The 72,089-nt window shown below is 39.8% G+C and overlaps 2 protein-coding genes across 2 annotated transcripts; both read right to left on the reverse strand.

Annotated features, from left to right (window-relative positions):
* Positions 1–15,747: 15,747 nt before the first annotated feature.
* LOC108177328 (putative olfactory receptor 2W6) lies at positions 15,748–16,695 on the reverse strand. The gene has a single exon (XM_017344805.2). It carries the CDS (start codon positions 16,693–16,695, stop codon positions 15,748–15,750), a length of 948 nt encoding a protein of 315 aa, XP_017200294.2.
* Positions 16,696–45,085: 28,390 nt separating this feature from the next.
* LOC108177327 (olfactory receptor 2W1) lies at positions 45,086–46,155 on the reverse strand. The gene has a single exon (XM_017344804.3). It carries the CDS (start codon positions 46,153–46,155, stop codon positions 45,193–45,195), a length of 963 nt encoding a protein of 320 aa, XP_017200293.2. The 3' UTR covers positions 45,086–45,192.
* Between the last annotated feature and the right edge of the window lie 25,934 nt (positions 46,156–72,089).

The following is a 72,089-nucleotide window of genomic DNA, read 5'->3' on the forward strand; positions in this document are numbered from 1 at the left end:
AAAAGAATATAGGCAGGCACTAGTGAGTATAGAGAAGGTGAAGGTCCTTCCAGGCCAGGCACCAAGAGGCAAGAAAGTGAAGTGCTACTCACCAGGAAATGTAACATGGGCTTGTAAGCTGGCAGCAGCTTGTACAGGACGGGACCTTGAAGATCTGCAGACCTTGGAAGAGGTAGAAAACCTCCTGCAGGAATTTCTACAAAGAGGAGAAGGCACCACAGCAGGGAAAGATTATAAATGTGCAGTAGATACACTTAAGGTGTTAATTTGTTGTGGCAAGGGATTAAATCAAAAAAATACAGGAGACACCTGTAAGCTCTATGAAGCCATAAGAGAATGTAGGCAAAAACCTCAGGTTATTCCCAGAGAGTTAAGTGAGGAAGAAAAAGCAAAAGAACAGTCAGCTTACTTGATAATGTTAAGCGGTGGTAGACGAGAATATGAGCCTGTGGGACCTGGACTATTAGCTGCTTGGCTTAAACAAGTCCAGACCCATAGAATGGCAGATGTCTAAACAGTGCTCTGGCCTCAGAATCAGCCCTTAAGGCATGCGGATCTGGCTGAAAAGCCCATGAGAGTATTTCAGGCATGGAAAGCCAAGACACTCTGGGGGAAAAAAAAAACCTAAATGAAAGATCTCCGCAAGTGAGATCCCAGTGGAAAGAACAGGTCTTCAAAGAAGGAGGTACCTTTCTCTGAAGGGAGGAGAGAACTTCCACTTTGACCATGGCCTTGTCTAAATATGATCAGAGTCGGTGAACTCAGGGGGCTTCCATAGCCTTGGCAGCTCATGACAAGAGCCTAGGGTGATTACTGATGCCATAAACAAGAGTGTCAATTTGTTAAGTCAACAACAGGAGTCACTGTGCACTTACTCCTCATGTAGGATCTCTGTCCTTAGTGTGCTGTACATTGAGATTTAATGCTATAATTAGTACTCAAACAGTATTTTTCACTTTATGTTTCTGTGTGGGAGCAAACTGTTGAAATCTTTACTTAATGTATGCTAAACTGATCTTCTGTATATGAAGATAATCGAAAATGAATCTTGATGTGAATGGAAGGAGAGAGGGAGTGGGAAAGGGGAGGGTTGCGGGTGGGAGGGACGTTATGGGGGGGAAGACATTGTAGTCCATAAGCTGTACTTTGGAAATTTATATTCATTAAATAAAAGTTAAAAAAAAAAAAACAAGTCCAGGAACACGGTCTCATGCACCCGGCTACCATCACTTATTTTGCAGTAATTTCAGTAAACTTTACATCAGTAGACATCAATATGCTACTAAATGTAACTCCTGGCTTTGCAGCAGAGAAACAGCTAGTCATAGATAAGATAAAAGAGAAGGCGATAGCATGGGATGAGATGCATCCCCCTCTCGCAGCCGACACGGCTGGACCAGTGCCACTAACATCAGATCAGATTAGGGGAAATGGATTATCACCAGAAGAAGCAGCTGACCCTAGATTTGCTGATGCCAGAACCCTCTATAGAACATGGGTTCTTGAGGCGCTTCAAAAATGCCAGAGTACTATCAGTGGGGCCCCTAAGGCAGTCAGCATCAGACAAGGGCCCAAAGAACCCTACCCTGAGTTTATTAATCGATTATTTATGATATGGAAACATGTAGAGAGGATTTGAGAATATATTTAAAGGATACCATGAGCATTCAAAATGTTAATGAAGAATGTAAAAAGTTGCTTAGAAATTTAAGACCAGGAGATTCGTTAGAAGAAAAAAATGTATGCTTGTAGAGAATTTGGATCCACCTCCTATAAGATGGCCATGCTGGCAGAGGCCTTAAAGGCTGGAGATAGACAGCAAGGGTCAAGAAGTTTTCAGGGAAATTGTTATAGGTGTGGAAGAAAGGGGCATATGGCAAGAAATTGTAGGAGTGGAGAAAAAACTCCACTAAAATGCTATAATTGTGGGAGAACAGGACATATGGCAAAAGTATGTAGACAGCCAAAAAACAGAAAAGTGGGGGGCAATGCCCCCCGGACCATGATGGTGTCTGCCCAGAATATCCAGTCATCTATCCCACCGTCTGCCCCACCCCTGAGGGAAACACAGATAGAAGCCTCTGTGACAGGGATCTGCCCAGAACTACCAAAATAGAATTAAAACAAAGACCTACCTTAAAGGTAAACCTAGGGGGAAAAGATATAATAGGGCTTTTAGACACAGGGGCCGATTTAACTCTAACAAGGGAACAAGAGGCTAAAGGAATAAAAGAAGGGATAACAGAAGGATGGCAAAATATAAAGGGGGTAGGAGGGCGCTCTAAATTACAAAAAATATCACAGGTTACACTGAAAGATAAAAAAGTAAGGAAGACAAAGACATCCATTCTAATATCCCCAGATATTCCCATCAATATATTCGGAAGGGATATCTTAACAAAGTTAGGGTAGCCCTAATTATGGCACAACTCTCTACCCAAATTACCCCAATTAAGATATAAATGAAAGATCCTAATAAAAGTCCCTTGATTCCCTAATGGCCTTTAACCAAAGAAAAATTAGAAGGAATTAAGGAAATAACAAAAAGACTACTAGAAGAAGGGACGATATCTCCAGCAGACCCAGATAATCCCTGGAACACTCCAATATTTGTGATAAGGAAAAAATCAGGCAAATGGTGAATGTTAATAGATTTTAGAGAACTTAATAAATTAGTAGATAAGGGAAGAGAAGTTCAGTTAGGTATCCCACACCCTGGAGGATTACAAAGAAGAAAGCAGGTTACTGTTTTGGATATAGGGGATGTTTATTTTACCATCCCTCTGGATAAGAACTTCAGGCAGTACACTGCCTTTACCATCCCAGAGGTTAATAATCAAGGTCCAGGCCATAGGTATGTTTGGAATTGCCTCCCACAAGGTTTTGTATTAAGTCCCTTGATTTACCAAAGTACACTAAGGGACATACTAGAGCCCTGGAGACAACAACACTCAGAAGTAGATCTTTATCAATATATGGATGATATATATATATATATATATATATATATATATAGGGTCCAATCATTTTCCGAAACACCACAAACTGATCATAGAAAAACTCAGAAAAATGCTTTTAGAAAAGGGATTCGAGAGCCGGCGCCGTGGCTCAATAGGCTAATCCTCCACCTTGCGGCGCCGGCACACCGGGTTCTAGTCCCGGTTGGGGCGCCGGATTCTGTCCCGGTTGCCCCTCTTCCAGGCCAGCTCTCTGCTATGGCCAGGGAGTGCAGTGGAGGATGGCCCAGGTGCTTGGGCCCTGCACCCCATGGGAGACCAGGAAAAGCACCTGGCTCCTGGCTCCTGCCAGGATCAGCGCGGTGCGCCGGCTGCAGCGGCGGCCATTGGAGGGTGAACCAGCGGCAAAGGAAGACCTTTCTCTCTGTCTCTCTCTCTCACTGTCCACTCTGCCTGTCAAAAAAAAAAAAAAAAAAAAAAAAAAAAAAAAAAAAAAAAAAGGGATTCGAGACCCCAAATGAGAAATTACAAGAACAATATCCCTATTCATGGATGGGGTACTTGTTACACCCGAATAAATGGACATTGCAAAAACTAGAGTTGCCAGAACTTCCAGAGAAACCCACCCTAAATGAACTACAAAAGTTAGTAGGACTCCTTAATTGGATGACCCAAGCTATTCCCAGAATTAAGACAAAACCTTTTACTCTTACGATGAAGGGAAACCAAGAGTTAAATAGTATCAGGTAATGGACCCCCGAAGCAAGACAGGAGTTATGGACTATAGGGAGGCTATTATAAGAACACAAAACTTTAAGCTACTGGGACCCCAGCAAGGAAGTTTACTGTGCAGTTATGATGGGAGGTAACACCATAAATTATGAAGTGCACCAAGGATCTGATATTCTTTGGGTAGGTAGACAGGAATTTCCAAAGGTATTAGCAGCATCTCCTCTAACTAGAGCCCTAAAATGTCTACATAAAATCAGACAAGAATGTATTGTACGAATAGGGCAAGAACCTATATATAGGTTACCTATTAAAAAAGAGGATTTAGATGTTATGATTCAGGAAGACCCCTACTTGCATTGGATACCACAGATCAAATGTATCTATGTGCCTTTAATGCTTAGAAGGGCACTAAGTAGTCTTCAAGGTCATCCCGTGTCAGGACCTACTTACTATGTTGATGGAAGAAGCAAACAAGGGCAAGGAAGATATGGCTTTTGGAGATCAGATGGAGTTAGACTAGTTAAGGAGGGTGAGGGAAGTAATCAATAATTAGAAAAAAGAGCCATGCTACTAGCCCTTCAAGAAGGACCCCCAATAATGAATATAGTTACGGATTCCCAGTATGTATATACATTAATTGAGGCCAGACCCCTACCTGTAAATATTGAAGAACCCTTGTTTAGGACCATATTAGAAGCTATAGAAAGTAAAGAAGAAATTTACATCCAATGGGTGCCTGGACATAAGGGAATCCCAGGCAATGAAAATATTGACAAATTAGTTTCACAAATAAATACAACTCAAATAAACCTGGTAGTACAAGGTGGTCACATTAAGGAAAAAGAACCAGAACAGATTGGACACTCCATAAGTGCTCCAAAAGATCTGGTACTTACGCCAAAGGTAATAGAGACCCTTAACCTTCAAACTCAAATTACCATAATCCCAGGACAGTGCAGGTGGATAACAGAAACACCAGAGATGACTGAGGCCAAAGTAAGGGTAGTTGGAGGTTTCATCAGCCCAGGAGATCAAAATCCTTTAAAGATAAGATTCGTCAACATAGCCCCAAAAATAATATATGTAAAAACAGGACAACTAGTAGCTCAGTTAATTTTAATGTCTGTCCTCCATGACATAATTAAGGCACCAAACATCTTTTTTCTAGAACATACTGAGACAGCCATGGATGATCATGCTAAATGGCATAGTGATGTGTCATACTTGAGACAACAATTCAGCTTACCAAAAATTGTAGCAGAACAAATAATAAAGAATTGCCCCAAGTGTATACATAAAGGAGGAACTACTCCTCATATTAGTAGATCAGGGCCAGGACTGTGGCAAATGGATATGACCACTGTGGGGCCCGGCTAATTCTGGCAGCCATTGAGACATCTACTGGCCTTCTATGGGCTAAGTTAATTCCTAAGGAAACTGCTCAGGAAACAGTATACGGACTATTAGAACTACAGAACCTATTTCATATCCAAGCACTACATACAGATAATGGCCCTAACTTCACAGCGGAAAAGGTTGCAGGATTGTGCTGATATATAAATATTGATCATACCACAGGCACACCCTATAATCCACAGTTGCAAGGAATGGTTGAGAGAGCTAATCAATCCGTAAAACAAGAAATGGATAAATTTGCTGATGTGGTTCAAACCATTGAAGCATGGCTACAATTGGCTCTTATTGCCCTTAATCAAAAGAAAAGGGGAGGAATAGGGGCCATACTCCTATTGAAAGATATATCCATCAGAGATGGCAAGAACTAGAGCAAACACTCCAACTCCAGAAATTTAAAGATAAAAAACTCTTCTGCTTTTATAGATTACCAAACAGTAAAGGCTGGAAAGGGCCCACTACCATCCTTTGGAAAGAAGGAGCAGTAGTGATCGACACCCTGATATTAGCTTGCCCCAAAGACATGTTAGGATGGTTCCAGGACCTCAAGACTTGGGGATTTCCAATTAGGCACTAATGGAATATCAATTGCAATTATCCTGTCAAAAGGACTCATGTGTTTGTAAGGTGCTTTTTACAGAAAGAATTAGGGATTTCATATTCCAGAGCTAGGACTAAAGAACTCCAGAAATGGCAACAGCAGCAGCAAACGGAGATGGGACCCAGATAAAGGTAAGTTAATCGAAGGTAAGTGAACACTTAAACGATTTAAAATATTAGGCAACTTAATGAAATTGTGGGAAAGATTTGAACTACCTATGCTCAGAGCTTATGGATTGATCATGATAATTATCATCTTAATTATATGGCCAAGTGTAAAAACAGAAGAACAAGCGTTAGGCTTAGTAGAAAACCCACCAGCTTATACATATCCTGATATTAATAATGTCCCCTTTACCTGTGAATCAAATGTACCAAGGTCAAGATGTGAGCCCACAGGGACTCTATCCCTCATTAGGACAGAAGTAAAAAATTATACTACTCCTTGGTTAACCCATGCTAAGGAATTGGTGGGACCTTGGAGAGATTTAATTGAATGATTTCTCTCTAGCAATTGTAAAAGGTCCAAAATAGAGTGTGGTAATTATACTTGTCATGCACCACAATAATTATACAAATTGGACATGTCATGGTGTGGTACCAAAATTGACAGGGCCCTTAAACTTAATAACAAAACAAAGTATATCCTTTTTGACTGATGCAGGATCTATGGAATGTATAGACATTACAGAGATTAAAGAAAACGCCCCCTTAACTTGCACAGTGAGAGGATGCTCACTGGAAGGAACTATTTATGAAGCATGTGACAAGTGGAAACAAACAATGTTTGAAGTAGGATTAAGTAGACTGTGTGTCAGAGCCCCATTTGCTTTAATTAAATGTTTAGAATATAAGACATATAGCCTGAGCAGAGATGACACATCTTCCTGGGGAAAGCCTAACTGTACCTCGTGGGTAACAACAACATGCACAGAAGAGATACCTTTCGTAGGGCCAGATCTAACCCTGCTAGGATTAGAGCATTTGTATTTAGAACCATATGTTAATAATATCAAGGAGAGGATGGCTTACTCAGAATGGGAAACTGCATTTGCCCATGACATAGATCCCAGTCTTATTATAACAAAGATTCAGGCGCATATCAATTGCTCCTGCGTGGCTGTAAAGGACTCTTTGGTGTGGATGACCTTTTAACAAAACGGGAGTCCAAATAGGGTAGGGACAAGAAAAGGATCTAGAGAGAATTAGTCATGTAGAGTGTTCCTTCTATTATGAAAATGGGAGTTACTACATTAATGAATCAAACATACCCTATTTATCAACTCCAGGCTTTGGATATAGCATGTATATGAACGAAACATATAAAATACAATGGTCAACAATTCGAGATGAGTTTTCTGTCTCTTTTATTTGTAAAAATGGCTCAGAGCATAGATATATTATATATAGACCTCCAAGTAACAATCAGTCAACACACTGTTTTTGGCAGGCAGGATATGAAATGTTTCACAAACATTTTGTAAAAATTCCAGTAAGGGAAGGCCCAGGAAATTGGACATGTAGAACAGAAGGGGAAGTATTGTATGCTAGATGCACACACTCATTAGATTCTAAAAAGGAGCTTGGTTGCTATATAAGGGACCTGGAATGGGAAGAGAGAATGATAACATTCTTGGCTCCATATATCATGGTAAAGGCAACTCCCTTCACATATGTACCAGTAAATATGTCTGATTTGACTATACCAATAAAACCAATGCGCAAGAAAAGAGACTTTGGAGTAACAACAGTTATTGTCTCTATAGCAGTGTCAGCAGCCGCAGTAGCTGGTGCTGTGACTGGAGCACTGGCTCTAAGCACTACTCAACTACAGGGAGATGCTTTGGAGTCCCTCCTGAAGGTAATTCAGGAGCAGCAGGCTCAGCTAGGTGACCAGTCAGCACCGCTTAAGACACATGCTATGGGGCTCCAAATGCTCGAAGCACGCACGGTTCAAATAGAACAGATAATTACTATACTAGCTTTGGAAAGAGAACTCAAGTGTGAAGTGATTGGAAGAGTTTGCATTACCACCAGTCCGTGGAACCATCTATCCATTCCTAATGCAATGCAACTAGCTGATATGTTCAAACATAACCATTCTACCTGGCTAGAGTGGGTAAATGCAACTGCTCATCTTGAGGCTAACATTACTAAGAGAGCTCTACAGATAATACAGCTTCAAAATATAGCGGCATTTAAGATAGGTCAAGTCAAAACAGTGGAACAGACAATACTCTGACACAGTTTCCTCTTGGCTCCCATCCTGGAAATGGTTTAAAATAGGAGCAATATTTTGTATGGTTCTTGTATGCTTGCCTATCTTACAGCACCTCTTCTCAATTGGACGGAATTTCACGAAGGGATACCTAGCCCTCTGAAAGGAACCCATCCCACCAGAAATAGAAGAAGGAGAAGGAGAAGGAGAAGGAGAAGGAGAAGGAGAAGATCCTGAATCTGGAAATCAATCCAGGATATGCTCAAGAATGTTCATCCCCTTGGCCCAGCGGCTCAGCCGGCTTTGCAGGGCTATGAGCGCATTTAAAGAAAAGAAAAGGGAGGACTGTTAGGGAACCATTCATGGAGAAAGTAATTGTAGAGCCGTTTGAAACAAAGTAACTGTAGTGCCATTTGAAAGAAAGTAACTGCGCAGTAGCGCGCAGCTTGAAAGAAAAGTAGAGAGGTAACCACCCTAGCTGGTAAGATTTGAAAATGGACGGCCTAACTACAAACTGTCATTGCCATGACGACGGGACCCTGAGGGGTCAGAATGTGGGCGGGGCTAGCCTCTAGAAACTGTATATAAGGGGACCCTCAGACGCTGTAAACCAGGGGTTGCTCAGCCTAGCGCCCGCGGGGAGAAGCTCCTGGTCTGTAGTTCCTAGTGCCTGCAGGAGTAGGCTTGAGCGATCTCTCCTCCTAGTCACCTAGACTATCAATAAAGTGTGTTTAGCTTGACCTTCCTCAGTCTCCTCGACTCTTTCTTCAAGGTAACCCGGCCAGTTCCCGAAGTGGGAGATCCTGACACTTAGCATTCTTTTTTTCTATTTCTGTAGGGATGACATTGCAAATTTATAGTCTGTATAGAAATGTATATCACTAGGATATTAAGGGCATTTTAATAATATTCATTCTCATCTACAGATATGGATATCTTTCTACTTATTTTTTGTCTTCAATTTCTTTTGTCAATGTCTTTTACATTTTTCTATTCTTTCAATTATTTTTTCCCAGAAGCCTTTTATTTAAGGTATACAAATTTCATTTATTTCATAAATACACATTTAAGAAACTGTTTCTTCCCACCCTACCTGCCCTCTCACCGCACTCCCACCCTTTTTCCTCCTCCTTTATTCCCATTCTTAGTTTTTACTAAGATCTATTTTCAATTAACTATACACATAAGACCAACCTTATACCAAGAGTTCAACACATAGTATAAAAAAAATGTCCTCAACAGTCAAGACATGGGCTGTTCAAAATAATTGTATCCCAAAGTGTCAGTTTTACTTCTATAGATTACTTTTTAGGTACTGTATTAGTTACCACACATCAGGGAGAACATATGCTGTTTGTCCTTTTGAGACTGGCTTCTTTCACTAAGTATAATATTTTCCAGTTGCATCCATTTTATTCCAAATGATAGGATTTCATTTTTTAAGGCTGTGTGGTATTTCATGTTGTACATATCCTTTCTTAATCCTATCTATATGATCACTCTAACACTTAATCCTATCTCTATGATCACTTTAACACTGAAAATGCTATTTTTACCACCCAGCTTAAGGGGATTTGGGGTCCCCTGGCAAGTTTCTAAACTGTACCCTTAGAAGTAAGTCTATAAGGGATGTATGCAGAACTATACAACATTACAGTTTATACACATATGATTAATTCTATGTTAAGTAAAGAGGTGAGCCAATGGTATTAAGAAGGAAAAATAAACCTGTTCCGTCAGTGAAGAGAAGGGCTGTTCAAGTCGTTGCTTCTCAAAGTATCAATTTCACTTCTACAGTTTTTCTTTCAGGTGCTATGTTAATTTTTTCAGATCAGGGAGAACATTTTGTCCCTTTGGGACTGTCTTATTTTATTATTTATGATGTATTCCAGATTCATTCATGTTGTTGCAGATGACTGGATTTCATTTTTTTTTACCTCTGTGTAATATTCCATAGAGTACATATCCCATAATTTCTTTATCTAGTTTTCAGTTGATGGGCATTTGGGTTGATTCTATGTCTTAGCTATCGTGAATTGAGCTGCATTAAATATGTGGGTGCAGATAATTTTCATATGCTGATTTCATTTCCTTTGGGTAGATTCCCAGGAGTGGGTTGGCTGGGTCATATGGTAGGTCTGTATTCAGATTTCTGTGGTATCTCTGTACTGTCTTCCATAGTGGCTGTATTATTTTACAGTCTCACCAACAGTGAATTAAGGTACGTTTTCCCCACATCCTCACCAGCATTTGTTGTGGATTTCTGTATGAAAGCCATTCTAACTGGGGTGAGGTGAAACCTCACTGTGGTTTGGATTTGCATTTCCCTGACAACTAATGATCCTGAGCATTTTTTCATATGTCTGTTGGCTATTTGGAGTTCCTCTTTTGAAAAATGTCTGTTTAAGTCCTTTGCCCATTTCTTAACTGGTTTGTTTGTTTTGTTGTTGTTGAGTTTCTTAATCTCTTTATATATTCTTTTATTTTTGACAGGCAGAGTGGACAGTGAGAGAGAGAGAGACAGAGAGAAAGGTCTTCCTTTGCCGTTGGTTCACCCTCCAATGGCCACCGCGGCCGGCGCACTGTGGCCAGCGCACCGCACTGATCCGATGGCAGGAGCCAGATGCTTCTCCTGGTCTCCCATGGGGTGCAGGGCCCAAGCACTTGGGCCATCCTCCACTGCACTCCCTGGCCATAGCAGAAAGATGGCCTGGAAGAGGGGCAACAGGGACAGAATCCGGCGCCCCGACCAGGACTAGAACCCGGTGTGCTGGCGCCACAAGGCGGAGGATTAGCCTAGTGAGCCGCGGCGCCGGCCCTCTTTATATATTCTTGTTATTAATCCTTTATCAGTTGAATAGATTGCAAATAATTTCTCCCATTCCATTGGTTGCCTCTTCACTTTTTTTAGTGTTTTATTTTGTAGTACAGAAGCTTCTCAATTTGATATAATCCCAATTGTTAATTTTGGCTTTGATTGCCTGTGCCTCTGGGGTCCGTTCTAAGAACTCTTTGCTTGTGCCACTGTCTTGCAGGGTTTCCCCAATGTCCTCTACCAGATCATAGATTTAGTTCTTTAATCCATTTTCAGTGGATTTTTGTATAAGATGTAAGGTAGGGGTCTTGCTTTGTACTTCTGCATGTGGAAATACAGTTTTCTCAGCACCATTTGTTCAAGAGACTGTCCTTGCTCCTTGCTCCAGGGATTGGTTTTAGCTTCTTTATCAAAGATAAATTGGATTTAGATGCTTTTATTGATTTCCAGCATTTCTACTTTGTTCCATTGGTCTATCATCTGTTTTTGTGCCAGCACTATGCTATTTTGATTATAACTGCCCTGTAGTATGTCTTGAAATCTGTTCTTGTGATGCCTCAAGCTTGGTTTTTGGAGTGTAACATTACTTTAGCTATTTGGGATCCTTTCTAATTTTAATTTTTTCTTTTCTCCTACTAGTTTTGGTTTGGTTTGCTGTTGTTTTTCTATCAGTGCAGCCCTTGAACTGCATTGATAGCTCATTTATTTGGTGCCTTTCTAATTTCTTGACGTAGGCACCATTGGCTATGTACTTTCCAGAGTTAGACAGAGAGAGAGAGAGAGAGAGAGAAAGGTCTTCCTTCTGGTGGATCACCCCCTAAATGGCCGCTATGGCTGGCGCGCTGTGCTGATCCGAAGCCAGGAGCCAGGTGCTTCTTCCTGGTCTCCCATGCCGATGCAGGGCCCAAGCACTTGGGCCATCCTCGCTGCCTTCCTGGGCCACAGCAGAGAGCTGGACTGGAAGAGGAGCAACCAGGACAGAATCCAGCACCCCAACTGGGACTAGAACCCGGGATGCTGGCACCACAGGTGGAGGATTAGCTGAGTGAGCCACGGTGCTGGCCGTACTTTCCTCAACACTACTTTTCTGTATCCCATACATTTTGATATGTTATATTATATTCGTCATTCATTTACAAAAATTTTTGATTTCTCTTTTGATTTCTTCTGTGACACACTGTTTATTCAGGAGCATGTTGTTCAGTCCCCATGTATTTGCATATATTCTAGAGATTCTTGAGTTATTGCTTTCCAGCTTCATTTCTTTGTGGTCAAAGAAGATGCATGGTATGATTATAACTTTTTTGAATTTGCTGAGACTTGCCTTATGGCCTAGTATGTGGTCTATTATAGAGAAAGTTTCAGGCACTGCTGATAAGAATGTGTGTTCTGCAACTGTATGATGAAAAGTTATGTAAATATCCGTTAGGTCTATTTGGTCCATAGTGTCAATTAACTATATTGTTTCCTTGCTGATTTTCTGTCTGGTTGATCTGTCCATTGCTGAAAGTGGGGTACTGAAGTCCCCCATTATTATTGTATTCTATAGATCCAATAACATTTCCTTTAAATGGCCAGTTGCCCTGTATTTGGGTGCATATACATTTATTATAGTCACATCTTCCTGTTGTATTGATCTCTTAATCATTGCATAGTGCCGTTCTTTTAGCTGTTTTTGTGTTAGAGTCTATTTTGTCTGATATTAGGATGGCCACAACAGCTCTTTTTTGGTTTCAGTTAGTGTGGAATACCTTTTGTCAATGTCTTTTTTTATTACAGCTTCCAGTCTATAGTTCTTTTGCCTTATTGGTTAAATTTTTTCTGAGTATTTTTGGTAGGTCTAGTGAATAAGATGTATTCTTGGTTTCTTTTCATAGTTTCTTGTTATTTTATAGAGACAATACAGATTTTTGTGTGTTGATTTTATATCAAACAATGTTACCAAATTCATTTATTAGTTCTAAAAGTTGCTTGGATGAGTTCTTAGAATTTTCTATGCATATGATAATGTCCTCTTCAAAAATGTGTACATTAGCTTCCTGCTTTCCTATTTGGACGCTTTCAGTTTCCTTCTCTTGTTTCATGGCTCTAGCTGGAGCTTCCAGTATTCTATTTAATAGAAGTAGGGTGAATGGGCTTCCCTGTTTTGGGAACATTCAAACTCTTCTCCATTAAAAAGTCTTGTCAAGACTTGAGATCAGCCCTTCTCACAAAGAAACATATTTATTTTTAGTCGCCACAATTTCACCATGCTATATGTGAGTACCTGTTCTCTGTGGCCCTTAATACCATAAGGTGCTTGTATGTTTCTGCTTTCCCCTGTACTCTGATAACACCATCCTCTCCCATGTTCTTCATTTTTGCCATGATTTTTATAATGGACAACTTTAAATTTATCTGCAAAGAGGAGTCAGAATATAGATATGATAGTGTTAGTGTGACTATTTGGGAACAATAAGGTTCAGTGACTCAAGAGAATTAATAAACCTTACTACCCCTTTTCTCCAATGATTTCATGCAGGTGGTGTCTTTCATCATAAATGGGAAGAGTTCACTCACAGAGAGGCTTTCAAATCTCTGAAATGGCTGAATTATGGAGAAGTGGCTTTAGTTTATTCTTCAGTACAAGAATTCTTCAGAATTTGTACTTACAGGTAAAATAATGTGAAGATAGCAGACAACCATGAGACTGCTATATTTTGTTTCAATTTAAAGCATCAAGCACCCTTTCAAACAATTATCATTTACTATCACCATCCAATGAGAGAAAAAAATTATAAAGCTAAGTGGAAGAAGGATACAGTATTAAATAAGGACTAACCTTTTACAATGACTTGATCTAACCTTAAGTGAAACGTCTTATTTTCCTCATTACTTCAATTGAGGGATTAAAAAAGTCTGTTATGAGATATGACATTGTGGCATAGCAGGTAAAGCTGCTGCCTGAAATGCTGGCACCACATAAGGGCTAAAGGCCTAGAAAAAGCAGTGGGAGACAGCCCAAGTGCTTGGGTCCCTGCCAATCATGTAGAAGACCTGAATGAAGCTCCTGGCTTCAGCCTGGCCCAGGCTATCTGGGGAGTGAATGGGCAGATGGAAGATTTTTTTTTAAGATTCTTATTTCTTTACTTGAAAGTCAGAGTTACACACAGAGAGAAAGAGAGGCAGAGAGAGAGAGAGAGAGAGAGAGAGAGAGAGATAAAGAGAGGTCTTCCATCTGTTGGTTCACTCCCCAATTAGCCACAATGGCCAGAGCTATGCTTTCTTAGGTCATAGCAGAGAACTAGATGTGAAGTGGAGCAGCTGACTCGAACCAGTGCCCATATGGAATGCCAGCACTGCAGGTGGCAGCTTTACCTGCTATGCCACAGCGCAGGCCCCAGATGGAAGATCTTGCTCTCTGTCTCTCCCTCTCTCTAACTCTGACATTCAAATAAATAACTTTTTTAAGTCTGCCACGGATGAGTCTTGATCTGGAATCTGACATTTAGGGCATTTGAAGAAACATACCCATTTTTTTTTTTAATGTATCTGCCAAGAAGGAACTTATTTAAATCCGTAAAACCATGTTCTGTCAGTTTTCTGTTCATAGCACTGGAGGATTGCTCTGTATTCCTTACAACAGTGATTCCCAAACTTTAGCCTGATCAGAATCTCCTGGAATGCATCTTGAAAACAAGGTAGACTCTTAAGCCTCCCTCAAATTGCTGACCTGGTTCTGGAGTGAGGTCCAGGAATTTGTCTTTTAGTAAACTGGTACATGATGCTGGTGCTTCTCATCCAGGAACCACAATGCTCTCTCAAATTAAATCTAAACTCCTTCACAGGCCATATAAGGGTAAGAGCTAATGTACTGCATCAGAAAGACCTTGAAATATTGGCTTAATTAATATTAAACCATATAGAAGATTTTTCCCTTTGATAATCTACAGGTGTTACCCTCTCAATGTGGTTGCTGTGCATTTATCTTACTTTTTTAAAAGATTTATTTATTTATTTGAAAGGCAGTGTTACAGAGAGTGGGAGAGATGGAGAGAGAGGCCTTCCATCCACTGGTTCATTCCCCAAATGGCTGCAAAGGCTGAGGCTGGGACTCTCTGAAGCCAGGAACCAGGAGCTTCCTCCAGGTCTTCCACGTGGATGCAGGGGCCCAAGCACTTGAGTCATCCTCTGCACATTTCCCAGGCCATAGCAGAGAGCTGGACCTGTAGCTAAGTAGCCAGGACATGAAGCAGGGATACCAGGGCCACAGGTAGAATCGTAGGTGCTGATCTCATTTATCTTACCACTATTTTCTGTTGTAGGATTTTTTTTTTTTCATTTGCGTGGTCAAACCTATGTATCCTCCACCTTTACATTCAAGCCAACAGCAAGGGTCATGAGGAAGGTGATGATAATTAGCTGTTTTTTATTTAAGAAGATGGACCAGAAGTTGTTTACATGGTTTCCCTGGGATTGTGATGGTGGAATTCAGTCTAGGGAATGGAATTTGCAGTACAAGGGCCATATATCCTATGAAGACTTGAGGCAGAAAATGGAATATGTGTTGGGAGGCAGTTAATATCCGTGATAAGGCTGCTCTAACTATGTCATGTGAATGAAGGAGAGTGTCTTTTCTCATAAAATTAGTAAAATTCAGAAGAAAAAATACCAGATTCCAGTATCATTCTACATCAAAATAGATGCTCACATGAAATCTTTCCTCAATACTTTTTGCATATGTCTATTATTGTATTTTACTGCATTTCATAAATTATATTTTAACTGTAGTCTACCATTATCTTTGAAGTTGTTTCAGCTTATGTATTGTGTTTTATTTATGTATCTGTATCTGTATCTCATTATTTCTCTCCATTTCCTATTTAATTCCAAAGCTAAACTTTGTACCCAGAACAAGTTTTCATGTAAAGGGAACACCCAATAAAGGCCTTTGAATAAATGAATAGATTCAGTGTCTGTCAATAAAGGCTAATATTTCTTTAACTCTTTACAATGCAATTTATTTTTTCCATTTAACATGATGTTGATGAACATATTTTAATCAATAGTATTCTCTTCATTGCACTCTTCACATCTTTGTTTCTTAAAGTGTAAATTAGAGGATTAAGACTAGGTGTGACAATTGTGTAAAAGAGAGTGAAGAACTTCCCTTCATCTTGAGATGTCTTATTCTGTGGCTTCATGTACATATAAATTAGTGTTCCATAAAACAGTGTTACGACTGTGAGGTGGGAACCACATGTATTTAGAACCTTACGCCACCTTGCTGCTGACTTGATCCTCATTACAGCTTGAGCGATGACTCCATATGAGATAAGAATTAATGATAAAGGTACTAGAAGAAATATCACTCCGAGAGTAAAGACAATGATCTCAATCACTTTTGAATAAACACAAGCCATCTTGATCAAAGCTGGCATCTCACAGAAAAAATTATCCACTTTCCTGTGCCCACATCTTGGCAACTTCAAAGTCAAGGAACAAAGAATTAAGGCACTGCCAAGACCACCCAACCAGGCAGTCAGCACCATCCTCTGGCATAGCTGAGGGTGCATGATTACTGTGTAGTGAAGAGGTTGACAGACAGCAGCATAGCGGTCATAGGCCATCACGGCCAAGAGAAGACATTCTGTGGCTCCCAAGTCAAGGGCAAAGAAGAACTGGAGCACACACCCTCCATATGTAATTGATTTCTTTGGACCCCATAGATTTACCAGCATCTGGGGGATAATGCTAGTTGTATAACAGAGGTCCAGAAAAGACAGATTGGATAAGAAGAAATACATGGGAGTATGGAGCTGGGCATCCAGATAAGACACAAGAATGATGGTTGTGTTTCCTACCAAAGTCATGACATAGAAGATGAAGACAACTGCAGAGATGATGCGTTCTAACTGTGGTCGGTCAGAAAACCCCAGAAGGATGAAGTCTGTCCCAGAACTTCTGTTGTTTGTTTCCATTGATCTTTGTGAAAGTCTATGAGACAATATCATGGTAATGAAGATATATAATTAGGTGAAACTAAAAATGAAGTTAGTAATAATGAGTATCTAAAATTCACTTATTTGCATGTTTTTCCCTATTTGGAGCATCTCTTTTAGCTTTCCCCAGTGTTATGTGTCCAGAGTACTTGCATATTTAAACGCATCAAACACATTTTAAAATAATATTCTGAATCCAAACATATTGAAAAATAAATCACCAGAGGCTTAATATTTTATGTCATCAATTGTTTTATGTATTTTTAAGTAATAAATCTATAAAGTCAATTGTGTGATTTTTAAGAGTAGGATATACTTTATTTTTTCCTTGAAACTATGATGTAAGCATCACTTAATCATAAGTATTTTCCTCATCAAAAGGGTGGAGTTTGAGGTAAACATATTTTCTTGGCATAGGTGCAATAATTTGATAGCAGAATCACATCTCATATTCATTTTAAAATGTCTATATCACCAGCTACTTTCATAATCACACTCATGATTAGTATCAACTTCCTTATATTTTGCATTCTCAACATTCCAAGTACAGTTGTTTTCTAAATTTTGGTATATCTTTGGACACTGCTTTTTATGTGAACATGTTTTTGGTTAATAACCTTAACTTGCCTTAACCAAACACAAATGTTTCAAAAATACTTTTAATAACTAATGTAAGGGATCTTCAAACAGGTCATGGAAAATATGTATTATGAAAGAAAGTATGCATGTATTTCAAAATTTTATGCCACAAAACAAACTCATCCTAGTTTGTTTTAATATGAATAGGGTCTAGTTTGTGGTACTGTGAAGATTAAAATATCAATTTCTTTGATATGATTAAATGAAAAGGGTACTATCAGAGTAATATGAATTCTATTGAAATTGAAGCGAGCACAGATATCAAATGTATGGTGAAGCTTGGATGGAAGAACTGTGAAGTCATTGATGATTTACAGAAAATTTACAGAAACAATGCCCTCAAAGATAGCATTTTACAAATGGGCAGCTCATTTCAAGAAGTGATGAGATGATGTTAAAGATGAAGTCTGCAGCGGTAGACCATCCACAAAAATTTGAGACATAAAGAATCTTGTTTGTTCCTTAATTGACTAACAGCAGAAACAATAGCCAGCACCATGGATATCTCAACTGTTTTGGTTTACACCATTCTGACTGAAGAACTAAAGTTGAGTTAAATTTCTGCTTGGCAGGTGCCAGACTGTTGCATCTGCATCAGCTCATAGAAAGTCAGAGATTTTATTTTAACACTGGGACAAATTTTTTTTTATCTTTTATTTAATGAATATAAGTTTCCAAAGTACGAATAATGGATTACTATGGCTTCCCCCCGATACCGTCCCTCCCACCCACAACCCTCCCCTTTCCCACTCCCTCTCCCCTTCCATTCACATCAAGATTCATTTTCGATTATCTTAATATACAGAAGATCAGCTTAGTATACCTTAAGTAAGGATTTCAACAGTTTGCTCCCACACAGAAACATAAAGTGAAAAATAATAGATGATTTTTTTTAAATGATGATGAAATCAGATCAGACCTATTGTCATGTTTAATCCCAGTGAGAGTCAAGTTGGGAGTTGATAGTTTCTTTTCTTTTCTTTTTCTTTTTCTTTTTTTTCTTTTTTTTTTTTTTTACAGAGGATCAGTTTAGTATGCATTAAGTAAAGATTTCAACAGTTTGCACCCCCATAGAAACACAAAGTGAAATATATTGTTTGAGTACTCGTTATAGCATTAAATCTCAATGCACAGCACATTAAGGACAGAGATCCTACATGAGGAGTAAGTGCACAGTGACTCCTGTTGTTGACTTTACCAATTGACACTCCTGTCTATGGCATCAGCAATCCCCCTATGCTCCAGTCATGAGTTTCCAAGGCTATGGAAGCCCCTTGAGTTAACACTGGGACAAATTTTAACAAATTTTTTTCAAAAAATTTAAATAAGTGGGACAGAGATCTTGAAGCTTTTTTTTTTTTTTTTTTTTACTATTTATTTGACAGATGACAGATAGAGTTAGACAGTGAGAGAGAGGGACAGAGAGAAAGATCTTCATTCCGTTGGTTCACCCCCTTCATGGCTGCTACACTGATCTGAAGCCAGGAGCCAGGTGCTTCTTCCTGGGCTTCTATGTGGGTGCAGGGGCTCAAGCACTTGGGCCATCCTCCACTGCCTTCCTGGGCCACAGCAGAGAGCTGGACTGGAAGAAGAGCAACTGGGACTAGAATTGGTGCCCAATATTGGAAGCTGGTGCCACAGGCAGAGGATTAACCAAATGCACCACGGCACTGGCCCCAAAGCATTTCTTCAAGGGAATGTAATAGGAGAAGAAACATGGCTTCTTCAATATAACCCTGAAGACAAAACACTATCACAACAATGGTACCAAGTGGTAGAAGAATCCAGTCATGGGAAAGACTCCACCCAGGTCACCCATATGGGTAGCAGGGGCCCAGGTACTTGGACCATCTTCTGCTGCTTTCCCTATTCCATTAGCAGGGAGCTGGATTGAAGCAGAACAGCTGGAACTGGTACCAGCACTCAGATACAGTGTGCTTCCATCCTAAGCAGCAGCTTAACCTGTTGTGCCACAACATTGGCCCCTCTTGCTCCTGTCTCACATCACACAAGGGCAGTTTTTCAAGAGTTCCAAAGGGAAATTATTAGGCATTCATCTTACAGTTCTGGCTTATTTTAGTTTCCTAATTTTTAAAAAAGATTTATTTAATTTCTTCGAAAGGCAGAGTTACAGAGAGAGAGGGAGAGCAAGAGAGTGAGCTTCCCTCTGCTGCTTCACTCCCCAAATACTGTGACAGCTGGGGTTAGGGGTAAACCAAAGCCAGGAACTTGGACATCCACCCAGGTCTCCCCTGTGGGTTGCAGGAACCCAAGTCGTTGGGCCATCCTCCTTTGCTTTCTAGGCACATTAGCAGGGAGCTGGATCTGAACTGGAGCAGCCGGGACTTGAACTGGCACTCATTTGGGATGCTAGTGTTGCAAGTGGTGGTTTAACCCAACAGGCCACAACATCAGGCCCAATTTCTTAATCTTTAAAAAAACCTTTAAAGAGTTAGTAATGTTAAAAGACTGCATTCACATGATTGAATTCCCAGGATGGTCAGTTTTTTAGTGATGGACTAAATGGATCTTATATTTGCTTATAAAAGTGTCTTGAACTTGATGGAGCTCATATTGAGAAATAAAGTTTATATTTAAAATTTTGGAGTTAATTCACTTTTTCACAAATTTTTGTGAACTATGTTTATATTACAGATGATCTATATAGCCTATTGTTTTGTTTCATTGTTAAAAACTATTCAGTTCTAGAACCATTTGGCTGCCGCATACATGCAGTAACAATCTGCATCATATTCTCACCTGGCCATTCAGCAGAATTATCCAGGCAGAGAATTCAAACAACAAACATTCATCAGAAGCCCAGTGAGTGAGTTTTCTTCATGGAATTTAGCAGTTACAGGAGTGGATCTTCTGGTTGCTCTGGAACCCGATATGTAAAAACATCATCTCGTTTCAACTCTGAAAGAATACAGACAAGAATAAAAACTGTAACAATCTCACTAGTTCTTGTAGCATTCTGTTAAATAGATGGCATGTTTAATGACTGAATTTATTTAAGTCTTTTGCTGCAGAGAATTCCTGATCATGAACTTCAAATTCTGGGTATATTATGTCTATAGTGTCTTTTGGTCCAGAGAATAAACTTATTTGCTGAAGATATATAGCAAAATAAAGTGAACATAAATTATCTGAAGTTCATTGTTATAAGCATTTCAGTTAGAACATGGTAATATAACTACAAAAAATGTACTGTAAATATCAAGTAGTCTGAGACAGAGTTGCAGTTTTTCTCAGCACAAAAATGTAAAGTGTAAATTTCACTTAATTATTGAGTGAACTGTTTTTATATAGTAGGATATAAGGTAACTCAAACATAGCACTTTCAAAGCTGCTGGCATCAAACGACAGCTCTACCACTTGAAGCTATGGATCCTTGGGCGATTATTTAGCCTGCTTCTTTTACAGGTTCTTTATATGTGATGGATTTTAATAATATTCCTTTCCTGGAAGGGAGGTGGTAAGGATTAATATTTATGAAAACAGTTGGAACACTGCTTGGATCATATTTAATTCTAGAAACTATATATATATATATAAAATATTTATATATATATATAAAATCTAGAAACTACAAACAAATCCTTATCACTGTATCTACCTCTTATTGCCTTCTTTTCAGACTAGCCACTCTACCACGAGAGTCTAGCGATAAACTGGAATGTTGTAAAATATTTCATAACTTTAAAAATGTACAAACATGTATACAAAAGACATGCAGAGACAGAATGTTTCCTCGTGTATCCACTACCCTGATGTTTACAGCAATCACCTCCTTGCACTTTAACAATTCAGTTACTCAAAGCCTATCTCTGGATGATATTGTGTATGTAGGCATATTTTAAAAATTTTATATATCTGTCACATTCCTTTCACCATTCATATCTATCATCAACTATACTCTTACATTTATCTTCCAGACTAAGCACATATTCCAATGTTCCTTAACACTGCATTCTAATTTCTTACCATGTTTTATGGTTGTTCTCCACTGGACACATAATTTATCAAGTGTCTCAAATTCCCATGGTCAAAAGTGAGCAGAGTATGCCAGGTGTGCTACACGACCGATGAAAACACTGAATGTCTATATTCTGCATACATTTTCTAAAATATCTCTTAGAAGGTACAAGATATAAGTGACTCAATCTAAACTGTGAATAACAAAAAGACCCAGGTATTTTCATTAGAAATGCTGCCAAGCAGGGAATTATACTGTGTGTAAATAAATGTTGTAAACCTGAATATAGAGCTTTTCATTTTAAGCATGTTAACATTTCCCTTATTGATGTCTTAGGTCTCGATCTTTAGATGTTATTTTAATTGTAATTTAAAAATGAATATAATAATAAAAACGAGACCTAGGGCACAGAAGCTGAAAAATGAGGCATTCTGCATTTTAAATGAAACTTAATTTTCCTTTTTTTCTTTATGATGTGGAATTCAGTTCCTGTTAAGATACCATTGTTTGGCATTTTAGTATCTTTAGTGAAGTTTAAGACAAATGAACCAAATGTGATTAAAAAAAATTTGAAACATAAAATGTCAAACTAAAATTTTGTTAAAAATAAAAAAAATTTAAACTAATCTTTTATTAATTATAATTTAAGAGGTACATTGCCATAGAAGCACAATTTCTAAGCAGGAAAAGGCAGTATCCAAATATTTAAGATTCTAGACTCTAGATTCAGAACTCATGTGATTTTATTGTAACTTCTGTGAGCTACTTCCTTGCTGTGTGAACATGAGCAAGCTCACTAACGTCTATATATCTTTGTGAAAACCTTATTTTAGTTAGATCTCCTTTTAAGGATGGCTAGAAAGAGGAGTAAATGATATAGTAAACATAAAATATTTAATATAATTCTTGGTGCATGACTTCAAAATCCACTAACTGTGCTTTTTGAAATTAAATCTTCCGTCTTGAGAGGATATCAGTATATTGTGGTTATTTAAATGTCATACACATTTACATCCTTGTTTTCATTTAAAAACATAGGCCTATGGCATTTAGCATCGGTTTTATAACCTATGTCTTCTATTGGAGATAGCAGAGAATACTTACCAGAAGGAACAAGCATTACAATATAATTATATATTCATAAGTGAAAAATGCATAGCTGTCACAGTCTCATGTAGCTCAAATGCATCCATGTTTGCATTGTGATCCTTCACTTAATAACTCAGAAAAACTCTAGATGAGCAAGATACTGAAGTTTTGAAAATCTAAGTAAACACAGCATAGTCTTATTCACCTTTAAATGGAACATCTGAATTAACATTTACTAGAACATTTTTTAATGTGGAAGTTACTAGGATTCAGACTGATGAAAAGTTCAAAAATTAGATTCTGTTAAATGCACTTTTTCGGAAGGCATTTGAAGTCTTTTACTCTATATTCTTGTTATCTATGGTCATAGGTAGATTTCTGCCTAATTAAACAAGGATGGCACTATGGTAGCTTATGTGCATTCCAAGAATCATTAACATGTAGCAGGGAAGTATTATGTACAATCTAGACGCTACCTATGTTGATGTGACTTATGCCCTGGGGACTGGAACCCCACAGAGGTGATTATGAACATCTATGAGTAAAGTCAGAGCATTATCCAAATAGCAAGTTTGTGAAAAGTTTCTGTGAGACATCAGGTTTCATCTTTTGTTTTTCATTTTGGATTTCTTCAATGGAGATTAATTTCTGAGATAAATTTAATTATTTATGTGTTACACCACACTTATGAAAAAACTAAAACATAATGTATACCATGTCTATAAAGTAAACACATATTTCAACTGGTTTAGTCAGTGTGTAAGACACGAACAAAATTAGAGAAATCAGGCTTTCTATATATTGGATCTACCAGATGGAATATATTTGAGTTTTAAAAAATATATAGGGTCTAAAAATATATAGACTCATAATAATTCTAGATTTATGATCCAATCATTATTGTACAATTTTTTTGCTTTGTACAATTTTTTTTTTTACAGGCAGAGTGGACAGTGAGAGAGAGAGAAAGGTCGTCCTTTGCCGTTGGTTCACCCTCCAATGGCCACCGCGGCCGGCGCGCTGGGGCTGGCACACCACACTGATCTGAAGGCAGGAGCCAGGCGCTTCTCCTGGTCTCCCATGGGGTGCAGGGCCCAAGCACTTGGACCATCCTCCACTGCACTCCCAGGCCATAGCAGAGAGCTGGCCTGGAAGAGGGGCAACCAGGACAGAATCAGGCACTCTGACCAGGACTAGAACCCGGTGTGCCGGCGCCGTGAGGCGGAGGATTAGCCTATTGAGCCATGGCACTGGCCTGCATTTTACAAATTTTTGTAATTTTTCTTTTAGGTTTTATTTTACTTATTTGAAAGACAGAGTTACAGAGAGAGGTAGAGACAGAAAGAGAGGTCTTCCATCAGCTGGTTCACTCTCCAGATGGCTGCCAAAACCAGAGCTGCGCTGATCTGAAACCAGGAGCCAGGAGCTTCCTCTGGGCCTCCCATGTGGGTGTAGGGGCCCAAGGAGTTGGGCCATCTTCTACTGCTATCCCAGGCCATAGCAGAGAGCTGGATGAGGAGCAGCTGGGACTAGAACCAGAGCCCATATGGAATGCTGGCACTTCAGGCCAGGGCTTTAACCCGCTGCACCACAGCGCTGGCCCCGATTTTTATAAAATTTTTTAGCAACAAAATGAAACAATAAACATAAATGTCTGTTCTCTCTGTCTCTCTCTCTCTCACTGTCCACTCTGCCTGTCCAAAAAAAAAAAAACATAAATGTCTGGAGATGTGTGACTACTCATTCTCCCTACATAATGTCAGGAGCATCAGGTGTTCAAATCTGGAAGCCTCATCACTCTAAGAAACAAAATAGGATTGCCATTCAAGTGCATTTCTATGAGATCCTTTGTGTACCATTTTTTTTCAGGATGTATTTACTTATTGGAAAGGCAGGATCACAGAAAGGCAAAGGCAGAGAGAGGGAGAGAAAGGTCTTCTATCCGCTGATTCATTCCCCAGATGGCTGTAACAGCTGGAGCTGAGCTGAGCTGAAGCCAGGATCCAAGAGCTTCCTCCAGGTCTCCCACATGGGTGCAGGTGCCAAGACTTGGGCCATCCTCCACTGCTTTCCCAGGCCATAGCAGAAAACTGGACTGGAAGAGGTGCAGCCAGGACTAGAACTGGCACACATATGGGATGCCGGCACTTCAGACCAGGGCTTTAATCTGCTGTGCCACGGCACTGGCCCCTATTGCACCATTTTTAATGAATTAAAAATAGGCAGTATAGCAGCAAGGTGCGCAGAGTCACGCAGAGAGAAATTGATGAATAGAGGGGACAGTCAGGTGACAGAACCACAAAAGGTTGGCTAGAGTGACATGGGAGCACGCCAGAGTGTAGGGGTCCACCCAGAGGCAGGTAGAGGGGCCCAGAACTGCAGAAAGAGAATAAAAAAAAAAAAACAAGCGAGGGAACCGCCACCGCCACTGCAGCTGCCGCTGCTGCTGCCCCCCCAACAACCACCCTCAGATGGACAAGTGAGACATGCACAATAGAGTCGGGAAGGAAATTGAAATCAAAACAAAGTGAATAGCACCTATGGGAAGACAGCATGACCAGGGGGATGAACTGAGGGATTGAACATGCCAGAATCCCTCGGTGTCTCAGCACCCCCCCCATCAGAGGGTCAGCGGGTGGAGAGCAGCCATCCTGTTTGTTTACATTCGGGCGTAAAGGATGGTGACCTCTGCTTTCGCCCTCCGAAGGAGGAAACTTCAGTGGTGGGGACCAAGGTGGTTTGGAGCTACTCCCCACTCCTCACACAGGGGGCGCAGTGAGGGGGAGGTGGCTGATTAACGAGGCCCAGGCACTTTAGGGTGAACAAAGGAACAGGGAAACCGACCTCAAGGGGTGGAGCTTTGCACCTCAAGCCCTGACAGCAGCCTACTCAAGTTACTAAAAACAAACAAACAAACAAACTCTAGAAGGTAGAGCTGCCTGCTTACATTGGCTATTGGTACAGACCCATAGCAGCCCATAGCAGAGGGAAATCAACCTGAAAATTAAGCCAAACAGAAATGCTGAAGAACAATGGAAAAATCCAGAATAAGAGTATAGAAGAACTTATGAATTGCCAATGGAGCAGGCTAAACCATCCATAACAGAGGCTGAAAAGAAGAATTTGAAATCATGCCAGAAAAAGAATTCAGAAAACCAATAATTAGACTACTTAGAAATAAAGAGAAACAGTTTCAAGATCTGATGAAAAGGAAGCCCAAGGATTAGAGATCCTAAAGGGAAGCCAGAATGAAATACTGGAAATGAAAAACTCAATTGACCATATATATAACACGATGGAATCCCTCAGAAATCAAACAGATGAAATAGAAGAGTGAATATCAGAACTCAAAGACAAACTTCCAAAAATAATACAGTCAGATCAAACACAGGAAGAAGAAATTAGAAAATTAAAAAAATATTGTTGGAGACCTACAAGATTCAATCAAGCACTGTAATGTTTGGATAAGAGGGGTCCCTGAGGGTGTGGAAAGACAGAATGGATTGGAAGGCGTTTTCAATGAAATAATGTCAGAAAACTTCCAACAGAGGATAATATATAATAACAGGCAAATTCAACAAATACTGAGGAGCTCAATGAGTTAGAGCAGAAGAGAAATTCACTGTGACACATTGTGGCAACACTCACCTCAGTGAAACACAAAGAACAAATCCTAAAATGTGCCAGAGAGAAACGACAAATCACATTCAGGGGTAAGTTAATCAGAATCACTCCAGACTTCTCATTGCAAACACCACAGGCAAGGAGACAATGGCATGATATATTCCAAGTTTTAAAAGACAAACAATGCCAACCTAGAATACTATACCCTGCAAAACTATCATTTATGAATGAAGGGGAAAGAAAGATCTTCCACGACAAACAGAAACTGAAAGAATTTGTATCCACACGTCCAACCCTACCACACTGGCTCAAAGACATACTGCACACAGAAATATAAAAATAAGAACTTCACTACAAAAAAAGCAAATGCAGAAAATGACCCAACTAAGCTACAAACAAATTTCAAAATACATAAACAGCTCATTTTAGGAAACATGACTGGAAAAAGTACTTAACAGTAGTCACGCTGAATGAGAATGGCCTTAACTCTACTACCAAGAGACATAGACTAGCTGATTGGATCAAAAAAGAGAATCCATCTATATGCTGCCTTCAGGAAACACACCTTATCAACAAAGATACATGCAGACTGAAAGTGAAAGGATGGGAAAAGATATTCCAAGAGAACAAAAATCAAAAAAGAGCTGGTATGGCCATCCTAATATCATACAAAATAGACTTTAACACAAAAACTATTAAAAGAGACAAAGAAGGGCATTGTATAATGATTAAAGGATCTATCCAACATGAAGACATTACTATTATAAATGTATGTCCCCCTAATTACATGGCACCTGGCTACTTGAAAGAATTACTAAAGGACTTAAAGGGAGATATAGATTCAAATACAATAGTAACAGGGGACTTCAGCACCCCACTCTCATCAATGGACAGATCAACCAGACAGAAAATCAACAGAGAAACAACAGAGCTAATTGACACTATAGACCAAGTAGACCTAGTAGATATCTTCAGACCTATCCACCCCACAGCCACAGAGTTCACATATTTTTCCCTAGTACATGGGCCATACTCTAGGATTGACCACATGCTATGCCATAAAGGGAGCCTCAACAAATTCAAAAAAATTGAAACTATACCATGCATCTTCTCAGTCCATAGTGCAGTGAAACTTGAAATCAATGACTCAAGATCTCTACACCATATGCAAACACATGGAGAATGGACAACATGATTCTGAATGAACAGTGGGTCGTAGAAGTAATCAAAAGAGAAATCAAAAGATGTCTAGAAACAAATGAAAATGACAACACAACCTATCAAAACATGTGGGATACAGCAAAAGCAGTGCTAAGAGGAAAGTTTATAGCAATTGGTGCCTATGTGGAGAATCTGGAAAGGAACCAAACAAATGACCTCTCCATGCACCTCAAGGATTTAGAAAAACAGCAGCAAATCAAACCTAAACCCAGCAGAAGAAAAGAAATACTCAAGATTAGAGAAGAAATAAACAAAATTGAAATAAAAAAATACAAAAGATCAAAAAAACCAGGAGCTGGTTCTTTGATAAAATAAACAAAATAGACACACCGTTGGCCCAACTAACCAAAAAAAGGATAGAGAAGACCCAAATCCATAAAATCAAAGATAGTAATGGAGATGTAACAACAGACACCACAGAAATAAAAAGAATCATCAGAAACCACTACAAAGAGATGTATGCTAACAAGTTGTGGAAGCTGGAAGAAGTGAATAGATTCCTGGACACATACAACCTTCCTAAACCGAGCTGTGAATATATAGAAAACCTAAACAGACCCATAACCATGAAAGAAATTGAATCAGTAATAAACGCACTACTGAAAAAGAAGAGCCCAGGACCGGATGGCTTCACTGCTGAATTCTACGAAACATTTAAAGAACAACTAATTCCAGTTCTTCTCAAATTTTTCAAAACAATTGACAGGGAGGGAATCCTCCCAAATTCTTTCTATGAAGCAATATCACCTTAATTCCTAAGCCTGGAAAAGACACGACAGAGAAAGAAAACTACAGACCTATCTCCCTGATGAACATAGATGCAAAAATACCCAAAAAAATCCTGGCAAACCAAATCCAACTACACATCAGAAAGATCATTCACCCGGACCAAATGAGATTTATCCCTGGTATGCAGGGATGGTTCAATATTCGAAAGTCAAACAATGTGATAGATCACATTAACAGATTGAGAAACAAAAATCATATGATTATCTCAATAGATACAGAGAAAGCATTTGACAAAATACAGCACACTTTCATGATGAAAACTCTAAGCAAATTGGGGTTAGAAGGAACATTCCTCAACACAAGTAAGACAAGTTATGATAAACCAATGGTCAGCATCATATTGAATGGGGAAAGTTGGAGGCATTTCCAATGAAAACCAGCACCAGACAGGGATGGCCACTCTCACCATTGCTATTCAATATAGTCCTAGAAGTGTTAGCCAGAGCCATCAGGCAAGAAAAAGAAATTTAAAAAGGGATACAACTAGGAAAGGAGAAAGTCAAACTACCCCTATTTGCAGATGACATGATCCTATAAATAGGGGATCCAATAAATTCCTCTAAGAGACTATTGGAACTCATAGAAGAGTTTGGTAAAGTAGCAGGATACAAAGTCAATGCTCAGAAATCAACAGCCTTTGAATACACAGACAATGCCGTGGCCAGGGAAGAACATCTAAGATCAATCCCATTCACAATAGCCACAAAAACAATCAAGTACCTTGGGATAAATTTAGCCAAGGATTTTACCTCCATTAAAGAAAGAAATAGAAGAAGACACAAAAAAATGGAAAAATCTGCCATGTTCATGGGTCGGAAGAATCAGTATGATCAAAACGTCCATTCTCCCAAAAGCAATTTAAGTTCAATGCAATACCAATCAAAATACCAAAGTCATTCTTCACAGACCTAGAAAAAATGATGCTGAAATTCATATGGAGAAACAGGAGACCAAGAATAGCTAAAGCAATCCTTTACAATAAAAACAAAGCCAAAGGCATAACAGTTCCAGACTTCAAGACATACTACAGGACAGTTATAATCAAAACATCCTGGTAATGGTACAAAAACAGATGGATAGACCAATGGAACAGAATAGAAACACCAGAAATCAACCCAAACATCTATAACAAACTCATATTGGACAAAGGACCTAAAACCAACCCCTGGAACAAGGACAGCCTCTTCAACAAATGGTGCTGGGAAAACTGGATGTCCACATGTCAAAGTATGAAGCAAGACCCTTACCTTACACCGTATAAAAAATCCACTCAGCATGGATCAAAGAACTAGAGATATGCTACGACACCATGAAATTAATTGAGAGCATAGAGGAAACCCTTGAAGACATTGGAAAAGGCAAAGAATTCCTGGAGAAGACCCCAGAGGCACGGGTAATCAAAGATAAAATAAAAAAATGGGATTACCTCAAATTGAAAAGTTTCTTTACAGCAAAAGAAACAGTCAGGAAAGTGAAGAGGCAACCAACATAATGGGAGACATTATTCTCCAACTACACAACTGATAAAGGATTAACAACAAGAATCTATAAAATGGTCAAGAAACTCCACAGGAACAAAACAAACAAACCAATAAAAAGATGGGTCAAGGAATATTTTTTAACTTTTATTTAATGAATATAAATTTCCAAAGTACGGCTTATGGATTACAATGGCTTCCCCTCCCTAATGTCCCTCCCACCCGCAACCCTCCCCTTTCCCACTCCCTCTCCCCTTCCATTCACATCAAGATTCATTTTTGATTATCTTAATATACAGAAGATCAGCTTAGTATACATTAAGTAAGTATTTCAACAGTTTGCTCCCACACAGAAACATAAAGTGAAAAATAATAGATGATTTTTTAAATGATGATGAAATCAGATCAGACCTATTGTCATGTTTAATCCCAGTGAGAGTCAAGTTGGGAATTGATAATTTCTTTTTCCTTTTCCTTTTTTTTTTTTTTACAGAAGATCAGTTTAGTATACATTAAGTAAAGATTTCAACAGTTTGCACCCCCATAGAAACACAAAGTGAAATATACTGTTTGAGTACTCTTTATAGCATTAAGTCTCAATGTACAGCACATTAAGGACAGAGATCCTACATGAGGAGTAAGTGCACAGTGACTCCTGTTGTTGACTTTACCAATTGACACTCCTGTTTATGGCATCAGTAATCTCCCTATGATCCAGTCATGAGTTTCCAAGGCTATGGAAGCCCTCTGAGTTCTCCGACTCTTATCTTGTTTAGACAAGGTCATAGTCAAAGTGGAGGTTCTCTCCTCCCTTCAGAGAAAGGTACCTCCTTCTTTGAAGACCTGTTCTTTCCACTGGGATCTCACTCACAGAGATCTTTCATTTAGGTGTTTTTTTTTGTTGTTGTTGTTGTTGTTTTTTTTTTTTTTTTTTTTTTTTTTTTGCCAGAGTGTCTTGGCTTTCCATGCCTGAAATACTCTCATGGGCTTTTCAGCCAGATCCGAATGCCTTTAGGGCTGATTCTGAGGCCAGAGTGCTGTTTAGGACATCTGCCATTCTATGAGTCTGCTGAGTATCTCGTGTCCCATGTTGGATCACTCTCCCCTTTATTTATTCTATCGGTTAGTATTAGCAGGTACTAGACTTGTTTATGTGCTCCCTTTGACTCTTATTCATTTCATTATGATCAATTGTGAATTTAAATTGATCACTTGGAATAGTGAGATGGCATTGGTACATGCCACCTTGATGGGATTGAATTGGAGTCCCCTGGTATGTTTCTAACTCTACCATTTGGGGCAAGTCAGCTTGAGCATGTCCCAAATTATACATCTCTTCCCCCTGTTATTCCCACTCTGTTTAACAGGGATCACATTTCAGTTAAATTTCAACACTTAAGAATAACTGTGTATTAATTACAGAATTAAACCTGCCATATTAAGTAGAACAGACAAAAAAAACTACTAAGAGGGATAATGTATTAAGTTGTCCATTAACAGTCAGGGCTAAGCTGATCAAGTCACCATTTCTCATAGTGTCCATTTCACTTCAGGAGGTTTCCTTTTGGTGTTCAGTCAGTTGTCACCGATCAGGGAGAACATATGGTATTTGTCCCTTTGGGACTGGCTTATTTCACTCAGCATGATGTGTTCCAGATTCCTCCATTTTGTTGCAAATGACTGGATTTCATTGTTTCTTACTGCGGTATAGTATTCTAAAGAGTACATATCCCATAATTTCTTTATCCAGTCTACTGTTGATGGGCATTTAGGTTTGTTCCAGGTCTTGGCTATTGTGAATTGTGCTGCAATAAACATTAGGCTGCAGAACTCTTTTTTGTTTGCCAATTTAAACTCCTTTGGGTAAATTCCAAGGAGTGGGATGGCTGGGTCGAACGGTAGGGTTATCTTCAGGTTTCTGAGGAATCTCTAGACTGACTTCCATAGTGGCTTGACCAGTTTGCATTCCCACCAACAGTGGGTTAGTGTCCCTTTTTCCCCACATCCTCGCCAGCATCTGTTGTTGGTACATTTCTGTATGTGAGCCATTCTAACCGGGGTGAGGTGAAACCTGATTGTGGTTTTGATTTGCATTTCCCTGATTGCTAGTGACCCTGAACATTTTTTCATGTGCCTGTTGGCCATTTGGATTTCCTCTTTTGAAAAATGTCTATTGAGGTCCTTGGCCCATCTCTTAAGTGGGTTGTTTGTTTTGTTTTTGTGGAGTTTCTTGATCTTTTTGTAGAATCTGGTTATTAACCCTTTATCTGTTGCATAGTTTGCAAATATTTTTTCTCATTCTGTCGGTTGTCTCTTCACTCTCCTGACTGTTTCTTTTGCAGTACAGAAACTTCTCAATTTGATGCAATCCCAAATGCTGATTTTTGCTTTGACTGCCTGTGCCTCCCGGGTCTTTTCCAGAAACTCTTTGCCTGTGCCAATATCTTGAAGGGTTTCTCCAATGTTCTATAATAACTTGATGGTGTCAGGTCGTAGATTTAGGTCTTTAATCCACGTTGAGTGGATTTTTGTGTAAGGTGTAAGGTAGGGGTCTTGCTTCATGCTTCTGCAGGTGGAAATCCAGTTTTCCCAGCACCATTTATTGAATAGACTGTCCTTGCTCCAGGAATTGGTTTTAGATCCTTGATCAAATATAAGTTGGCTGTAGATGTTTGGGTTGATTTCTGGTGTTTCAATTCTGTTCCATTGGTCTATCCCTCTGTTTCTGTACCAGTACCATGCTGTTTTGGTAACAACTGCCCTGTAGTATGTCCTGAAATCTGGTATTGAGATGCCTCCAGTTTTGTTTTTGTTGTAGAAGATTGCTTATCTATTCAAGGTCTCTTGTGCCTCCATATGAATTTCAGCATCATTTTTTCTAGATCTGAGAAGAATGTCTTTGGTATCCTGATTGGAATTGCATTGAATCTATAAATTGCTTTTGGGAGAATAGACATTTTGATGATGTTGATTTTTGCAATCCATGAACATGGAAGATTTTCCCATTTTTTGGTATCCTCTTCTATTTCTTTCTTTAAGATTTTGTAATTCTCCTTGTAGAGATCTTTAACATCCTTGGTTAAGTTTATTCCAAGGTATTTGATTGTTTTTGTAGCTATTGTGAATGGGATTGATTTTAGCAGTTCTTTCTCAGCCATGGCATTGCTTGTGTATACAAAGGCTGTTAATTTTTGTGCATTGATTTTATATCCTGCCACTTTGCCAAACTCCTCTATGAGTTCCAATAGTCTCTTAGTAGGGTTCTTTGGATCCTCTAAGTAAAGAATCATATTGTCTGCAAAGAGGGATAGTTTGCCTTCTTCCTTCCCAATTTGTATTCCTTTAATTTCTGTTTCTTGTCTGATGGCTCTGGCTAAAACTTCCAGAACTATATTAAATAGCAGTGGTGAGAGTGGGCATCCCTGTCTGGTGCCAGATCTCAGTGGAAATGCTTCAAACTTTTCCCCATTCAATAGGATTTGGCCGTGGGTTTTTCATAAATTGCTTTGATTATATTGAGGAATGTTCCTTCTATACCCAATTTGATTAGAGTTTTCATCATGAAAGGGTGTTGAATTTTATCGAATGCTTTCTCTGCATCAATTGAGATAATCATATGGTTTTTCTTTTGCAGTCTGTTAATGTGGTGAATCACATGATTGATTTGCGAATGTTGAACCATCCCTGCATACCAGGGATAAATCCCACTTGGTCTGGGTGGATGATTTTCCTGATGTGTTGTATTCTATTGGCGAGATTTTATTGAGGATTCTTGCGTCTATGTTCATCAGGGATATTGGTCTAAAATTTTCTTTCAGTGCTGCATCTTTCTCTGGCTTAGGGATTAAGGTGATGCTGGCTTCATAGAAAGAATTTGGGAGGATTCCCTCTTTTTCGATTGTTCTGAACAGTTTTAGAAGAAATGGGATTATTTCTTCTTTAAATGTCTGGTAGAATTCAGCAGTGAATCCATCTGGTCCTGGGCTTTTCTTTGTTGGGAGGGCCTTTATTACTGTTTCAATTTCTGTTTAAGTTATGGGTCTATTTAGGTTTTCTATGTCTTCCTGGTTCAATTTTGGTAGATTGCATGTGTCCTGGAATCTATCCATTTCTGATAGATTTTCTTGTTTGCTGGCATACAAGTCCTTGTAGTAATTTCTGATGATTATTTTTATTTCAGTGGTGTCTGTTGTTATGTTTACTTTTTCATCTCTGATTTTATTGATTTGGGTCTTTTCTTTTTTAGTTAGTTGGGCCAATGGGGTGTCAATTTTGTTTATTTTTTCAAAAAACCAGCTTCTCACTTGGCTGATTATTTGTAGTTTTTTTTTTTGGATTCAATCCTGTTGATTTCTTCTCTGGTTTTAATTATTTCTCTTCTCCTACTAGATTTGGGTTTGGTTTGCTGCAGTTTTTCTAGGTCCTTGAGATGCACTGAAAGCTCATTTATTTGGTACCTTTCCAATTTCTTGATATAGACACCTATTGCTATAAACTTGCCTCTCAATACTGCTTTTGCTGTATCCCATAAGTTTTGATATTTTGTGTTGTTTTCCTCATTTACTTCCAGAAAGTTTTTGATTTCTCTTTTGATTTCTTGAATGACCCAGTGTTAATTCAGGAGCATGTTGTTCAGTCTCCATGTGTTTGCATACTTTCTGGGGTTTCCTGAGTTGCTAATTTCCAGCTTCATTCCACTGTGGTCTGAGAAGCTGCATGGTATGATTCTAATTCTTTTAAATTTGCTGACACATGCTTTGTGGCCTAGTATGTGATCAATCCTAGAGAAGGTTCCATGCACTGCTGAGAAGAATGTGAAGTCTGTAGATGTAGGATTGAAAGTTCTGTAGATATCTGTTAGATCCATTTGGGCAATAGTGTCGATTAAATCTGCTGTTTCCTTGTTGATCTTCTGTCTGGATGATCTGTCTATTTCTGAGAGTGGAGCATTGAAGTCCCCCAGTACTATTGTATTGGAATCTAAATCTCCCTTTAAGTCCCTTAACATATCTTTTAAATAGACCGGTGCCCTGTAATCAGGTGCATATACATTTATAATAGTTACATCTTCCTGTTGAATTGAACCCTTAATCATTATCTAGTGCCCCTCTTTGTCTCTCTTAACAGTTTATTTTTAAAGTTTATTTTGTCTGATATTAATATGGCTATACATGCTTTTTATTGGTTTCTGTTGGCATGGAATATCTTTTTCCAACCTTTCACTTTCAGTCTGCATGCATCTTTGTTAGAGAGATGTGTTTCTTGTAGGCAAGAAATAGTTGGGTTGTGTTCTTTGAGCCAATCAGCCAATCGGTGTCTTTTAACTGAAGAATTAAGACCATTAATGTTTAATGTGACTATTGATAAGTAGTGACTTTGCCCTGCCATTTTCCCGGAGATATTTTCTAGTATATGCTTTGAACTTCCCATGCTCTTTTACTGGTAGGTTTTCTTCCTTTACCTTCTTTCATATTGATGGCCGTGTTTCTGTGTTTCTGAGTGTAGCACATCTTTAAGTATCTTTTGCAGGGCCAGACGAGTGGCCACAAAGTCTTTCAATTTCTGTTTGCTATGAAAGGCCTTTATTTCACCTTCATTCACAAATGAGAGCTTAGCAGGATATAATATTCTGGGCTGGCAATTTTTCTCTCTTAGCACCTGTGCTATGTCTCGCCATGCCTTCCTAGCCTGTAGTGTTTCTGATGAGAAGTCTGCTGTGAGTCTAATTGGAGATCCTCTGAGAGTGATCTGATGTTTCTCTCTTGCACATTTTAGGATCTTTTCTTTATGTTTCACTGTGGTGAGTTTAATTACCATGTGTCGTGGTGAGGATCTCTTTTGGTCATGTTTACTGGGGGTTCTATGAGCTTCCTGTACTAGGATGTCTCTGTCCTTCTCCAAACCTGGAATGTTCTCTGCTAGTATCTCACTAAAAAGGCCTTCTAATCCTTTCTCTCTCTCTCCATGCCTCCAGGAACTCCTAGAACTCGAATGTTGTTTTTTTTTAATAGTATCCTGTAGATTCCCAACAATATTTTTTAGATTTCTAATTTCCTCTTCTTTTCTTTGGTTTGACTGTATGTTTTCCTGTGCTCTATCTTCTAAGTCCAATATTCTCTCTTCTGCTTCACCCATTCTGTTTTTAAGGCTTTCTAATGTGTTTGTCATTTGATCTATTGAGCTCTTCATTTCATTTTGATTTCTCTTCACTATCACACTTTCCTGTTCTACTAGTTTCTGCGTTTCATTTTGATTCTTCCTTAAAATTTCATATTCACTAGAGAGTTTTTCAATCCTGTCCAATAAGGATTTATGTAGTTCAAGGATTTGCTTTTGAAAACTTCTAAATGTTCTTATCATATATTTTTTGAAATCCGTATCTTGCATTTCTTCTATCTCATCATCTTCATAATCTTGGCTTGGGGTGTTTTGTTTATTTGGAGGCATCATAGTGTCATCATTGATCTTGTTCCCTCGATTTCTGTGTTTGTTGCTTGGCATAGTTAATTCTTCTTTCGTCACTGTGTGTTTTTTTTTTTATATATTTTTTTATTTTATACTATGTCTGTGTTAAGTGGACTGCCTGCTGTTGGAGGAGCCTTGGATGCTTGAGATGGGTGTGGCCTGAGAGCTCTGCTTGGTTCTTCCGGGTTACGGGTGTGCAAAGGTGACACCCTCAGGTTATGCATGGTAAATCTCTCTCTTTTTATTTATTTATTTATTTAATTATTTATTCAGGGGGTAAGTAATACCACATCGCACGGCCGTGCAGAATTGATGGTATTTAGCTTCCGATCTCTGGCTTTTACCCAAAGAGTCTGTGCAGGCTCTGTTTCTCCTCTGGACTCCCACTGGGTTGCCTAGGCTACTGAATTGTAGTGACTCAGTTCCTTAGCTGTCCCCTGTTGTTATGTAAAGAGGGGGCCTGCTCTTTGTCTCTTGCAAACTCTTGGAAACTCTTGCAAGCCTTGCAGCCTTGCAACCTTTGCAAGGTTGCCGGAGAGAGAAACCCCACACCTTTTTTTCCTTCTCTCCGGTAGTGAGTCTGGTGCACTTTCCGGCTCCCCTCTAGATTTTGACCGCTGTTTCCCTGCCAATGTCTTGGGTTATTGAGCTCACCTCCCCTTACAGCGCCGATGTGTGGACTCAGAGCCCTGGGCGTCCCAACTCTCCCCGCTGGTGTTGTGTGACATGCACTCCTCTTCCTGCACTGGCGCGCAGACCCTACTGCTCCCGCGGCTCGGCTTCCGCATGGTGGGCTACCTTGTTTTCCCAGTAGGTCCTCCGATTCACAGCCACTAGATCCAGAAGAGTTTCCTCTGCAATTTTTTTCCTGGTCCTTTTTCTGAGGCTACCGTAACTCCACTTTTATTAAACTAAATTTTCCCGGACTATTGGTGCGCGCCCTCACTATTCCGCCATCTTGGCTCCCCCAAGGAATTTAGCAGACATTTTTCAAAACAGGAAATCCAAATGGCCAACAGACACATGAAAAAATGCTCAGGATCCTTAGCCATCAGGGAAATGTAAGTCAAAACCACAATGAGGTTTCACCTCACCCCAGTTAGAATGGCTTACATACAGAAATCAACTAACAACAGATGCTGGCGAGGATGTAGGGAAAAAGGGACACTAATCCACTGTTGGTGGGAATGCAAACTGGTTAAGCAACTATGGAAGGCAGTTTGGAGAATCTTCAGAATCATAAATATAGCCCCACCACATGTCCCAGCCATCCCACTCCTTGGAATTTACCCAAAGGGAATTAAACTGGAAAAAAAAAGAGCTGTTTGCATCTCAATGTTTATTGCATCTCAATTCACAATAGCTAAGACATGGAATCAACCTAAATGCCCATCAACAGATGACTGGATAAAGAAATTATGGGATATGTGCTCTATGGAATACTATACAGCAGTAAAATACAACAAAATGGAGGAAGCTGGAAAATATCATGCTGAGTGAAATAAACCAGTTCAAATGGGACAAATATCATATGTTCTCCCTGATTGATGACAACTAACTGAGCTTCTAAAAGCAAACCTTTGAAGTGAAATGGATACTATGAGAAACAATGACATGACCAGCGCTTGTCTTGACTGTTGAGGAACAACTTACTATTTTATTCCTTTTAGTATTTTTTGTTGTTGTTGTTGTTTTGTTCTACTAAATACCATTGGTTGAACTCTGTAATTAATATACAATTATTCTTAGGCATTAAATATTAACAGAAAAGTGATCTCTGTTAAATACAGGAGTGGGAATAAGAGAGGGAGTAGATATACAGGTCAGCACATGCTCACTCTGACTTACCTCCAATGGTAAAGCTAGAAATGTGCCAGGGGGTTCCAATTCAATCTTATCAAGGAGGCATGTACCAATGCCAGCTCACTTGGTAAAGTGATAAGTTTAAGTACATAATTGATCAAAAAAATAGGGTAAGTGTCGATAGAGATTTCAGAAATAAGACAGTGTGTGCAAATAATGAAGAATAGAATTAAAAGGGAGAGAATGATCCTGTGGGGGAAGTGGGACACACAGCAGACTCATAGAATGGCAAATGCCCTAAACAGCACTCTGGCCTCAGAATCAACCCTTTGGGACATTGGATCTGGCTAAAAGGCCCATGAGAGTCTCTCAGGCATGGAAAGCCAAGACACTGTGGCAAAAATGACCTGAATGAAAGATTTCGGTGAACAAGATCCCAGCAGAAAGAAGGGCCATCAAAGAGGAGGTACCTTTCTCTGAAGGGAGGAAGGAACCTCTACTGTGATATGGCCTTGTCTAAATAAGTTCAGAGGTGATGAGTCATTTGGTGAACTCAAGAGGTGTCCATAGCCTTGACAGCTCATGACAAGAGCCTCAGGCGATTACTGACGTCATAAATAAGAGTGTCAATTGTTAAATCAACAACGGGAGTCACTGTGCACCTGCTCCCCATGTAGGATCTCTGTCCTTAATGTGTTTTACTATGAGAATTAATGGTAAAACTACTAGTTGAATAGTACTCTATATCTTGTGCAGTTGTGTTGGTGCTGTCTGTTGAAATCTTTGCTTAGTATATACTAAGTTGATCTTCTGTATATAAAGATAATTGAAAATGTTCTTGATGAAGAGTGGGATGAGAGAGGGAGTGGGAGATGGGATGGATGCAGGTGGGAGGGAGGTCATGGGGGAAAAAGCCACATCAATGCAAATGTTGCACTTTGTAAATTTACATTTATTAAATAAAAAATTAAAATAAAACCATGGGGCCGGCGTCATTGCTCACTTGGTTGATCCTCTGCCTGCGGTGCCAGCATCCCATATTGGTGCCAGGTTCTAGTCCCAGTTGCTCCCCTTCAGTCCAGCTCTGCTATGGCCCAGGAAGGCAGTGGAGGATGGCCCGTGTGCTTGGGCCCCTGCACCCACGTGGACAAACCAGGAGGAGACTCCTGGCTCCTGGCTTCAGATCGGCATAGCACCGACCCTGGTGGCCGTTTGGGGGGGAACCAGTGCGGGGAGGACTTTCTCTCTGTCTCTCTCTCTCTCATCGTCTGTAACTTTACATGTCAAATAAATAATAATTAAAAAAACCATGATCACTCTTGAATCACCTATCAATCAATGATAGTATACTAACCAACAGTTAGTCACCTATATGTTTTTCTCTTGTCCTTTTCTTTCAAATTAACCTCCAGGGAAACAAAGACCTTGAATTTTGTATTAATCATATATTTGCTTTAGAAAATAATCTGTATACAAACCCCCTCACATATATGTGTGAATATCTGAGTATCACTTATTTTAAAGTTGCTTTTGAACATGTAGAATAATTGTCATTCTTTATATACTGTTTTCAGACTCTATTTTATTGTATCACTTCATGTTTCATTTCTTTCTTTCTTTCTTTTTTAAAGATTTATTTTATTTATTTGAAAGACAGAGTTGAAAGACAGAGTTACAGAGAGAGGTAGAGACAGAACTAGAGGTCTTCCATCTGCTGGTTCACTCCCCAGATGGCTGCAATGGCTGAAGCTGCGCTGATCCAAAGCCAGGAGCCAGGAGCTGCTTCTGGGTCTCCCATGGGGGTGCAGGGGCCCAAGGATTTGGGCCATCTTCCACTGCTTTCCCAGGCCACAGCAGAGATCTGGAAAGGAAGAGGTGCAGCTGGGACTAGAACCAGCTCCTATATGGGATGCTGGTGCTTCAGGCCAGGGCTTTAACCCGCTGTGCCACAGCGCTGGCCCCAATGTTTCATTTCCAAGATACATCAATGCTGCCAGCATTGATTGAAAGTTTGACTTTTCCCCATTTGTGTTCTTGACACCTTTGTCAAAAATCAATGATCTGTAAATGTGTGAGTTTATTTCCCGGATGCTCAGTTTTGACTTGTTGATCTATACATATATGTGTTTTTATGCCAGCATCATGCTGTTTTGATTTTTCTAACTCTTTAGTAGATCTGGAAATTAGGGAGTGTGATGCCTCTAGCTTTGTTCTTTTTGCTAAAATTTTTTTGGTTATTCTAGAACTTTTGTGATTCCATGAGAATTTTAGGGATTTTTTTTCCTATATCTGTGAAAGACGTCACAGAAGTTTTGACAGAGATTGCATTAAATCTGTATGTTTCTCTAGATTATAAGGGCATCCTATTAATAGTAGCTTTCCCAGTCCATGGGCATGGGATATCTTTACATTTGTGTTTTCTTCCATTTCTTTCACCAATGTTTTACAATTTCAACATACATGTATCCCTTTTGGCTAAATTTATTCTGATATTTTATGTTATATTTTGTAGATGTTATAAAAGAAATTTTTTTTTGACAGGCAGAGTGGACAGTGAGAGAGAGAGACAGAGAGAAAGGTTTTCCTTTTGCCATTGGTTCACCCTCCAATGGTTGGCGCGGCCGGCAGGCTGCGCTGATCCGAAGGCAGGAGCCAGGTGCTTATCCTGGTCTCCCATGCGGTGCAGGGCCCAAGCACTTGGGCCATCCTCCACTGCACTCCCTGGCCACAGCAGAGAGCTGGCCTGGAAGAGGGGCAACTGGGACAGAATCTGGCGCCCTGACCAGGACTAGAACCTGGTGTGCCGGCGCTGCAAAACAGAGGATTAGCCTGTTGCGCCACGGCGCCAGCCCAAAAGAAATTTTTTGATTTCTTTTTCAGTTATGCAACTGATTTTCTTGGAGTTGATCATGACCATACTTCCTGGGACCCTGTAACCATGTGGCAGACCCAGATGAGATTCCTGCCTCCTTGCTTCAGCCTGGCCAAGCCCTGGCTGTTGCACCCATTTAGGGAATGAACCCATTTAGGAAATGGAAGGTACCGCCTCCCCCTTTCTCTGTAATCTGCTTTTCAAATAAATAAATAAAAACCTGCAAAAACAGTTGCTATGCAAACTGAGGTTATCACATTACTATTAAATTTGTATTTTTATTTTTGAAAAGATTTATTTATTTATTTGAAAGTCAGAGTTACACACAGAGAGAGGCAGAGAGAGAGAGGCAGAGAGAGAGAGAGAGGCCTTCCATCCAATGGTTCACTCCGTATTGGCCACCACAGTCAGAGCTGCACTGATCTGAAGCCAGGAGCTTCTTCTGGGTCTCCCATGTGGGTGCAGGGGCCTAAGGACTTGGGCCATCGTCTACTGCTTTTCCAGGCCATAGCAGAGAGCTGGATCGGAAGAGGAGCAGCCGGGTCTCAAACTGGAGCCCATATGGGATGCTGGCTCTTCAGGCCAGGGTGTTAACCTGCTGCACCACAGTGCTGGCCCCTGTATTTTCATTTTTTTCAACTACAAAAATTTTTTATATTAGTATACACTTTTGTAGCTACCACACAGATCAAGATGTAGAATTGTGCTAGTACAGTGCCTTCTAGCCTTACCTGGTTGAGTGCTAGAAATGTGGAATTTGAACCAAAATGTAGTTAAGTATAAAAAACACATAGGATTTTAAAGAGTTGGTATGAAAAAAGACAATAACTGACTAGTAATTTTAAAATATCGATTATATGTCAAAATAATATTTATACATTGGATAATGTAAAATATATTATTATTACTTTTTACAGATTTGTTTATTTGAAAGTCAGATTTACAGAGAAGGAGAGGTATATTGAGAGAGAGAGAGAGAGAGAGAGAGATATTTTCCATCTGCTGGTTCACACCCCAAATGGCCACAATACCAAGGCTGGGCCAGGCTGAAGCCAGCAGTCAGGAGCTTCATCCAGGTCTCCCACATGGGTCCAGGGGCTCAAGGACTTGGGTCGTCCACTGCTGCTTTCCCAGGAGCATTAGCAGGGAGCTGGATCAGAAGTGGAGCAGCTGGTACTTAAATCAATGCCCATATGGGATCTTGACACTGCAGGAGGAGGCTTAACCTTCTATACCTTAGACTGGCCCCAAAATATATTATTAAAATTAATTTCACCAGCTCCTTTTAGTTTTTAAGCAATCAAATGATTTTTATTTATTTTTAAATTTTTAAAAAATTTGGCTGGCTGACACAAAACCTGCACGTATTTATGTAGCACCAAATGATGTTTCAATACATGAATATATTGTGCAAATCAGGGTAAACATACCATTTAAATGACTTTGAAAATAGTACATTTTTACTATCTAGAGTCATTCTGCAGTGAAATAGGATAGCAGAATTTCTGATTCCTATCTAAGCATAATTTGCTCCAGGTTAATTAGCCTTTCCCTATCTCACTGTTAGCTTTCTAGTCACTCTACTGTGCAAGAAGAGTATGACAACTTTTCATACCTATCTAGCTATAATTAGGTAAATGATGATCAACGGTCTCTATCCCTCCCCTTTCCCTTTTGCTCTCCAGCCTCTGGCTACACTCAACTTCTGCGAGGTCAACATTTTTTGAGTCTACATGGGTGAGGTCCCATCTGCTTGTCTTTCTGTGTCTGGCTTACTTCACTTCACATGATGACTGCCAGGTACATCCAAGTTAAGATTTCGCCCATTTTTGTGTTGAGTAGCAGTGTGTTGAGTTTACATACCACATTTAAAAAAACATTCATTAGTTGAAGGACATGTAAATTGTTTGCATTTCTTGGCTATTGTGAATAGTGCTCCAATAAATCCCCAGTGAAGGGAGTGATGGGTCATAGGTCAGCTCTATTTTTACTTTTTGAGGAAGGGCCACACTGTTTTTTAGGATGGTGCACTGATTTACATTCTCACAGCAGTGTGCTAGGGTTCCCTTTTCGCCACATCCTCACCACCCTCACATGTTTGTAGCTTCATTTTAAACTTTGTAATTGTTGCCTGTCAGATTTCTATAGAAGTTCAACTAACAGAATAACGCTGCCCAGGTCTTTGAGATAACAGGCAACACCTGCAGAATAGACAGAATTGAACCTAACAGTGGAATCTTGGCAGACTGTCTGAGAGCCATTCCAGCCAATCTCATTTTGTTGCTCAAATGTGGCTGAAGCAGTTTTACAACTGAAACAATCTAAAGCTAACCATGGAGTGTTGGCTCAGTGGAGAAACATTTCAGTGAAAAGGGAGAAATATGAAAGCTGTCAGAATGAAAATGGAGTCACTTGTGTAAAACACTGACATATGAAGCCAGGGAATCCTAAAGGCACGGGGTCCTCATGCATGATGGCTTGATGATGGGACTGTCACAAAAGGCTCTGCTAAAACCACAGCCTATACAAAAATATTTCTACCAGGACACCTGCCCAGCATATGCCTGTCCAATCTTGTACCATGGCTACTCTTGTTATTGATCCTTGGAGTCAGAGATCATTCTTTTGAAAGAAACGATGTGACCTTCCTCATTTTACCTTTAAAAAATCTTGTGCTTTTGTCTCCCAGGATGCTCCTATGGTTTATATATGTGTATATGTATATTGTATATGTATACCATATTGTAATGCCCTGCTATTACCAAATAAACTCATTTTCTTTGGAGTGCCAATCTCTGTGTTGTTATTTAGGTTATTACATAGAAAATCCCCATAACAAAGGTAACCATTGCAATGACATGTTAATGGAGGGAGGTGCCATCTATTATCAACGTGATAAGTCTGGCTGGCACCGTGGATCACTAGGCTAATCCTCCGCCTGCGGTGCCGGTACTCCAGGTTCTAGTCCTGGGTAGGGACACCGGTTCTGTCCTGGTTGCTCCTCTTCCAGTCCAGCTCTCTGCTGTGGCCTGGTAGTGCAATGGAGGATAGCCCAAGTGCTTGGGACCTGCCCCCGCATGGGAGACCAGGAAGAAGCACCTGGATCCTGGCTTCAGATAGGCGCAGTGCACCAGGCATAGTGGCCATTTAGGGGGTGAACCAAAGGAAGGAAGACCTTTCTCTCTGTTTCTCTCTTGCACTGTCTAACTCTGCCTGTCAAAATAAAAATAAAAATAAAAAAAAACCACAAAGTGATAAGTCTGGAAAGAAAAATTTCAGTGTCCCATGTCATTCTACATTAGAACAAATATCCATATGAAAATGATTCATTTATTTCCCCACTACATACAGATATTATCACAGTTCTCAAAATTCACATAAATTGCGCAATCCCTTAGATTTATGTCAAAAACCCAACTGATCTGAACCCAGTCATATTCTCTTTCTACTAAGAGACAATCATGGGATAAACATTTAATAAATAAGTGAGAAATGAATCAGATTACCAGTCACCTTTAAAACCTTTTAATTCCTGCCTTTCTATGGTCCTGTATCATGATAAAGTAGTAATAGATTTAAATAAATATCATAGACCCTTAACCCTTTACTCCAGATGTTAGTATAACGTTTTACTGGGCAGAATTAATTGCTTTAGTTAAGGTTTATCACCATTACTGTCTTGTAAATTGCATCATTTGCTTCAAGTGCACATAAATGTTTGGATGCTACCATGAAACGTTTAATGTATAAAATTGTAAGTTGTATATTATTTTGAATACAAACCATAATGTATATGAAAGCATTCATTTAAATCCATATTTCAGAATAGTCAAACATAGCCTTAGGATACAAAATCAGATAACTGAAACAGTTTCTTCAGTGCTATAACATAATTTAAATGCATTCAAGTTTATATACACCCCCCCCTTTTTTTTTTATTTTTGACAGGCAGAGTGGACAGTGAGAGACAGAGAGAAACAGAGGGAGATGGAGAGAAAGGTCTTCCTTTTGCCATTTGTTCACCCTCCAATGGCCGGCGTGGCCGATGCGCTGCTGCTGGCGCATCGCGCTGATCCGAAGCCAGGAGCCAGATACTTATCCTGGTCTCCCATGCGGGTGCAGGGCCCAAGCACTTGGGCCATCCTAAACCGCACTCCCGGGCCATAGCAGAGAGCTGGCCTGGAAGAGGGGCAACCAGGACAGAATCTGGCGCCCCGACCGGGACTAGGCCCCGGTGTGCCGGCGCCACAAGGCGGAAGATTAGCCTACTGAGCCACGGCGCTGGCCCCTTTGTTTTATATATGAAGCAAAGAATGAAAATTCATAGTAACCTTTTTCCATGAAGACATTCCAATGGTTAGAGACATAAAATAGCTAAGCAGGATAGTTTATTTTTTCCATCAACAAAATGTTTGTACAGAATTGTGAAATTGAATTTTCTGACCTAGGAATTACATGCCTCAGTAAACGTTAAGGATGGAAACACATTTACTTGCCTTAGTCACTCTAATATTTTTCTATGCCATCAAGTTTCTCTTTTTTTTTGTAGATTCATAGTGAACTCTCATCAGCTTCTTCAATGCATCCTTCATGTCCTTATTCCTCAATGTGTAAATGAGGGGATTGAGACTTGGGGTGATGATGGTGTAAAAGAGGGTGAGGAACTTTCCCTGGTCTTTGGAGACACTGTTACCTGGCTGCAGGTACATGTAGATAATAGTACCATAGAAGATGGACACCACAGTGAGATGAGATCCACAGGTGTTCACTGCTTTTCGCTGGCCTGCTTTTGACTTCATTTTCAGCACAGCTTTGGCAATGTAGCCATAGGATGTAAGAATAAGGAAGAGTGGTGTAAGTACAATGACAATGCCTAAAGCAAAGACAGACATTTCCACTGTTGTGGTGTCTACACAGGCTATCTTGACCATAGCTGGCAGCTCACACAAGAAATGATCCAGAAGGTTGTTTCCACATCTAGGCAAATTCAGGGTGAGTGTACATAATACCACAGAGTTGGCCAAACTAATGCTCCAGACCGTGATAACCATCTTGAGACAAAGATGTGGGTTCATGATTACCAAGTAATGCAAGGGCTTGCAAATAGCTGTGAAACGATCATAGGACATTACAGCCAGGAGAAGGCACTCAATGGAGCCCAACCACATATAGACATAGAGTTGAATGACACAACCCATGTAACTGATGGTCTTATCAGGTCCCCACAGGTTAACCAGCATCTGAGGGACAATGCTAGTTGTGAAACATAAATCGAGGAAAGACAAATTCCTGAGGAAAAAGTACATTGGTGTATGGAGATGGGAATCCAAGAGAGATGCAAGAATGATGGCTGTGTTACCCAGCAGTGTAGTTAAGTAGAAGATGGTGACAACTCCTGACAGAATCTTCTCCAGTCTGGGATGGTCCGAGAAACCACGCAGAATAAAAACATGTAAATAACTGTAATTTCCTTGGTACATAATCCTTTGATGCCTAAATCTTAGAGGGGGAAGAGAAGATGGAGAAAGAGGAGGATGGAAAAAGAGAAACAGAGATAAAGAGGAAGAAGAAGAGGAAGAAGAAGAGGAAGAAAGAAGAGGAAGAGAAGAAGAAATAATTAGTCAATATGGACTGTCTAAATAATCTGATGGAATGCAGAGTTAATCAACAGCAGAGAAATTTTGTTAATAATTGAGAAAAGCTAATGGAAAAATGTAAGCCAAATAACCCGGTAATTATTATAGATATTTTATGGCAATGAATTTAATATTACATTTTAAACATCTAGGTGACCATGGGAAATTTTCTTTTAAACTAAGGATCTCAATTTTCCCACATGCACATTCGAAAGTTTGGCATTGATCTTGTTCTAAAAGGATGTGTCCATATGATTCCTTCCACAGGTCATTAGCTTGAAATAGTGAACACATCTTTCAGGTGGTCAATGAATTAACTCATAAAATTTGAATATTTGGCTAATCTCTTTTTATACTTTAGTTAACAACATCTTTGATTTTTCAATTTGTTATATAAGAGAACTGGCATTTATTCTTTCCTTTTTTTCTCTCATCCTCAATTCCTTCTTTATCATCCACACTAGTAATTTTGAATGCAAAAATATATGTTAAGTACCCTCTCATTTTAAAAAATTTCCAACGACAGTATCCTAATCCAAATAACTATGATCTCCTTACGAGAGTCTATTAATGGGGTTTACTACTTGCACCCAGATGTATTCATCTACACTGTTAATGTATTCATTGAAAGCACATTAGCTATGTGCTTAAAACTTGTTAGCCATTTTCAAATACATTCAAGAGGTATCATAATTTTTTGAGGTGTCTTCAAAGGACTTGCATGCTTTGGCTTCTGCCTTGGCTTCATTCTCATCTCATAAATCACTCAAGCATTTTTACTGCTGGCCAGTTCAGCTGTTGGCATGTCAAATCTATTCCTGTTGAAAGCCCTACAAAATCTTTCTCTTTTGTATACTTATTCTTTTGGTAACTCCTTCTCATTCTCTAGAATACCTTCAAATGACTCCTGCTTAAACAGGGTTTCTTTAACCTCCTCCCTACCAACACCGCTCTGTAAATTTCAAGAAGGCACACATGATTTCTGTTGTTCTTCACTTCATCTGTAGAGCCTAAAGCATTTCCCCAGTGTATCATTTTCAATAAAAGTTAAAGGTAAGTCATACTATTAACAATGATAATAAAAACACCACATATTTTTACTGATCATCACTGTTTTAATTAAAAAGTTAGCATGATATTTTGTGAAATTACCTGAATTGGTAGGTAGTAGTTTGAAGATGAATGGGACAGATAGTGATTTTATTTATGTAGAAACAAATAACATTTATTCAGTCTGGTGAAAAATCATGAAACAGGTTAGTCTCTTTTTAAAGGGCTAATAAGCTCAGCATTATTCAGTAGTGCTATACAGATCCAATTCCTCTGCACTTTCATGAATATCTCAGAGTTGCCAAAACTTCTAAGAATTGAACGGATCGACAATCTATCACCAGATTTTCTATCACTGAGTTTGGAGAGAGGACTCCTTAGCATTGAAGCTACAATAGCATCTGGAAAGCTTCCATTCAGGACTATTTTGTACACTTAACTTTTTTGCACTTGAGTTGACCTTTTTTAAATTAATATTTTATTGATTATTTTTGAGAATGTACTTTTAATTTATATTATAGTCAAAGGCTTAGTGAACCACTAAATAAAAGTTCAGTAAAAAGGTATACCTTATATTAAGCTTTTTTATCACACACACTCAAAAATAACAAATAGAAAGAGTAGGAGGAAACTTTTGTTGGCGATTGATTTATGGAATAGCTTGTGGCGATGGTTTCGTAAATACATACTTATCTGCATACACATCAAGTGATGTACTTATACATTACATATATATGTCTTTTTGTCTGCAATCACATCTTATGTGGTCAAAAATCTCACAGAAAATATTTTATTGAAAAATAAATTTCAAGCTTTTACCTCTCTTCTTTCTTTCTGTATAGAGATAATGTATATATTTGAACTTTTTCTGACATGTCATTTCAAATATGTTTCTTGACTATTATGAAGAAATTATTCAAACTGTAGTTATGACTCAAAAGTGGAGACATTTAGCCAAACAACAGCATACACTGGTCAATTAGTTGGTTTGAAAACAAGACTGGGAACAGAAGAGGGAAGAAGTAGAGGGGTGGGAGTATGGTGGGAGAGCAGGTACAGCGGGAAGAATTATTATGTTCCTAAAGTTGTATTTATGAAAAGCACGCCAATAAAAAAATGGAAATAGTTGATTTGAGAGAGTCGTTTCATGATTCCCTGAGATTAGCTATTCATGATTTGGGCCTGAGTACTGCCAATGAGTAAGACAAAAGAGAAATAACTCTGAAAAGTGTTGCAAGCTGTCTCATGGCAATAAGGTTTTATAATATCTGAACAGGGGAATAAATAATAATTTATCTTGACACATGGTATGTATAATTGTGCCTCACTTCTGAATAAATCGGGGCTTTAGTTAAAGACATGAAAACAAAAATAAAAATTCTTTTAAAAAGAAAGTCCATCCTAAGCTGTTATTTCCTTAACAGTTTTCGTTATCACTACAGCCTCCACAGATTAATTCAGGGAAGGAGAACATTCTTCTCTCTCATTATGAAGCTGGCACAGAAAATTTTGAACTAATTTCTTGTGTACAATATGAGACTTAGAAATGGAGCAAAGATATCTAAGTCCTTCCTTGCTCTGCAACTGTCAAGAGTAAATACTCTAATCATTCATTTTCCTTTTCATTTGCTTAGTTACCTTTTGTTTCTGTTGGATCCAAATGTCTGAAACCACAAATCCAGTACTAGCTTAATGTTTTCCTCTCATAAAAGGAGAATTTAGTCTTTCCTCATCATATAGGTAAACAATATGATTTCTCTGTAGACATCTACCATGTTAATTTATTCTCAGTTACTGGAAAGAAAATCAGAAGACTCTGCCCATTTGTGTGCCAGTTCTTCTTCTCTTACTTCCCTCAAATTGTTTTATCAACTCAGGCACATTATTTTCTAAGAGACATTAAAGGTTACCATTACTGTGATCCAGAGAATGTCCCTCGATATTCGACTTCCCGACAACTGCAGACCCTGCCCCGTTGAAAACAAACCCTGTGGCAGCATTGGCTCTGCAGGGCTGCAGCTCTCCCATTTCCACTGTGGTGCCACTGTGACTGCTGCTTTTTCAGAAGTTGTTAAGGTAGATTCATGACAGGGCTCCTCCTCCCTGAACACGTGACTGCCAAGAAGGGGATGACAACAGTTACACGTCCTGTTTGTTTGCCTCTTTAAAAAAAAAAAAGAAAAGAAGGAAAAAAAAAAGAAATAAATGGCCTTAAATAGTGTGCATTTCTGATACTAGAGTTACAAAAAATGTTTGCCCCATAAATTAACTTTACGATTTATATCATGCATATTAATTCTGGAGGTAAATGTGCTCTGAGAAGATAACATGAAATAAGATATCACTAGTTGTTGTCTGTGATACCGAAGTTCAAATCCGTTGTCTATGAAGGAGATGTTCAGTCTCCACAGCCCTATGCAGTAACTTCAGAATTATATTTATATTCTTAATCAGTTGTCTTGGTGACCATGAAGGGTGAGTCAAATATTTCAGGGTCTACTATAGGTTTGCTGTTTTGTCTGGTGGACACTGCTAAAACACTAGATCCTAATATGTGGTCTGAAGTATGGAACAATTATGTACTTAAAGATTTTTATGAGTTGGTTTGTAATCACAACAGCTCCCTGGAATTAAAAATTATGTGAGTCATTAATCACACCACCAATAATTACTTCAATAAAACACATAAGCACAAATTGACTGCCATATGACATGCTCAAATGTGGATGAATTCTCACCACATCACTGAGCAAGAAAAGAATTTTAAATGTGTCCTTCCATATGATAATAGTCATATATGTTTGAGATTTATATAGCACAGTGTCATGACCACATGGATAGGTTTTGGAACCAGACTTGTTGTGCTGGAATCCTTTTGGTTCCACTTATCACATATGCGAACTTGGGAAAGTTATTTAACATTTCAGTGCTTCAGATCTGTTTCTTTTTTTAAAAAAATATTTATTGAAAGTCATAGTTACACAGAGAGAGGAGATGCAGAGAGAGAGAGAGAGAGAGAGAGAGAAGTCTTCCATCTGCTGGTTTGCTCCCCAATTGGCTGCAACGGCGGGAGCTGTGCTGATATGAAGGCAGGAGCAGGGGCCCAAGGTGTTAGGCCATCTTCCACTGCTTTCCCAGGCCTTAGTAGAGAGCTGGATCAGAAGTGGAGCAGCTGGGACCAGAATTGGTGCCCATATGGCATGCCGGCACTGTAGGTGGCAGCCTTACCTGCTACACCACAGCGCCAGCCCCAGTGCTTCAGATTCCTTAACCCCTTTAAGATTAGGAGATAGTAATACAAACTTAAGGTGCTCAGCTTCTCTGCTACTGATCTGATGTCCTGCTAATGTATTGAATAAGCAGTGGACAATGGCCTAAGTACTTGGACCCCTGCCACCCACATGGGAAACCTATGGTATTCTGAGCTCCTGGCTAAAACCTGGCCCAGCCCTGGCTGTTGTTGCCATGTGGGGAGAGAACCAGAGGATGGATGTACTCCTCTCTCTCTCTCTGTCTGTCTCTCTCTGTCTTATTCTGCCTGTCAAATAAGTATATAAATACATCTTAAAAATAATGCAAAACTAAAGCTTTACTATAAGGTTTAAACACATTTGATATACGTAAAATATTGCACTTCTAGTTGCCACAGAGTCAGCATTCAGACATTTATTGGATATTATGATTTTGAGAATTTCAAGGTATTTTATGTTGCAAAGACATTTATTTTCTTTTTTTAACTTTTATTTAATAAATATGAATTTCCAAAGTACAACTTTTGGATTATAGTGGCTTTTCCCCCCATAACCTCCCTCCCACCCCCAACCGGCCCATCTCCCACTCCCTCTCCCATTGATACACATCAAATTCATTTTCAATTATCTTTATATACATAAGATCAATTTAGTATATACTAAGTAAAGATTTCAACAGTTTGAACCCACACAGAAACACAAAATATTAAGTACTGTTGAGTGCTAGTTATTCCGTTAATTGAAATAGTACAACACGAGCAAGAGAGAAGATGGCAGAATAGGAAGGGAGCACACTGATAGTCCGGGGAGAGATAGTTTAATAAAAGTGGAGATACTGCAGGTTCAAGGAAGAGTAGGGGAGGAAAGAGCAGAAGAAACTCTTCCGGAATGCGTGATTCACAGTGGACCTGCGTGGAGAGCGTGGGAGCCCACAGTTCGGGACACCAGCGGCAGACTCAACACACCAGCGCTGGAATGCGAGGTGAGCTGAACCTCAATAGCCCGAGACACTGGCAGGCAAGCGGAGAGAGGAGACTAGAGGGAATGACCCCCGGTGGGGAAAGTTCACCAGGCTAACTGGAAGAGAGAGAGAGAGAAAAAAAAAAAGGTGACTGGTACAGACACGGGTTTCTCTTTCTCCGCTCACCTCTCAAGGGCGAGCAAGACAAAGAGCAGGCACCATCTTGGACATACGTCATAAGCAGAGCGACCTCTGGTCTGCACCGGCCCTGAGCCTAGCAGAAAAATCTGACTCTGGGCGGGGCGAATTAACAGGAGATTAGGACCTAGTAAATTTGTGGTGCTACTGAACTGAGACTGTGAAAAAAGAGACGGTGGGTGAAAGAACTCACGGAATTCACGTGAGTACTCTCCAGAGACGCTACAATTCCGTAATTTTGGCAACCCAGTGGGAGACTGAAGGAGAATCTGAGCCCACTCTGAGGGCAGAACAGATTCCCTGTGTGGTCCTTGGGAAAGAGCTTCCGATCTCTGGCTCCTGTGGGTATATCATTTGCCTGCTAACTACCTCCAACTTCGTTCAGCTGTGCAGAATTACTTCCCTTTTGAATCAAAAAAAGAAAGAAAGTGAGAGAGAGAGATCTACCACACCTAACCTGGGAGTGTCACCTTTGGCACACCAAACAGAGCTCTCAGGCCACACCCATCTCAAGCCTCTAAGGCTCCATCAAAAACAGACAGTCCACTTAATCTAGAGTCATAGTATAACAAGAAAAAGCACCACAGTGAAGAAACCAAATATCTCCAATATGCCAAATAACAAACGCAAAAACCGAGGTAATAAAAACAAGGAAGTCACCATGACACCCCCAAATGAAAAAGACACCCCAATTCAAGATTATGAAGATGATGAGATAGAAGAAATGCAAGAAGCAGATCTCAAAAAATTGATAAGAAACTTAAGAAGTTCTCAAAAACAAATTCTTGAACTACAGAAATCCTTAATGGACAAGATAGAAAAGCTCTCTCGTGAAAATCAAATATTAAGGAAGAATCAAAATGAAATGCAGAAACTAATAGAACAGGAAATGTGATAGTGATGAGAAATCATAATGAACTGAAGAATTCAATAGATGAAATGAAAAACACAATAGAGAGCCTTAAAAACAGAATGGGTGAAGCAGAAGAGAGAATATTGGACTTAGAAGATAGAGAACAGGAAAGGATACAGTCAGACCAAAGAAAAGAAGAGGAAATTAGAAATCTAAAACATATTGTCAGGAATCTTCAGGATACTATTAAAAAACCCAACATCCGGGTGCTAGGAGTTCCTGAAGGCATGGAGAGGGAGAAAGGATTAGAAGGCCTTTTTAGTGAGATATTAGCAGAAAATTTCCCAGGTTTGGAGAAGGGCAGAGAAATCCTAGTACAGGAAGCTCACAGAACCCCTAATAAACACGACCAAAAGAGATCCTCACCACGACACGTTGTAATTAAACTCACCACAGTGAAACATAAAGAAAAGATCCTAAAATGTGCAAGAGAGAAACGTCAGATTACTCTCAGAGGATCTCCAATCAGACTCACAGCAGACTTCTCATCAGAAACCCTGCAAGCTAGGAGGGAATGGCGAGACCTAGCCCAGGTACTAAGAGAGAAAAACTGCCAGCCCAGAATATTATATCCTGCAAAGCTATCATTTGTGAATGAAGGTGAAATAAAGACTTTTCATAGCAAACAGAAATTGAAAGAATTTGTCGCCACTCATCCAGCCCTGCAAAAGATGCTTAAAGATGTGTTGCACACAGAAACACAGAAACACGGTCATCAATATGAAAGAAGGTAAAGGAAGGAAACCTCACAGCAAAAGTTCACAGGGAATTCAAAGCATATATTAGAACTTATCTTTGGCAAATGGCAGGGCAAAGTTACCACTTATCATTAGTCACATTGAACGTGAATGGCCTGAACTGTCCAGTTAAAAGACACCGATTGGCTGATTGGGTTAAGGAACAAAACCCATCTATTTGCTGCTTACAAGAAACACATCTTTCCAACAAAGATCCACACAGACTGAAAGTGAAAGGCTGGAAAAAGATGTACCATGCCAACAGAAATGAAAAAACAGCGGGCGTAGCCATCTTAATATCGGACAACATAAACTTTACCACAAAAACTGTTAAGAGAGACAAAGTGGGACACTATATCATGATTAAGGGATCAATACAACAAGAAGATATAACAATTATCAAGGGGAGGGTCGTGGGTGGGAGGGATGTTGTAGGGGGAAGCCATTGTAATCCATAAGTCATACTTTGGAAATTTATATTCATTAAGTAAAAGTTAAAAAAAATACACAGTTATTCTTAACTGTTGAAATTTAACTGAAATGTGATCCCTGTTAAACATAAGAGTGGGAATAACAGAGGGAAGAGATGTACAATTTGGGACATGCTCAAGCTGACTTGCTCCAAATGGTAGAGTTAGAAACATACCAGGGGATTCCAATTCAATCCCATCAAGGTGGCATGTACCAATGCCATCTCACTATTCCAAGTGATCAATTTCAGTTCACAATTGATCATAATGAAAGGACTAAGAGTCAAAGGGAGTACATAAACAAGTCTAGTACCTGCTAATACTAACAGATAGAATAAATAAAGGGGAGAGTGATCCAACATGGGAAGCAAGATACACAGCAGACTCATAGAATGGCAGATGTCCTAAACAGCACTCTGGCCTCAGAATCAGCCCTAAAATCATTCGGATCTGGCTGAAAAGCCCATGAGAGTATTTCAGGCATGGAAAGCCAAGACACTCTGGCAAAAAAAAAAAAAAAAAAAAAAAAAAAAACACTTAAATGAAAGATCTCTGTGACTGAGATCCCAGTGGAAAGAACAGGTCTTCAAAGAAGGAGGTACCTTTCTCTGAAGGGAGGAGAGAACCTCCACTTTGACTATGACCTTGTCTAAACAAGATAAGAGTCGGAGAACTCAAAAGGCTTCCATAGCCTTGGAAACTCATGACTGGAGCATAGGGAGATTACTGATGCCATAAACAGGAGTGTCAATTTGTAAAGTCAACAACAGGAGTCACTGTGCACTTACTCCTCATGTAGGATCTCTGTCCTTGGTGTGCTGTACATTGAGTCTTAATGCTATAACGAGTACTCAAACAGTATCTTTCACTTTGTGTTTCTATGGGGGTGCAAACTGTTGAAATCTTTACTTAATGCATACTAAACTGATCTTCTGTATATATAGAAAATTGAAAATGAATCTTGATATGAATGGAAGGGGAGAGAGAGCGGGAAAGGGGAGGGTTGTGGGTGGGAGGGAAGTCATCGGGGGTAGGGGATGCCAATGTAGTCCATAAGATGTACTTTGGAAATCTATATTCATTAAAAAGAAGTTAAAAAAAGATAGAGGGATAGATAGATAGATAGATAGATAGAAGATAAGGACATAGATACATACAAACTATTACATTCCGGTTATATTTTTTTCTTGAAAGAACTGATTAGTACAATTATTCAAGGTTTAAAAAAATGGCTTCCATACAAAAAACAACTAACAACAAATGCTGGTGAGGATGTGAGGACAAAAGGCACATTAATCCATTGTTCTTGGGAATGCAGACTGGTAAAGCCACTATGGTAGACAGTTTGGAGATTCCTCAGAAACCTGAATATAGCCCTACCACATGACCCAGCCATCCCACTCCTTGGAATTTACCCAAAGAAATTAAATTGGCAAATAAAATAGCTGTCTGCACCTCCATGTTTATTGTAGCTCAATTCACAATAGCTAAGACATGGAATCAACCTAAATGCCCATCAATGACCGGATAAAGAAATTATGGGATATGTACTCTATAGAATACTATACAGTAGTAAAAGAAAATGAAATCCAGTCATTAACAACAAAATGGAGGAATCTGGAAAACATCACACTAAGTGAAATAATTCAGTCCCAAAGGGACAAATATATGTTCTCCCTGATCTGTGAGCACCTAAAAGGAAACCTGTAGAAGTAAAACGGACACTATGAGAAATAATGACTTGATCAGCCCTTGTCCTGACTGTTGAGGAACAACTTACTATTTTATTCTTTTTAGTATTTTTTTGTTCTACTTAATACCATTGGTTGAACTCTTTAGTTAACACACAATTATTCTTTGGTGTTTAAATTTAACTAAAAATTGATCCCTATTAAATATAAGAGTGGGAATAAGAGAGGGAGGTGATATACAGTTTGGCATATACTCACTTGGACTTACCCCAGTGGTAAAGCTAAAAACATGCCATGGGACTTCAAATCAATCCCATTAAGGTGGCCTGTACCAATGCCATCTCGCTAGTCCAAGTGATCAGTTTCAGTTCATGATTGATCATAAAGAAAGGATTAAGAGTCAAAGGGATCACATAAACAAGACTAGTGTCTGCTAATAATAGCTGATAGAATTAAAAAGGAGAGAGTAATCCAACATGGGAAGTGGGATACACAGCAGACTCAGAATGGCAGATGCCCTAAACAGCACTCTGGCCTCAGAATCAGCCCTTAAGGCATTCGGATCCAGCTAAAAAGCCCATGAGAGTATTTCAGGCATGGAAAGCCAAGACACTCTGTCAAAAAAAAAAATGACCTAAATGAAAGATCTCTGTGAGTGAGATCCCAGCAGAATTAAAAAGCCATCAAACAAGAAGGTAACTTTCTCTGAAGGGAGGAGAGAACTTCCACTTTGATTATGTCCTTGTCTAAATAAGGTCGGAGTTTGTGAACTCAAGAGGCTTTCCATAGCCTTGGCAGGGCATGAGAAGAGCCTCGGGTGATTACTGATGTCGTAAATAAGAGTGTCAATTGTTAACTCAACAACAGGAGTCACTGTGTACTTACTCCTCATGTAGGAGTGCAGATTAACAGTAAAACTAGTATTCAAACAGTATTTTATACATTGTGTATCTGTGGGTGCAAACTGTTGAAATCTTTACTTAGTATTTACTAAGTTGATCTTTGGTATATAAAGATAGTTAAAAATGAGTCTTAATGAGGGGTGCGATGGGAGAGGGAGTGGGAAATAAGATGGTTGCAGGTGGGAGGGAGGTTATGGGGGGAAAACCATTATAAACCTAAAGTTGTACCTTCAAAAATTATATTTATTAAATAAAAGTTTAAAAAAAGAACAATCACTTCAATGCAAAGATAAGAAAAATGATCTGGGGCTAGTGCCGTGGCATGGAGGATTAAGCCACCGCCTGCAGTGCCAGCATCCCATATGGGTGCTGGTTCGAGTCCTGGCTGCTCCACTTCCAATCCACTTCTGTGCTATGGCCTGGGAGGGCAGTAGAAGATGGCCCAGGTCCTTGGGCCCCTGCACCTGCATGGGACACTCGGAGGAAGATCCTGGCTCCTGGCTTCAGATCGGCACAGCTCCAACTATTGCAGCCAATTGGGGAGTGAACAAGCGGGATGGAAGACCTCTCTCTCTGTGTAACTCTGACTTTCAAATAAATAAAATAAATCTTTAAAAAGAACAATGATCCACAAGCAGTAGAAAACCACAAAAATAATGTCAGTAATAATTTCATATATAACAATAATTACCTTAAATATACATAAATTAAGTTCTGTGATCAAAAGACACAGAGTGGATGGATGAATTTTTTAAAAGACCCAAATGCATGCTGCTGACAAAAGACTCACTTAACTTCTGAGGTCACCAAAACACTGAGGTTGAAGGGATAGAAACAGATAGTCCATGGAAATGAAAACCAGAAAAGATCATCAGCATACTACATCAGAGAAAAATAGACTAACACAGAAACTGTAATAAGAGATGAAAGAAGGTCATTATGTACTGACAAAGGGGTCTTTTTATAAGATGTAACAATTGTAAAAACACATAGATCTATTAAGTAAACACAAGTATTGAAAGAGCTAAAAGGATTGGCCAGCACCGTGGCTCACTTGGCTAATCCTCCACCTGTGGCGCTGGCACCCAGGGTTCTAGTGCCGGATGAGGTGCTGGATTCTGTCCCGCTTGCTCCTCTTCCAGTCCAGCTCTCTGCTGTGGCCCGGGAAGGCAGTGGAGGATGGCCCCCAAGTTCTTGGGCCCTGAACCTGCATGGGACACCCGGAGGAAGCACCTGGCTCCTGGCTTCGATTGGCGCAGTGTGCTGGCTATAAGTAGCCATTTGGGGGGTGAACCAATGGTAGGAAGACCTTTCTCTCTGTCTCTCTCTCACACTGTCTAAATCTGCCTGTCAAAAAAAAAAGAAAGAAAGAGCTAAAAGGAGAGATATTCTTCAACAAAATAATAGTAGGGGGTTTCAATATGGTACTTTCAGCAATGGGCAGATCGTTCAAACAGAAAATCAGCAAGAAAACATTAGATTTAAACTCTAGCTAAAACTATACAACCATTACAAAGGACATTCCATTTAACATCTAAATATAGTTTTTTAACTTCTCATAAAACAATCTCCAAAATAAATCATATATGGGATTCAAAACAAGTACTAACATATTTGAGAAAACTAAAATGGTATCAAGTATCTTTTCTGATGACAAGAGTATAATACTAGAGATCACTAACAGGAAGAGCTTCAGGAAATTCAGAAATACATGGAAATTAAGCAACATGCTTTCTGGCAATCAATGTGTTCTTGAAGAATGTAATGGGAGGCTGGCATTGTGATGCAGTAGGTTAAGCCACCACCCACAATGCCAACAGCCCACGTAGCCCCAGTTCAAGGCCCAGTGGCTCCAATTCCAATCTACCTCCTTGCTAGTGTGCCTAGAAGAGCGGAGAGGATGGCCCACATGTTCTCCCCACTTATGTGGGAACTGGAAAAAAATCATCTCAATCTGAACACAGAATCTTGGTTACTAGAGGTCAGGAAGGCAGGGACAGAAGGAGTTTGATGTAAAATATAAATGGGTGTGTGTGCCATTCATATTATATCATATTAGAATAAGATGTGAATTATAGGGGAAGGTGGGCGTGGGAAGTGGGGGTATTTTTTGTATTACCTCACAATTTTTCATTTGTAAATTTAAAAGTGTTCTTCAATAGTAAGTTAAAATATAAATAAATGAAATTAGTATAAAACAAAAAAAATAGCAAATTATATCCAACAGCACATTGATAAGATCAGTGGAGATTTATCCCAGGGATGCAAGAGTGGTTCAACATATGCAAACCTATAAATGTGACACAACACACCACCACATCAATGTAAGGAAAAACAAAACAATACGCCATCCCAGATACATGCAGGAAAGTCATTGATAAAATTCAACATCCATTAAAAAAATTCAACATCCATTCATGGTAAAAAAAAAAACTATGATTGAATTAAGTATAGAAAAAAAAATGTGCTACTTTAGAAGATGGCCCAAGTCCTTTGGCACCTGCAACCACATGGGAGACCCAGAAGAAGCTCTTGGCTCCTGGCTTTGGATCGGTCTAGCTCCGGCCATTGTGACCATTTAGGGAGTAAACCAGTGGATTGGAAGACCTTTCTCTCTGGCTCTCCCTCTCTCCATAACTCTGTCTCTTAAATAAATATGTAAAGAAAATCTTTTTTAAAAATGCTTCTGAAAGTTTTCTTTTGGTGCTCATTATGCTAAGATTCTCCCACTGAGTGAAGAGTAAACTGCTCCATGGGGACTTCACCTCCTACTATTCTCAGAAGACTCATTATTTCATATTGCCAGTTCTTACATAAAGCAAATTCTCTAGTTATCCTTCTATAGATTCCATCAGATGCTATTTTCAGAATTGGGATATATAATGACTGAATCAAACTGAGTTTACTAGGTGACTCTTAGGAGAAAGGGCATATGGGACAGATAACATTAATAATAGGGCCATTCACAATTAGCTTTAACTCCTTGCTTATGTACAACTATAAAATTGTCATAATATGGATATTGTGTGTTATATTTTTTCCTACTGCTTTCCCAGGCCATAGCAGAGATTTGGATAGAAGTGGAGCAGCCAGGACTCGAACCTGTACCCATATGGGCGCTGGCACTACAGGCATCATCATTTCATGCTACACCACAGCACCAGCTGTGTGTTATATTTAAATAATAATATGTTGCTGTTTATATTCTAACTAGTACAATCCAATTTCACAAGCACAATTCTTGTACAACATATAATATTATAACAAGGATTTTGTTTTTAATTAGTAATTGCTATGAAGTGGCCAAGTATCTTTTTTTCTGTTTGATAAAGTGTCAACAAAGGTTACTAAAGATTTATATAACCCTTGGGACTGGCGCCATGGCCCACTAGGTTAACCCTCTGCCTGTGGCATCAGCGTCCCATATGGGTGCCGGTTCTAATCCCAGCTGCTCCTGTTCCAGTCCAGCTCTCTGCTGTGGCCTGGGAGAGCAGTAGAAGATGGCCCAAGTGCTTGGGCCCCTGCACCTGCATGGGAGACCAGGAAGAAGTGCCTGGCTCCTGGCTTCGGATCAGCACAGCTCTGGCCGTTGCTACCATTTGGGAAGTGAACCAATGGAAGAAAGACCTTTCTGTCTCTCTGTCCATAACTCTACCTGCCAAATGAATAAATAAAACCTTTAAAAAAAGATTTGTATAACTGCTAATACACAAAGAACTTTCACAAATATATATTTTGAAATAATTAAAGATTTCTACGGCTGTACAACAAACATGTGAAGTACATTCCTTTTAAATATTTGTGACAGAGGTCGGCATTGTGGTTTAGTGGACAAAGCTGCTGCCCGTGGTACCCTTGCTGCCCCACTTTCAGTTCAGCCAGCTGCTAATGCAGCAGGAAAGCAGCAGAGGATGGCCTAAGCCCTCGGACTCCTGCACCCATACAGGAGTCCTGAAGGGAGCTCCTGGCTCCTAGCTTCAGTCCAGCCCAGCCCTGGCCACTGTGGCCATCTAGAGAGTAAACCAACGAATGGAAGATTTCATTCTCTCTGTCTCTCCCTCTCTTTGTGTGTAATTCTGCCTTTCAAATTAATAAAATCTTTTAAAATTTTATGATGAGACAGTGATTACTGTCTAGGAATTTCCCTTGAATGTATTAAAAATATCTATATTCATACAATATGTAGTTCTCACTAAATTATTCACTATTATGAATGTAATATCTAAGGACCAGCACTGTGGCTTATTGGGTAAGGCTGCCACCCACAGTGCCGGCAACTCATATGGGAAGTTCATGTCCCAGCTATCCCTCTTCTCATCCAGCTCTCTGCTATGGCCTGGAAAAGCAGTGGGAGATAGCCCAAGTCCTTAGGCTCCTGCACCCTTATGGGAGACCCACAAGAAGTTCTTGGCTCCTGACTTCAGATCAGCCCAGCTCTGGCCATTGCAGTCATTTGGGGAGTGAACCAGTGGATGGAAGACTTCTCTCTCTGCCCCTGCCTCTCTGTAATTCTTTCAAATAAACAAATCTTTCTTTAAAAATGTAATACCTAGCAAAAGAAACTTGAAATAGAACATGTCTGCCTCCACATTAAACTCTTCAAAGTATAATTACCATACAATCCAACAATCACACTACTAGGTATGGATATCGAAAGGATATGAAATCATTATGATAGAGATACCTGCACTCTCATTTTCATTGCAGTATTCACAATAACCAAGATACTGATCAACCTAAGTAAATGTAAACAAATATCACATGTTCTCACTCATTCCTAGAATCTAAAAGATCTGACCTTTTTAAATTTAGGTTGTAAACTAGTGGTTACCAGAGGCTAGGGAGAGTTGGACAAAAGCAGGGATGGGGAAATGTCCGACTATGGGTAAAAAGCTACAGGTAGGTGAGAGAAAGAAGTTGCAGTATTCTACTACATTGTAGGGTGCCTATAGTTAACAACATTGCATTGTATCTTTCAAAATAACTACACAAGAAGATTTGGAATGTTCTTACCACAAGGAAGTGATCAATGTTTGAAGTGATAGACTGTTCAATAGCCCAACTTACTCATTACACAATGTATACCTGTATTGAAACATCACAGTGTCCCATAAATAGGTATAAATATTATGTCATAACTTATTACAACTTTTTAAAAAATGATAATAGATAATAAATACTGGTGAGGATGCAGAGAAAAAGGAACTTCTGTGTATTGTTAGTGGGAATTTAAACTTGGACAACGGGTGCCAGCCTTGTGACATAGTGGATTAGGCCACTTCCTGAGATGCCAGCATCTCGTATGGGTGCCCATTCATGTCTCAGCGGCTCCAATTTTGAGCTAGCATCTCTGCTGATAGCCTGGGAAAGCAACGAAAGATGGCTCAAGTACTTAGGTCCCTGTACCCTCGTAGGAGACCAGAAGATGATCCTGGCTTCCAGCTTCAGCCTGGCCCAGCCTTGGCCATTGCAGACACCTTTGAGATTGAACCAGGAGGTAGAAGAAGATCTCTCTCTTCCTCTCTCTCTCTCTGGAACTCTGGATTTCAAATAAATAAACAAACCTTTAAAAAAATAATAAAGTTGGGGACCAGCACTGTGGTGCAGTGAGTTAAACTGATGTCGGCAGTGTCAGCAACTCATGTGAGTTCTGGTTCAAGTCCCAGCTGCTCCATTTCCAATCATGTTCCCTGCTATAGCACCTAGATGAAGCTCCAGGCTCCTGACTTCAGCTTCACCCAGCCTGACCATTGTGGCCATTTGGAGAGTGAACCAGTGGATGGAAGATCTCTGTTACTCTGTCCCACTCTGTGTGTAATTCTGAATTTCAAATAAATAAATCTTATAGGCTGGCGCCACGGCTCAATAGGCTAATCCTCCGCCTGCAGTGCCGGCACACCAGGTTCTAGTCCCAGTCGGGGCGCCGAATTCTGTCCCGGTTGCCCTTCCTCCAGTCCAGCTCTCTGCTGTGGCCCGGGAAAGCAGTGGAGGATGGCTCAAGTTCTTGGGCCCTGCACCAGCATGGGAGACCAGGAGAAGTACCTGGCTCCTGGCTTCATATCAGCGCGGTGTGCCAGCTGCAGAGGGCCAGTCGGGGCGGCCACTGGAGGGTGAACCAACGGCAAAGGAAGACCTTTCTCTCTCTCTCTCTCACTGTCCACTCTGCCTGTCAAAATAAATAAATAAATAAATCTTATAAAAATAATAAATTTGAATAAGTATTTTGGAAAGTAGTATGAAGGTTCCTGAAAAAGTTAAACAGAAAGTCCCTATAAACCAGCAATCTCACTTCCAGGTATATAATGTACTTCAAAATTTCATGGAAAAATGAAACTTAAAAAAAAGCTATTTTGGTGAAAAATTGGAAATCCTGCATAGTTTTTGATAGCACTCATTTTCCATGAACTTTTAGAAGACCACTTAAATCTTTTTCCACCAGAATAAAATTATCTTTTAATTCTATTTCCCAAAATTTTTTAAATGTTTTCATAAACCTAAAGAAACTGAAATCAGTATGTCATAGAAATGTTGCACCTCCATGTTCAGTGTAACATCATTCACAATAACCAAAACATGGAAATAATCCTTATGTCCATTAATGAATGAGTAAAAATGCATAGGAGTGGTCTTCAGATGTTCATGGGAAATATGTAGTATGAAAAAAATATGCATTGATTTGCATATATTTCAAATAAATAAATATTTAATTCATCCATAGAAAGAAAAATTCTGCTGCTTACAACAACATAGATGGAGCTGAGGGCATTATGCTGAGTGAAGTAAGTCATAAACAAAGGCAAATACTGTATGTGGAATCTAAGACAGCTGAATTCCCAGAAACAGAGTAAAATTAAAGCAGTGATTGCCAGGAGCTGGAGGGAGGGGAAATCTGGAATATCACTCAAAGGATACAATTTTTCAAGTACAAGGTGATTAAGTTCTGAGTATTTAAAGTACAGCATAGTGGCTATAGTTAAAAATACAGTGCTATATTTAAAAAAAAAAGAAGAAAAGAAGAAATTATCAATTCCCAACTTGACTCTCACTGGGATTAAACATGACAATAGGTCTGATCTGATTTCATCATCATTTAAAAAATCATCTATTATTTTTCACTTTATGTTTGTGTGGGAGCAAACTGTTGAAATCTTTACTTAATGTATGCTAAACTGATCTTCTGTATATAAAGAGAATCGAAAATGAATCCTCATGTGAATGGAAGGGGAGAGGGAGTGGGAAAGGGGAGGGATGCGGGTGGGAGAGACGATATGGGGGGGAAGCCATTGTAATCCATAAGCCGTACTTTGGAAATTTATATTCATTAAATAAAAGTTAAAAAAAATACAGTGCTATATTTTGAAATGTGTTACAAGAAAAGACTAAAATATTCTCACCAAACAAAAAGAAAACTGAGGTAATGAATAGGCTTATTAGCTGGTGAGTGACAATCATTTCATAATGTAACCATATATCAAAACATGCTGGGGGGCCAGTACTGTGGCCTAGCAGGTTAAAGTCACCACCTGCAGTGCTGGCATCCCATATGAGCGCTGGCTCGAATCTCGGCTACTCCCCTTCTGCTTCAGCTCTCTGCTATGGCCTGGGAAAGCAGTGGAAGATGGCCCAAGTGCTTGGGCCCCTGCACCCCCACAGGAGACCCAGAAGAACCTCCTGGCTCAAGGCTTCAAATCAGCGCAGCTCTAGGTATTGCAGCCATTTAGGTAGTGAACCAGTGGGAAGAAGACCTCTCTCTGTATCCCTCTCTCTCTAACTCTGACTTTCATATAAATAATAAGGAAGCAGCCGGCGCCGCAGCTCACTAGGCTAATCCTCCGCCTGTGGCGCTGGCACCCAGGGTTCTAGTCCCAGTCGGGGTGCCAGATTCTGTCCCGGTTGCTCCTCTTCCAGTCCAGCTCTCTGCTGTGGCCCAGGAGTGCAGTGGAGGATGGCCCAACTCCTTGGGCCCTGCACCCGCATGGGAGACCAGGAGAAGCACCTGGCTCCTGGCTTCGGATCAGCGTGGTGCACCAGCTGCAGCGTGCCAGCCGCGGCAGCCATTGGAGGGTGAACCAACAGAAAAAGGAAAACCTTTCTCTCTGTCTCTCTCTCTCTCACACTGTCCACTCTGCCTGTCAAAACAGTAAATAAATTAAAAAAATAAAGGAGGGAGGACGGGAGGGAGAATGAATGGCAGGGAGAAAGGAAGTATCTACTGAAAACTGGTGGGACTGTATAGTGTTCCTAGTTCCCTAGTTTTCTTGGTTTCTCTTTAATTACCCCTCTGTTGTTTGTTTTCATCCATGTGCTTGGTCCCTGCCTTCATTTTCCAACTATTTTTATTTGTAGCCAAGAAAGTTCCAGCCAGACCTTCCTACTCCAAGAACTTTCACCTCCACAGAAACGGGCTCTCCGATCCTGACAATTCGTTCCCTCCTGGGTGGTAACCCTTTAAGTCTCATGGCCCCAGTAGAGCAGGAAGTAGCCAGACTACAGTGACGCCATTTTCTCCATTGGCTCCATAATCCATCAACAACGAGAGCCGAGACTCACACCCTTTTTTCATCTCAGAAAATATGCCTCCATATGTCTAAAAGCTTGCTGGGAATAACCAGGTGTTCTTGCAAATAAAGGGGCAGAGGGAAGCTGATTGAACACAGCCAAACCCAGCAGCTAACACTAAGGAGCTAGCTACAAGTCTGATTCAGCTGCGTCCACTCTGATCCAGCCTGATATAGAAATCCAAACCCCATTATAATGGAAATACCCCAAAACAGCTGAATACAAAATATGTAGAACAAACATGACAACGTGGATGGCATGTGAACCTTCTCCTTATTGAACGTGCATAACCCTTCCTGGAACTTTCCAAAAAGCTTACTGAATATGTAAAACTTCCCAAGAGTAAGCCCTATAAAACCTTTTAACTCTTGGATCTTCCAGAAACCTAATTGATTAGTTAAAACACTTGCTCCTGAATTGTAGTTTAAATGTAACTCTTACTGCTCAAGGCCGATGTTATGGCCTAGCAGGTAAAGCCACCATCTGCTGTGCCAACAAACCATATAGGCACTGGCGTATGAGTTCTGGCTGCTTATCTTCCAAGCCAGCACTCTGCTGGAGTGGCCCGGCTACAATGGCCATCTTGGGAGTGAACCAGCAGATGGAAGATCTCTCTCTTTCTGGTTCGCTTTGCCTCTGCCTTTCAAATAAATAAATATTAAAAAAAAAAACTCTTACTGCTCTCAACTCACACTGGTGTGGGTGTGCTTTTGTTGTCAAAGGCAAAGCACAAGAACCTACAGGGGTTGGTGCCACAGCTCACTGGGCTAATCCTCTGCCTGCGGCACTGGCACCCTGGGGTTCTAGTCCCAGTTGGGGCGCCAGATTCTGTCCCGGTTGCTCCTCTTCCAGTCCAGCTCTCTGCTGTGGCCCAGGAATGCAGTGGAGGATGGCCCAAGTGCTTGGGCCCTGCACCCACATGGGAGACCAGGAGGAAGTGCCTGGCTCCTGGCTCCAGATCAGCGCTGCTCACTGGCTGTTGCAGCCATCTAGGGAGTGAACCAATGGAAGGAAGACCTTTCTCTCTGTCTCTCTCTCTCACTAACTCTGCCTGGCAAAAAAAAAAGAACCTATGGGTATTCTGCCTGGTCACATTACCCAGAAGAAATGATAATATGAGAGATATGTTTATGATCCTCATTTAATTGACCATATATACATACCTTGTAATATTACACTCTATGCCACAAACATGTACATGGTTATTTGTCAATTTAAAATAGATAACATTAATTTAATGGCTCCTCTGAAGATTCTATGAAGACGTGTTTTACCTACTGTTCTCCATTAACAATCATCTATGGCACAATTTAAAAACCCATTCCCTAGCATCTGATGAGGCGAACTAGACTGCAATGCAGGCAGCTGTGGTCAGACTGGTGCTGCCTTGCTTCTAAAATGTTGGGAGATCTTCCACGTCTCAGGCAGACAGCTGAGTGATCAGTATTTTCACACACTTTTCAGTAACAGAACCTGGCAAACTACCAAAATACCTAAGACCTAAAGGATAAAAGTAATAATAATAATGGTGTCTCCCACTGATTTTTGGCATGGCTTATCAGATTTATAGAACTTCATAATATATAACTTTTCCAACTCAACTTTAAGAAACATTTGCTTAAAAATAATGTTGTATATTCGTTAGAAATGATCTGGTGTGGGGCCGGCTGTGGCATAGCAGGCAAAGCTGAGACTGCAGGGCCAGCATCCCATATGTGCACTGGTTCGAGACCTGGCTGCTCCTCTTCCAACCCAACTCTGCTTATGGCCTGGGGAAAGCAGTAGAAGATGGCCCAAGTCCTTGGACCCCAACACCCACGTAGGAGAACTGAAAGAAGCTCCTGGCTCCTGGCTTCAGATCAGCTGAGCTCTGGCCGTTGTGGTCATTTGAGGATCGAACCAACGGTTGCAAGAAATATCTCTCTCTCTCTCTCTCCCTCCCTCCCTTTCTCCCTCCCTCTGGCTCTACCTCTTTCTGTAACTCTGTCTTCAAATAAGTAAAATAAATCTTTTTCAAAGCATCATGTTGTACACAGTAAATATACTCAATTTTTGTTTGTCAATTATACCTCAATAAAGCTTTGCAAGGTTGGCGGAGAGAGAAACTAGAGAGAAACTCGTGTGTACCAGTACCCTCCCACCTTTTTTTTTTTTCCTTCTCTCCTGTAGTCAGTCTGGTGAACTTTCCTGCTCCCCTCTAGATTCTGACCGCCGTTTCCCCGCCAATGTCTCGGGTTACTGAGCTCACCTCCCCTTCCAGCGCCGATGTGTGGACTCGGAGCTCTGGGCGTCCCTGCTCTCCCCGCTGGTGTCTGTGTGACATCCACTCCCCTTCCTGCACTGGCGTGTAGACCCTGCGGCTCCTGCGGCTCGGCTTCCACGTGGTGGGTGACCTTGTTCTCCCAGTAGGTCCTCCGAGTCACAGCCACTAGATCCGGAAGAGTTTCCTCTGCAATTTTTTCCTGATCCTTTTTCTGAGACTACCATAATTTCACTTTTATTAAACTAAATTTTCCTGGACTATCGGTGCACGTCCTCACTATTCCGCCATCTTGGCTCCGCCCCCTGTATGGAAGCCATTCTATCCAGGGTGAGGCAAAGCCTCATTGTGGGTTTTTTTTTCAAAAGATTTATTTATTTATTTGAAAGAGCTACAAAGAGAGATGAGAGAGAGAGAGAGAGAGAGAGAGAGAGAATGTCTTCCATCTGATGGTTCAGTCCCCAGTGGCTGCTGTGGCCGGAGCTGCTTTGATACAAAGTCAGGAGCCAGAGGCTCTTCCGAGTCTCCCATGTTGGCACATGGGCCCAAGGACTTGGTCCATTTTGTACTACTTTCCCAGGCCACAGCAAGAGCCAGACTCATAATGGAGCAGCTGGGTCCTGATCTGGTGCCCATTGCCCATATGGGATGCCAGTGCTTCAGAACAGGGCATTAACCACTGTGTCACTATGATGGCCCTCACATTGTGGTTTTGATTTGCATTTACCTGATGGCTAGTAATCCTGAACAGTTTTTCATGTGTCTGTTGGCCATTTGGATTTCCTTTTTTGAAAAACGTCTATGTAGGTCTTTTGCCCATCTCTTAAGTGGGTTGTTTGTTTTGATGTTGTGGAGTTTCTTGATCTCTTTGTAGATTCTGGTTATTAACCCTTTATCTGTTGCATAGTTTGCAAATATTTTCTCCCATTTTGTCTGTTGCCTCTTCACTTTCCTGACTGTTTCTTTTGAAGTACAGAAACTTCTCAGTTTTGGATGTAATCCCAATTGTTAATTCTGGTTTTGACTGCCTGTGCCTCTGGGGTCTTTTCCAAAAAATCTTGCCTATGCTTATATCTTGCGGGGTTTCTCCAATATTCTCTAATAATTTGATGGTGTTGGGTTGTAGCTTTAGAACTTTAAATCATGGTGAGTGGACTTTTGTGTAGGTGTAAGGTAGGGGTCTTGCTTCATGCTTCTGCATGTGGAAATCCAGTTTTCCCAGCACCATTTGTTGAATAGACTGTCCTTACCCCAGGAATTGGTTTTAGATCCTTGATCAAATATAAGTTGTCTGTAGATGTTTGGGTTGATTTCTGGTGTTTCTATTTGTTCCATTGATTTACCCATCTGTTTCTGTACCAATACCATGTTGTTTTGATTATAACTGCCCTGTAGTATGTCCTGAAATCTGGTATTGTGATGCCTCTGGCTTTGTTTTTGTTGTACAAGATTGCTTTAGCTATTCAAGGTCTCCTGTGTTTTCATATGAATTTCAGCATCATTTTTTTCCAAATCTGAGAAGAATGTCTTCGGTTTTTGATTGGTATCATATTGAATGTATAAATTGCTTTGGGAGAATGGACGTTTTGATGATGTTGATTCTTGCAATCCATGAGCATGGAAGATTTTTCCATTTTTTGGTATCCTCTTCTATTTCTTTTTGATTTTGTATTCTCATCATAGAGATCTTTGACAAACTTTGGTTAAGTTTATTCCAAGGCATTTGATATTTTATAGCTATTGTGAGTGGGATTGATCTTAGCAGTTCTTTCTCAGCCATGGCATTGTCTTTGTATACAAAGGCTGTTGACTTTTGTGCATTGATTTTATATCCTGCTACTTGCCAAAATCTTCTGAGTTCCAATCAATAGTCTCTTAGTAGAGTTTTTTGGATCCCCTAAATAAAGATTCATATCATCTGCAAAGAGGGATAGTTTGACTTCTTCCTTCCCAATTTGTATCCCTTTAATTTCTTTTTCTAGCCTAATGGCTCTGGCTAAAACTTCCAGAACTATACTGAATAGCAGTGGTGAGAGTGGGCATCCCTGCCTGGTGCCAGATCTCAGTGGAAATGCTTCCAACTTTTCCCCATTGAACAGGATGCCGGCTGTGGAGTTTTCATAAATTGCCTTCATTGTGTCGAGGAACGTTCCTTCTATACACAGCATGCTTAGAGTTTTCATCATGAAAGGGTGTTGTATTTTATCAAATGCTTTCTATGCATTTATTGAGACAATCCTATGGTTTTTCTTCTGCAGTCTGTTAATGTGGTATATCACATTGATTGATTTGCGAACATTGAACCATCCCTGCATACCAGGGATAAATCCCACTTGGCCTGTGTGGATGATCTTTCTGATGTGTTGTTGCATTCTACTGGCCAGAATTTTATTGAGGATTTTCGTATCTATGTTCATCAGGGATATTGGTCTGTAATTCGCTTTCAATGCTGCATCTTTCTCTGGCTTAGGAATTAAGGCGATGGTGGCTACATAGAAAGAGTTTGGGAGGATTCCCTCTTTTTTGATTGTTCTGAATAGTTTGAGAAGAATTGGAGTTAGTTCTTCTTTAAATGTTTGGTAGAATTCATCAGTGAATCCATCTAGTCATGGGTTTTTCTTTTTTGGGAGGGCCTTTATTACTGTTTCAATTTCTGTCTCAGTTATGGGTCTGTTTAGGTTTTCTATGTCTTCCTGGTTCAATTTAGGTAGGTTGCATGTGTCCAGGAATCTATCCATTTCTGATGGGTTTCCCTGTTTGCTGGCATACAAGTCCTTGTAGTAATTTCTGATGATTCTTTTTATTTCAGTGGTGTCTGTTGTTACGTTTCCTTTTTCATCTCTGCTTTTATTGATTTGGTTCTTTTTTTTTTAGTTAGTTGGGCCAATGGGGTGTCAATTTTGTTTATTTTTTCAAAAAACCAGCTCCTCATTTGGCTAATTTTTTGTAATGTTTCTTGGATTCAGTCCTATTGATTTCTTCTCTGATTTTAATTATTTCTCATCTCCTACTGGATTTGCGTCTGGTTTGCTGCAGTTTTTCTAGATCCTTGAGATGCGTTGAAAGCTCATCTGTTTGGTGCCTTTCCAATTTCCTGTGGGCACCTATTACTATAAACTTTCCTCTTAACACTGCTTTTGCTGTATCCCATAAGTTTTGATATGTTGTGCTGTTGTCCTCATTTACTTCCAGAAAATTTTTGATTTCTCTTTTGATTTCTTCTATGACCCTGTGTTCATTCGGAGCCTGTTGTTCAATCTCCATGTGTTTGCATATGTTCTATGGATTCCTGAGTTGCTAATTTCCAACTTCATTCCTTTATGGTCTGAGAAGCTGCATGGTATGATTCTAATTTTTTTAAATTTGCTGAGACTTACTTTATGGCCTAGTATGTGATCAATCCTAGAGAAGGTTCCATGTACTGCTGAGAAGAATGGAAATTCTTCATGTGTAGGATGAAAAGTTCTGTAGATATCTGTTAGATCCATTTGGGCTATAGTGTCGTTTAAATCTACTGTTTCCTTGTTGATCTTCTGTCCGGATGATCTGTCATTTTCTGAGATTGGAGTATTGAAGTCCCCTAGTACTATTGTACTGGGGTCTAAGTCTCCCTTTAAGTCCCTTAACAAATCTTTTAAATAATCTGGTGCCCTGTAATTAGGTGCATTTACATTGATAATCATTATATCTTCCTGCTGAATTGAACCCTTAATCATTATATAGTGCCCCTCTTTGTCTTTCTTAACAGCTTTTGTACTAAAGTTTATGTTGTCTGATATTAATATGGCTACACCCGCTCTTTTTTCATTTCTGTTGGTGTTATATATCTTTTTCCAGCCTTTCACTTTCAGTCTGCCTACATCTTTGTTGGAATGATGTGTTTCTTGTAGGCAACAAATAGATGGGTTTTGTACCTTAACCCAATCAACCAATCTGTGTCTTTTAACTGGACAGTTCAGGCCATTTTCATTCAATGTGACTACTGATAAGTAGTGACTTTGCCCTGCCATTTTCCCAAAGATATTTTCTAACATATGCTTTGAACTTCCCGTGATCTTTTACTGGGAGATTTTCTTCCTTTACCTTCTTTCATATTGATGACTGTGTTTCTGTGTGTAGCACAGCTTAAAGTATCTTTTGCAGGGCCGGACTAGTGGCGACAAATTCTTTCAGTTTCTGTTTGCTATAAAAGATCTTTATTTCACCTTCATTCACAAATGAGAGCTTTGTAGGATGTAATATCCTGGGCTGGCAGTTTTTCTCTCAGCACCTGGGCTATGTCTCACCATTCCCTCCTAGCCTGTAGTGTTTCTGATGAGAAGTCTGCTGTGAGTCTAATTGGAGATCCTCTGAGAGTAATCTGACGTTTCTCTCTTGCACATTTTAGAATCTTTTCTTTATATTTCACTGTGGTGAGTTTAATTACCACGTGTCGTGGTGAGGATCTCTTTTGGTCATGTTTACTGGGGGTTCTATGAGCTTCCTGTACTAGGATGTCTCTGTCCTTCTCCAAACCCGGAAAGTTCTCTGCTAGTATCTCACTAAAAAGGCCTTCTAATTCTTTTTCTCTCTCCATGCCTTCAGGAACTCCTAGAACTCGAATATTGTTTTTTTTTTTTTAATAGTATCCTGTAGATTCCCAACAATATGTTTTAGATTTCTAATTTCCTCTTCTTTTCTTTGGTTTGACTGTATACTTTCCTGTGCTCTGTCTTCACAGTCCAATATTCTGTCTTCTGTTTCACTGACACTGTTTTTAAGACTCTCTAATGTGTTTGTCATTTGA

Source organism: Oryctolagus cuniculus, chromosome 5 (genome assembly GCF_964237555.1).
Source record: "Oryctolagus cuniculus chromosome 5, mOryCun1.1, whole genome shotgun sequence".
Classification (NCBI taxonomy): domain Eukaryota; kingdom Metazoa; phylum Chordata; class Mammalia; order Lagomorpha; family Leporidae; genus Oryctolagus; species Oryctolagus cuniculus.

Bases quoted from the DNA above. Each gene is read 5' to 3' on its own strand.
- LOC108177327 (XM_017344804.3), bottom strand. From the start codon at position 46,155: ATGTACCAAGGAAATTACAGTTATTTACATGTTTTTATTCTGCGTGGT.
- LOC108177328 (XM_017344805.2), bottom strand. From the start codon at position 16,695: ATGGAAACAAACAACAGAAGTTCTGGGACAGACTTCATCCTTCTGGGG.